The sequence below is a fragment of the Lathyrus oleraceus genome, chromosome 5 (genome assembly GCF_024323335.1).
Source record: "Lathyrus oleraceus cultivar Zhongwan6 chromosome 5, CAAS_Psat_ZW6_1.0, whole genome shotgun sequence".
Taxonomy (NCBI): domain Eukaryota; kingdom Viridiplantae; phylum Streptophyta; class Magnoliopsida; order Fabales; family Fabaceae; genus Lathyrus; species Lathyrus oleraceus.
In genome coordinates, this window is record NC_066583.1 from 324209245 (window position 1) to 324281333 (window position 72089).

The 72089-nt window shown below is 38.1% G+C and overlaps 2 protein-coding genes across 2 annotated transcripts; one reads left to right on the forward strand and one right to left on the reverse strand.

Annotated features, from left to right (window-relative positions):
- Positions 1 to 5926: 5926 nt before the first annotated feature.
- LOC127080436 (uncharacterized) lies at positions 5927 to 6469 on the forward strand. Its single transcript, XM_051020755.1, has one exon. It carries the CDS (start codon positions 5927 to 5929, stop codon positions 6467 to 6469), a length of 543 nt encoding a protein of 180 aa, XP_050876712.1.
- A 3321-nt stretch (positions 6470 to 9790) lies between these two features.
- Positions 9791 to 30104, reverse strand: LOC127084360 (probable LRR receptor-like serine/threonine-protein kinase At1g06840). Its single transcript, XM_051024788.1, has 20 exons — positions 29858 to 30104; positions 29612 to 29762; positions 29402 to 29473; positions 29044 to 29115; positions 28781 to 28924; positions 28609 to 28680; positions 28459 to 28530; positions 15563 to 15637; positions 15212 to 15280; positions 15018 to 15086; positions 14794 to 14865; positions 14487 to 14573; positions 13148 to 13216; positions 12590 to 13074; positions 12297 to 12455; positions 11648 to 11931; positions 11419 to 11470; positions 10675 to 10925; positions 10400 to 10534; positions 9791 to 10316 (listed from the first exon to the last, which is right to left on the reverse strand). Exons 1-20 carry the CDS (start codon positions 29970 to 29972, stop codon positions 10011 to 10013), a joined length of 2811 nt encoding a protein of 936 aa, XP_050880745.1. The 5' UTR covers positions 29973 to 30104; the 3' UTR covers positions 9791 to 10010.
- Positions 30105 to 72089: the final 41985 nt, after the last annotated feature.

Genomic DNA, 72089 nt, shown 5'->3' on the forward strand with positions numbered 1-72089 from the left:
TAAGGAAGATAACGGGGATAGTGCAACCCGATGCTCCTTGGTTTCCATGGTTTTAGAAAATATTATCATAATTCAGACTAAGGGATATGGCTAGGTTTGGTTGATTGGCCATGCACTTATATATGTTTTTTGTTGAGAGAATGTAGTCTGAAACTTTATCCTTTCATCTGCCTATTGGTGATATTAGCATCATTTTGGATGATGTATCAATTCTTCTGTATCTTCGTATCAAAAGTTAATTATTGCATCACTTTTCCATTCAGAGAGTCGAAGCATTAGATTCAATGGTTCAACACTTATAATTTAAGTAGCATTGTCCTCCTTTTCACATTCCAAAAAATCAAATACAATTGAATATGATACATCTGTGAAAGTAACACCTATAATTTCAAGTAGAGGTGGAATTATATTGATCTTATATGTTGAATCAATTATCATTGTGAAATGTGTTAAATAACTTAATGAACTCTGCATGTGTTCAAAAAAATATCTTACAAATTTTTCATCGTCAGAGAGTCTATATCTAGAAATATAATGATGTGCACTCCAACAGTTTCATCAATTATTTCATTTCAGATCCTAAACATGTTATTGCCTTGTTGTTTATGTGTCGAACATTATAAACTTGCTTAATATATTATACATTATTGGGTCTCTTTTGTTTCAAAGTTGTGAGTATATTTTTGGGCATAACCATTTTCATTGTCATCTTAGCAACAATTTTATTCTCATCACAATCTAAACGAATAGCCGTGGGGTGATTGGATAGCTTGTAATCCAATCTGTGGCTATGAACATCGTGCAACATATTAAATTTCCAAACATTTTTTTGTCGTGTGGTACCAGCGCAACTTAAAAGGTCATCACATTTTAACTTTGGGATATATTCTTTATACTCACCATATATATCATATTTCATCCTAACAAATGTTGCTCTTTTATAAAAACTAGAATGATACCTCCCAATAATTCTCACCATACCTAATTTAGAAGCTTCTGCACAAACCCAACTAAACATATGATGTAAACTCTAGTTCAGTGGTAATTTACGTATGCAACATCGAATTTGGAAACGCTCGAGACATCATCCTCTGGTGCATTAACTAGGTTGACAACATTAGGGTGCATCATACGTACAAGCATTGGAAGGGAGTCAATTCAACCAACAATAACACTAGTCCATAAGTTATCATATAGAGGAAGTTTAAATGGCCCCGAAAGTTATTTTAGAACAAGTTCTACATAGAGAAATAAAACCAATGTATGAATTGTGGGGAAAAGATACAAATGTACACTTGTAACTTAGGACGATTATGATTTTGATGATGTCGAAATACATATTAATTTTGTTACCAAACACAATAATTGAATAAGAATAAAAGAAGTTTTTATAGGGTTTAAGAAAATATGACATAAGGCCTTGAAAGAGATGGTTTAAGAAACTGAGCATGTATAAAATGTTATGATTCAGAAGATAACATCCAAATTATGTTACTTGGTGTACGGAAGTTATCTCTGGATTGAGACAATGTTTTGACTAAAAGATTCTTGTTGCTGAGTTTTATGATTTTTATAGTGCCGGGAGTGTGTTCAAAAATTATCATCCAAACATATTATTTATCAACACATTATTGGTTATGACTCTAATAACAGTTGCCTCAAGGAAATCCAAAAATTATCCCCCGAACCAATAAATTTCATACACCTTTTTACATTAAAAAACAGTAAAGTCTTGACAAAAAAAAGTAAAGTCAAACGGTAAATGTGGGTGCATCAAAAAATTATCCTTTGAAAAAATAATTCCAGATTTTTATAGGGTTTATGAAAAACACATAATGAGCAACATCAAAACATTTACCAATACAAAACTAAATATTTTTGAAAATTGGTTGGATATGTTCAGTAAAGCCCAATTAAATAAGAAACTTTATCACCATGAACACATGTTTGAATTTGGGAAATATTCATTACACCCTTACCTGTGCAATCCACACCTCTAAAAATTCAAAAATCCCCTTCAAGCATCCAGATATGCATCTCCGAACGCACCCAAATCATACCAGACTTCATTTTTAATGAAATTTACCCCATATTGAACAAAATGTGATCCGAAGATGCCTCTCCGGACACACCCAAAATCACACCAGACTTCATTTTTAATGAAATTCACCCCATATTGAACAAAATCTAAAGATGCATCTTCGTATATTATTTTGGTGTATCCGAAGATGCATCTTCGAAATATCCACTGAAGTACTTTAAAAGGTATTGGAAACATGTTAATGGTAACGGGGGTTATTTTCAGAGATGCATCTCCAGAAATCCCCCTGAATTATTTCAGAGGAGCACCACATTGTAATTTTTTAGGAAAAGTTATATTAAAGCAAAACCAAGTTTCAGTAAAGTTTAATGAAAATAAAAAGTCCTACATTAATTCAAAAAGTCAACACCATACATAATATTTGACCGCAAATACAAAAAAAAATACATACAAACATAAACCATTGGGTTTGTCGAACCCTCTGCCTTTTCCTCCTTCGCTTGTACTACATGACATTTTGTAACTCGGAAACCATGTTTGCCATGAGGACCAACTTGGGTCTACCATCCTCAAAGATTATTCCCTCTATGCATGATTTACCCATCTCCCAAACATGCCAACAAATCATTGTCACGTTCTTAGTGTGGTTATCTTGAGCCTCAAGTATCTCCTGGTTAGTTGGCCTAAGAGGTCTTCCAAGAGCGTATGGTGTCATGATAGGGTGTGACACCATATAGAACCATGCCATATAGTCGTCAACATAATACCACTATACATGAGCTAGTAACCTATGATACACCTTTGGTACCAGTTGACTCCCGAAATCGTCAAGTATCACATCGAGATCTCTGCGGCGGACGATGGAAGGAGCAAACTCATAGTGGGATCTCAGAATAATCTATAGATAGCCAAACAGATGCATCACTCGCTTGGGCATATAAGGATACATAAGAGATAACCCCACATGTTATCCATCTGAAGTATAAGGATATGACGTCAAATAGATACATCTCGCGGTGATCACTATATGGGAAAAAGAAAATATCATATGCCACAAGAAGGTCAAGATGAAATATGAATGGCTCAACTTCATTATTCCCCATGTATGGAATATATGTTACAACACGCGACCAATCCTGTATGTAGGCATACATAACTTCAAACTCGGTGATGTGAGGGAAATGGGATATGTTCCATCCTTGATAATGGTTCAAATATAGTATTAACAACAAGTGTAACAAATGAATTATGAAAATATTAGTAACACTAAATTACCATAAGTAGTGTACATCTCCCTGTTATCTACTTTGTCTTCCAAAGATAACATGTGCCCAATTTCGAGGACATGTATACTAAACAGACGGCCCCTAGTTATACTCGTGAATAATAGTCAAGTCGATGAAATCCTGAAGGTAGAATACATCGACATAGGTTGCACTTTTTTCCATAAAAATGGGTGTGCCAACCAAGAACAAAAGGTAACACCTCAATGCGCAAGTTCGATGTTACTCAACATGCATGTCATCACGTTCGACGTCCAAAAATTATTCATATGGTCTTTTAAAGCTTTTCCAAAAAAATAAAATAAACCTAGCTTGAGCACGTTTTATGCCAGGTGCCTCTTGTAAGGCCTCATCCGGGTCAACCCTCAAATGGGTGACCATCATGTCGACTTCTTCCTCTCGACTGATCCTCCCGAGGCCCAGTAATTTCCCTTATGGGAAGATGCAGGAGACATGAGACGTCATCCAAGGTGATGTTCATCTCTCCTATTGGAAGATGGAAAGATGAAGTATTCGAATGCCACCTCTATGCAAAAGTTACCTGCATGTCGTGGGATATGGTCATTTACGCAGCAGAACATAAACCGATAAGACCAGAATGATGGAGAACATCCTGAAACCAAGCAGTTTTGGGTTGCCCCAACTCTAATATCTTTCGCCTATGGTTAATGATTCCAAACACGCACGCTCTTATAAAAATAAAATACTTCCATCAATATTGATTTAATTATGTGAAAAATATATGTATTGCAAAAGAAAAAATATATACTTCTCTTTCCCAAATATGCCTAGCAGCATGATCTGCATATAAATGAAGTAAGGAGGTGTCAAATGGTCCTCTTGGATAACTCTCTAATGGGCCAACAACTTACTCCTATCCTTCAGGGGCTTTAGGAACTTCAGGGTCTGTAACATCATTTGAGGACTCGCGTCGTCGTGAAGTGGATGCCTGAGAGAGGCAGCTACGAGAAGTAGAAACTAAGTGTTGTGAACTTAATGGTTGCGAACCATCAAACGAGTTATCATTAACTTGTGGTCCTATTTTTTTTCCATCTCACATTGTACCGGCACGGTTTGGGACACACATCCCAACCTAACTCTGCTAAGGTTGTTTTCAGCGTTGTTATCAGCCATTGCATATGTGTTATAAACCGACACATAGACAAAGAGGATGTCAGAACAAATCCACAAAATTCACAAAATCGGCCAAATTTTAGCCTGAGTCCAATCCGGATATGCATCTCTAAAAATTGCACTAAGAAAATCCTGAGATGCATCTCCGGACAAACATATGATTCTCAGCCATGGCAAAAATGTCATTGTTGCCCTAATCTTCCAAAAATCTGTCAATGCATGTTCTTATATGCTACCAATTTCGTTTACACTGATATCTAATGTATCTAATATAACTAATGTAGCTTTAAAAACAAACTACAAATCAAAATATAAAAAGAGGTTTTTTTTAAAACTTACCAATTCAGATTGATGAGAAGGAAAAGCTTGAATGTATGAGATGTTGGAAATAAGGAGAAAGAGCTCCAATGATAGCAACTTGAATGAATGGATGATATGTTTGAATGTGTGAGAGCTCAAATGTTTTATTCTGAGAAGTTTTTAGAAAACGAACAAGGAGGAAAAAGGAAGTTCTGACGTGAGCATATGAAATAAAAGCGTTCAGAGATGCATATACGGATCACCCACTAACTTTTGAATAAATGGTATTTACGTAGGAGAATTTATTATCACACCCTAGGGGGGGGGGGGGGGAACTCCATATGGAAAATAAAAAAATGCCACTTAGATTTTGGAGATACATCTTTGAACGCACCATGCGCCACTTTTATAACGTGCCAAATGAGTGTCACCCTAGATTAACATAAAAAATTATTTCGGAGATGCATCTTCGGGTATTTTTAGTAAATATATTGATAGTTGAGTAGTCCAGTGGATTTATTGGGGATGCATCTACGGAGGTTTTGGGTGGGATTTTGAAATTTCTGTCAACTTCGCATGTCAGATATTTTTGTAGATACATCTCCAGAATAATTTGATAAAACACTCACATATATGATTATACAACCATACTTGTTTTCTACTCCAAACCCTTGTCGAAAACCATTCCATACTCAATCCATATTTTCACTCCAAATCTTTAATCTTGTGTTTCATCACATCAAAGGGAGCAAAATAAGCTGGAATTTCAGGTAAAAATCATTTATTTGAAGCCTCATCGCTCACATTAATCTTGTTTTAAGTCTGAAAAACGTGCGTTTAATCCGTAGATACATCTTCGGGGCATGTACGAACTCATTCAGAAATGCATCTCTCGTATCTGTCTGTTATCATTTTTTCAGCTTTGTTTATAGTATTAGAACTTATTGAGTGTTTTATTGTAACTATTTTTATTAGATATGATGCACCCTGATGTTTTCCCTAAACATGTTGTGTCTCCGGATGCCAAAGGTGTTTTTGTGAAGGCGGAAGATGTTGGCAACCAATTTAAAAATGAGCAAGAGTTTGAATTTCGTGATTACATGTTTCATTGGATGTGGTGATCGGAAGGTATGATAATGGTTCAAATATAATATGTGCATTTGTGACAATGACTTGCGAAAGAAGTCGGAAATATAATCCTTCTCTCCAGAATTTTAAACGAGATGGCGCCGGTTTAGGAAAATGTGAGTGTCCCTTTAAGTTGTGCAGTTATATGTTGGTAAATAAGAAATGGAGATTTAATGTCATATGTGGTTTATATAACCATGACTTGTGTCAAAAGTTAGTCGGTCATCCAATTGCGTCTCGCCTCATGCCGGAAGAGAAGGAATGTGTTTCAGACATGCCATTGAATTTGGTTCAACCGAAAAACATACTTGTAACTTTGAAACGTAAAAGATCCGAAAATATCTCAAATATCAAGCAAGTGTACAATATTCGATACCAAAATAACAAGGCGCTAAGGGGGGATAGAAGTGAAATGAAACAACTATTGAAACTTTTGGATGATGACAATCATGTTTCTTGGTACCGAACGTGCGAGGATGGAGTAACTGTTAGAGATATATTTTGGAGTCATCCTCATTCCAACAAGTTATTCACCATGTTTCCTACTATGATTATCATTGATTCAACGCACAAGACCAACTAGTACATGCTTCCATTATTGGAGATGGTTGGTGTTATCTCTACTGATAAGACATATTCTGTCAGGTTTGCATTTCTAGAGAGGGAAAAAGAGGATAATGTTACTTGGTCCTTAGAGGTGTGTGGGGAAATGTTGAAGGACCAAGAAGAGATGCCTAAAGTGATTGTCACCGACCGCAATACCGCTTTGATGAACTCGGTTGCAAAGATATTTCCTACTTCTTATGCATTACTTTATAGGTATCACATAACAAAGTAATGCATAACAGGTGGGAAACAGATAAAGACCGAAAATGGAAAAATGGTGAAGGCGGATGTGATAGTGGAAAAAAATAATGTATGCATGAAGATATAGTAAATTCTTCTACTAAAGAGTTATATTCCGATTTCGTTATATATTTCAGGAAGGTGTATGGGAAATATCCAGATTTGTTGAAATATGTTGAAAGCACAATTTTGGACCAGATGAAGGAGAAAAGTGTTTGTGCATGGACCGATCAGGTTAGACACCTAGGAAATACAATAACAAATCGAGTTGAGTCTGCCCATGCTACATTGAAGAATTGGTTGGGAAATAATAAGGGCAATTTATGTAGAGATTGGGACTCTGTTAACCAAATGATCCAAAACCAGCATAATGAGATACAAACATCATTTGGTCGGAGCATTATAGTTTTGGAACACAGGTTTAAATACAACTAGTTGGTCGATAACATATCTCAAGCAGGTTTGAATTATATTTTTCACGAAGCAAAATGAGCTGATAATGTAGGGCCGGTAGCGCAAAGTGCGGTTGGAAAATTTTGAAAACCTATGGTCTACCATATGCTTGTCTTATAGAAAATAAGATGAAACTTGGTAGCTCGATAAGAATGGATGAAGTTTGCAGTCATTGGAAAAAGCTTAGGTTTGATGATGATGGTGTCATGAAAGATGGTAAATCCAATATCTCTATTTTGGGCGAATGAGAAGTGACACAAGAGAGATTTTGAAAGCCGATGACAATATAAAACTCCACATCAAAGAACAATTGAGGAAGATTGCTTATCCGAAAACCAATGACTTGAAACCACCCTCTCAACCAGTAAAAACAAAAGGTGCTCCTAAGAAGCTCAAGCCTACATCGAGTGACAATTCAACGGTACAATATCCTTCGTATTTTGAACATGTTGACAAAGTTTTTCCAGACTGACCAACTCCAAAATCTCAAAAAAGTATTTTTAAAAGAGCTCACATTAACAAAACACCTCTTTCACCTCCTCCAAAAAAAATTCATTCATTGACGAGATGCTAGTTTTTATGCACAAATAAATCGAACGGATCTTCAATGTTGAGGGTGACGATAATTTCGGTTATCAATTTGTTTCGTTTTTACTCGATAAAGAAGAAGATAATCACACACTTGTCTGTCATCAACTTATCGATTAGTTGAGGACCCATAAAAAATCATACACACGACTTTATGGAAAGAAAGAAAACTTTGATGCAATTTATGAGTCTCTTGTTCCTTGCGTTAGTGGACTGACACCGGAGGGAAAATGGATGTATTTCCATAAAATGGACCAATCTAATAACAAATGTGTATGATATGGTGTTTATTGATCTTACAAGATATGGTTTTTCGGAAACCTTTTTCCCACAACGCACTGATCAACCTCAAAATTCAAATAATTGTATTATGTATATTGGATGGCATTCAAAATCACGACATGTTGTTCAAGCTTATTTGAAACCAGGATGTTCTATACCACTTACATGAGTATAGTGGACGACTCATTCAACAACAAAAGTCGAGACTTTGCCGAAACAATTTGTGGAAAGGATCAAAAGTTCGAGAAATTGAGTAACATTGAAAGAGAATTAAATGCGCAAAAGTCAAAGGGGATACCACCCATACTTATAAATTTAGTCGGCGTTAAATATTTCGATTCGTTTTAGTTTTTCGTCATCAACTAAGTTTATGTAATTGTGTATTAATATTAATGCAGTGCAATATATACAATTTCAAATATTTTAATAATTGTGATGTTTGCCAAAAAAAAGTTATCCATTTGCCAAACAAAACACACAAATTATGTTTTCTACCTGGTTCAGGAGAGTTTTCGGAGATGTATATCTAGAATAAGATAATAGGGTGACTAGAAATGTATCTTCGAAACCATCATTGATACTTGATGGAACTTTTGAGGTCCACATTTGTCTAGAACTTATATAAATTTAGGGGCTCTTGTTTTTTATTTTATACAAACAGAAAATGTCTCAAATGTCACAAATAAACATCATTTGGTATATCGCAAATGTTAAGCTCAATGAGTACACCTCTTTGGCAGATCTGCAATACGAAGTGCATAATCTCATACCTTATAGAGATAATCGAAAAATTGTGAAGCTCGAGTACCGTTCACCGTCAATTAACTATGAAGACAAGATTGAGTTCAACAACTATGAGCTCAAGACGGTTGCAGATGTAAGGGTTGTGTGGAATATACTTTTCCGTTTCGAAACAAAAATTCAGCTTGAGTTTGAAGCGACGATTTCAGGAATGGTCAAGATATTGTGAAGATGTTGAAGCGTCTACCCAGATATTGAAATGTAATGTTTCATTTTTATGTTGACATCACCTATGTAATGTTTATTTTATGTTATGAATGATAATTTTATTTTATCAAAATATAATTTTTTTATTTTCTACTTCTGTTACACATATGTAACGGAGATGCATCTACTGACAGATTTCGGAGATGCATCTACTGACAGATTTCGGAGATGCATCTACTGACAGATTTCGGAGATGCATCTACTCAGATGCATCTCCGGGTTAAAAAAAACTCAATTCCTAGGATGTCACTCGGAATTGACATTTGTTGTGTGTACTTGGGTGCATCCGGAGATGCATCTCCAAAATCTATGAGCATTTTAGTATTTTTCACGTGGTCTACTATAAATGCATTTTTAGACGTATCTTATATTAAATTTTGTCATAATAAAAACGCCACATCAATTTAATATGAAAATCGCTTAAAAAATATACGTTTGAATATACTCCGGATGCTAGGGACATTTGCGACTTTTCACATAGATGGGAGATCATATTTAAAAACTACATATATAAAATAGTGGAATATATAAAAGAGTGGAAAGAGTAAACCCTTGAATTTTCACATTAAAAAACTAATAATTTTGTGTTGTTTGAAACTGCATTCCGAACAATTTTTGTAGTTCAGCACTGAAGTTGCAAAAAAAACATGACTAGTGATAAGTAAGCATCTATAGGCATACACAAGGTCTACACCAACAAAACCCAAGCACGTGGACATTTGCAATCTTGTATCAAATGTACAAAGTTATATTTATTCAACCATTATAAACATGAAAGTATCTCAGAAACTAATGTAATAACATATGATCTCATCATTTAATTCATATACAAATAACTAATAGCAAACCACACACTAAATCAACCATTATTATTGCTAAAGCTACTAATTTTAACAACTAGTTCTATATGGGCTTGGTTTTGGGGATTGTTCTGCTAAAAAGGTACATTATACAGTTCTTAATACGAAGGGAGTATTTATGGTTGAGGATGAAGAAGGTGTGCCAAGAAAGCTAACTGTTTTGCGAGAATCACTGGTTGTAGATGTATCTCTAGTTGTATCTGAATCTGTCATCACAGAACACATGTTTTCAAGTATTCTAACCACTTCTGCCATTTTAGGACGTGGCTCTGGCTCATCTTCAGAACACTTCAGAGCCAAATTTAAAAACTTTTCTGCATGTTCAAATGGATAAGACCCCATGTTTTTATCAATAACTGAAGATATCTCACCCGATTCGAACGCAAGATTAACCTGAAAAGGATTTAGGAAAGTGTTATTGACAAGCACTCTAGAATAAAGAGAAGCATGCAGGTAATCTAGTGGTAAGCAAATACCTCTCTGACAATATTTTTCCCATGTGCGATTGGGTGCATCCCAGTCAAAAGTTCTAGAAACACGACACCAAGACTGTAAACATCGCTCTTGTCGGTCAATGTGTGAGTTAAGAAGTACTCTGGATCAAGGTAACCCTGCATATGTAAAACAGTTAAAAACAATAGACACAAACAAGTTTATCAAATAAATAAAATTAACCCTCCATGAAATCCACTCTTTTTTGTACCATCATACACAATTTTAGGAAAACCAAATCTACTTAGGAAGGTCTTACCGGCGTTCCCTTTACCACCGTGGATACATGACCAGGTACAATGCCTTGGACATCTGAAACTGGGGCTAGCCGTGAAAGTCCAAAGTCTGCAACTTTTGCAGTGAACTTAGAGTCTAATAATATGTTGCTTGACTTAACATCACGGTGAAATATTGGAGGATCAGCGTCTGTGTGTAGATACATGAGACCTTTAGCTGACTCGAGTGCTATCTTCAATCTCATAGCAAAATTCAAAGGTTTTTCTGATGTAACTGTAATAAAATATTAAGGACATTGTGAGAGGAAACAAGGAAATAACATTATCCAAATATCATTGTCCAGGTCTATTAGAAAAAAAAATGAAGTTCTACATTAAAAAATGATAAGATCTGTAAAGAATTTATAAAGAGTTTAACTTTCCACTTCACAAGTCAATTTTATGAAGATGGGTTGGGTTAGGTCCAGTAAAAAGTCTGTCTAATATGATATCACAGACTATTGATTCAGGCCACCCACCATATTTCACGTTTGTGAAGAGTTTATGAAAAGTGACACTTCTATGGTAATATCTCAAGTGCAAAAAGGTCTATAGTGTGAGAAAGTGTGTTAGAGACATAAAATAAAACCATCCATTTGTATTTTGGGAAAGCAGGTTAATGAAACAAACTTTGTTGTTACTTGTTACTAATCAGCAAAATACAATGGAGACCAAAAAATTACAAGACCGATTTTCAATAAATTAGAAAAGTGGAACACATGATGTACCAGAAAGGTGGTCCCTTAGAGTGCCATTGGACATAAATTCATACACCAGCATCTGCAGTCACGAAGAAACAGTCCATATGGTATAAATACAACATAGTCGGAGAAAAAAATAAGATAGTGAGTTTGTTACACCAAATTTGAAAGAAGAAGAAAATAAAAAGAGTATTTAAATATTGAAATATCAAGCAAACCATTTGATGAAATTTCTGAATTTTGAAATGAAGTGTACCTGTTCCCCTTCTTCATCACAGTATCCAATCAGAGACACAAGGTTGCGATGATGTATCCTTGATAGTATTCTTATTTCTGTGAGAAATTCCTTCTCACCTTGCAGTGATCCCTGCTGTGCACGTTTTATGGCAACCATAGTGCCATTGGAAAGAATACCTTTATAAACCTTCCCATAGCCTCCTTGTCCAATTTGAGCATTGTTGTCAAAATTGTTTGTAGCAGCAGACAACTCCACATAAGTAAAAGCTCTTGTGCCACCAATTTGTATTGAGATCTTAGATGCTGTGAATAAACACAAATCTATATTAATATACTTAAATTCTTTAATTCATGGATTCATTTAACATCGGTCTTTAGCTATGAAACATTAACACAGACACATCACTGACAATGATACATCTATAAAGTAATAATTGAAAAAATAGAAACGGTTGAATATAACCACATGTGTCAGTGTTATATTGGTGTCGGAAATATTGGTGCTACATAGGTGCTCAAAGCTTATGGAAAAAAAATTCTTTAGGGAAAAATATTAAAGAAACATACATTGCGTGCAATTTAGTATGCCAGTATGCTAATGAAGGTTTGTGTGAAAACATTAAGACTACTAAAACAAAGAAGTTGATTCAAAGTAAGAAGAAACTCACAATGATGTGGTTTGGAAACTGCATCATGACGTCTTAATCTTATTCTTAACATTATAAGAATAAAAATTGCAGACAACGAAATTACACACGCAATTGAGCCTAAGATTATACCAACCAAAGCACCTGTGCTTAGGCCTGAATTGGACGAGGTCTCAGTCCCTACAATAATATTCATTAGTATGAGGACAATCATATGAAAGTTATTCCCAGTTTTGTAGGGTTAAGTTACTCCCAATCCAAATTTTAAGTATAGCACGAGGAAGATGCTTCCATGAAATGTTTCCAAGACTTACCGTTATTATAAGGAACCAGGTCCATCAGGTCATAAGGCCCGAACAAATCACGATTAGGAATGACCCATCCAGTGAACATGTTTCTGATCCGTTGGATTTCACTTGAATTGAAAGTGCGAGAGCTATTGTTATCAACATATTCAGGAAAAAACTTCAAGATCATTAGCACCCGTGGTCCTACTTGCCACTCAAAAGTATAGCTCAGTTGATTGGCATGTAGCTTAAGATTAGAAGTCAAATATTCCTCAAATGCATTGAAATATGGAGGAAAATATGAAAAACCAGGACTTCTCAATCGATAACCAATAATCAATGGAGCCACACAGAAACAATTCACATAGAATTCATAAGGAGGTGGACATCTTTGATTTGGACAAGGGTCACTGGAGTTTTTTGGAGATGTGCCATTTGTTTCACTACTAGCTCCTTCAAGTTTACAGAACTGATTGAATGTGTTATCTGAGCACAGGGGATTCCCATCAAGCCTGAAATACAGTCATTTTAATAAGAGTGGTGTTATTTGGACATCAAAAAAATTGATTTTGATAAGAATCTTACAAGAGTGTGACATTTGGAGGAAGATTAGTAGTGCCTGATATGTTTACAAATTGATTATTTTGCAACTCTCTGCAAGAATAGAAACCAAGGGTCAGACAATCAAATGCGTAAAACTAATACTCACTACTAGCATCCATGGCAAGGGAAATACTAATGAATCAACTATATTAGCCGGAAAACATCCAAAATATTGATGAATATACATGCACACAAAAATAATAAAACTGTTGGTGGTATTCTAGAAATGATCGTAGTTTGTCTAAATAATCCTGGGACCTAATATTGTGCCTAAATTTACTACAACAAAATTATTCTTAAAATTGAGAATACTCAAGGGACTGATTGTGACTATATTCACTACAAAGTTACACAGGAAACTTAGAGTAAGAAGGAAAGCATTTGGATGAATAATTCCTTAATTTTATTCAAATGATCTTATTGATTTTTCTAACTTGTGTAGAAAATAGAGAGAACTCATATATTTAAAGTGAAGAATTTAATGCTCTAGAAAACATTAACTCACTAGTCAATAGTCACTAGTGATGAACTCACATTAGTCTAGATACACACTTATCTATAGGCATGATAACAAAATCCGACAGGATAAAACTAGTTTGACTGGGGTGGGGACGGGTGCGGAAAAACTAAAATTTTAAAAACGGGGGCAGGGGTGTTGATACCCACCAAGCACTCACCCGACCTATTCAAAATCGCTAAGTTATCCTTGTATTTTTTAATCTTGTTATACATTTACCCTTATTAAGATAGTATGTTATTTTGATGATTCAATATTTAGAATTTTGATTTTTTTTTTCAAATATAAGTTGTATGATTAATTTAATGATGAATGTTGCTATTCAATTTAATTATTGGTTTTTGATGTTATGAAGAAATGAAATACGAAGATTAAACATGTAAAACATATTTTATTTTGATGAAAAAGTTACGGTTTTTGGTGGCGGGGCGGAGAAACCTGTCCCTCATTGGAGTAGGGGGCGGGTGTTCAACAATATTAGAGTTTGACATTTGATCTAACTCATTCTTACAAAATCGGATTGTAAGATGAGGGTGTCACTCTATATAAACTTTTTCAATACTCTATCTCCAACCAATGTGGTACAGGGAGGCATGGCTGGTAATGCAGAAAACCGCCCCGTCCCGCTTCGTTGCCATACCTACTTAACTAGACACAAACAATTCTTTAGATACATGAAAATCAATATAAAGGCTGCCTTTATGCTACTGCGCATTGCAAAATAAAAACAAACAAGCATTACTCATACACACTAAAATATACATCACTAGCTAGAAGAGAAACACTATAGAGATCTTATCTTACAGTAGCAATCTTTTATTAGCATTTGAAATCTTGTTCTGCCAAATGCTGGATGGAACACTTCCACTCAATAAATTGTTTGCAAGGGACCTAACAAAAAGAATGATGTAAGTAAAAAAAGCTATTTATTTTGTATTATGATTGATTTAAATAAGATACATAAAATAATGAGATGTAAGATGTTAATATAATATCTTACTAGTTAGTAGTACTTGGTAAGAAATTCAATATTGTGTTAAATAGGGCTACATATAGTAACTCTTTTTGGCTTAGATACAATACAGAAAGGATAAAACAGAAGGCAACTTACAATTTCTGGAGTCGTGGAAGATCCGAAAAATAGGATGGAATAGTTCCAGTAAGATTGTTGTCTGATAAAATACTGCACATAATCCCAGGGGTCAAAATATGAAAAGTAGATTAATCTTGAGCAATAAACACCTATGTGGAGAATATTGACATGATATCCAAATATATTTAAATGCAAAAACAATATATAAAGAATCATTTTAGTTGAATGATAGAGATTCTTACACAGTTGTGATATTTTCAGCAAGCTTATTAGGAGGAATTGATTCATTCAACTGATTGGAGCTAAGGTCACTGGAAATTTGACAGTAATTAGTGGTTGATAAATGCAATTAGAGTTTACATTAGACTTTATTTCAAAAATATACATCATTTTTTAACTTTGTCAGGAACATCACTGCTCTTAATGTATAACTTACATATAAAGAAGGTGCGGTATCAAGCTTAAATCAGGAATTGGTCCTCGCAAGTTGCAATTCCTAAGGCTCCTGGAAGTACAAAGAAACAAACAACATTGACTCCAAAACTTTCTCCTAACCAAACCAAACTTATATTGTTGTTGAGACCAACAATCTCTATTTTGAATCATTTCATTGTTATATACTACGAAAAATTAATCACAAAGACATTACTATCTCAAATTGATACTTCACAGTTCACACCTTAAAAATTAAGATAAAGGGTCTAGAATAAAACTTCAGATTCATTCCTTCAACCGGAAAAAGCATGCAAAATCTATTTATGAACAAGGGATTACAAAATTGACTTACAGTTTGACCAATTTTGACATGTTGACGTAAGAATCTGGAATGCTATTTCCTCCAAAGTTATTGTTGTCAAGTTGTCTGCAAGAAGAAAGTCCAAACCAACACTTAAAAAATCTAATTGTACTACCTCATATAATCAATTCACTCACAATCAATTTGTTTTACCGCAGAACCAAACATACGCTAATTAAGTAAGCTTATCAGAAAAGTGCTTATATATAGGCATTTCTATAACATAAGCTAAAATAAAGTAAAATCATTTTGTGTAAGCTTTCAAAAAGTCTAAGAAGTGCTTATCTTAGTAAATAAGCTTAAATGACTGAAATTGGAATCATAATGATGAGAACATTTTTATACAGAATTTTAGCCGTTATAGCCGCCACTCTCTTTCAATTTCTTCTGGAGAATGAAATACAAGCGTGACAAAGAATCAACACAAAGGGACGATGTTGCGTCTCTGGATGAATCTTTCCACTTCGATGCAGAAGGAATAGAAAGAAAATGCTTCGGAGAAATGAGATTTCTAAAGCTTGTGGTTGTTATTCGGTTATCTTCCGTCGGAGACATGGTGCCGGCGGTGTAAGCGACGGTAAGACTGAACTCCGAACCTAGTTTCCGTCTCTAGTATTTTTGGATCTTGGTTTAGGTGCGAATTTTGTAAATTCAATAAGTTGAAGGGCTTATAATAAATAATAGTTTTTTATAAATAGATTGCAAGGTGGACCAATAATACTACTCTTTCCTCTCTCTTTATTTCCCTTTCCTCGTGTCATTTTGGGTGAAATTCTAGTCCTACTTTTAACTTCATCTCATAACTATTAAATGAAAATTTTCCATATTTTATTGTTTTTAATTATTAGGCATTTTCAAGATTTTTATAGACCAGTAGTAGACTAAAGACGAGAATCTTTAAAAGTGAATAAATTATGTATTGTGATTGAGACTCGTGCCCCTTATAATTTTGGATAATTCGTCAGGGTGGTTGAATTAGAATATTGGATGTCACTTCTACTTTTATATGTGAGGGAGGTTTGGATCATGTTTTTACTAAGGTGAGGAACTTTTCTCTAAATAAGGAGCGATTGTTCTCTACAAAGATAAGAGGGTATGTAATAAGTATGACGGATGTGTCATTCCGGGTGTTTTTTTATAGTCTTCGCCTCCCTTTCAATGATTTTGAAAGTGGCGTTCTTAACCATTTGTTAATCGCCCTTCGCAATTACACTTGGTGAGATGGGCTTATGTCAAAGTCTTCCAATATTATTGTGAATATAAGAAGAGTGTTTCGACCTTGACATTCTTCTTCCATCTTTTCAAAGCTTGGTGTAGCTCGGCTGCTTCGGTACGAGATCAGGGTCTGATATCTCTCTGAAAATGTACTAGGATGTTCGATGTTTACTCAAATAGTGTAAAGCATTTCAAAAAGCAGTTATTCTTGGTCACTCCCCTAAAAAAATAAGCCCACGTCAAGATATGTTCCATAGTTATGAGTTGTCTTATCAACGCTCAGACATATTCTTCAAGTTTTGGCGTCAAAGTTATTTTTTTTCTTCAGATTCCCAGTCTTATGTTTGTAGGATGGGCGATTTGTCTCGAGAAGACATTTTTATGAAAAGGGAGTTAGTATCCTTCTTCGAGGATTTGGGTTATGTAGTGGGCGGTGTCCCTCATAATCCAACATTGAAGAAGTAATTAAACAAGTTCATACAGACACACCTATTGGTGTCGGCTCGAAAGAGGCTAGTAAGGTTATCTTAGTGAGTGAGATTGGGGAATCCTCTCCTTTTTTAATATTCTTTTGGCAATTCCTTTTGTAATATGTTTGTTCTTGTCCTACAGATAAGATGTAATGTGCGAAAACAACATAACAAATGAGAAGGACTCCTCGGGTTATCCCTATCTTAATAGGTCCTACCAATATCCCTGCCACTAAAGGGGGTTTCGACAATGGGGAGTTTCTACCATTTCGGTTACTCTGGTTACACTACTTTGGCACAAGTGCAAATTTGGGATTTATTTGACCAGGTTATGGTGGAAATTTTATGTGTTCGTCAAAATCCAATGATGGGAAAGTACAACCCTTAGTTCTGAGATTGAAGTTCCTTAAGTATAAGGTTCGTTCGTTAAGTGTCCTCGGCTGTTAGCTTGGAACTTTAGGAGCCCAGGTTAAACTGGAAGTTTTGCATCGATTTCAATTGGGTTGCCCCTACTCTTTTTGGATTTCCTTGGTGCGCAAATGGCCAGGGGTTTTCGGACTCTTATCTTTATAGAATATTACTCATATTTCTTAAACAAAGTCGAGGATGTTCGTCAACAAGAATTATCAGATTTGGATTATTATACACGTCGGACATCGACCATCTTGGCATTTGATGTTGTTGGTTAAAGTCTTCTTACTTGATTGTCTTTGGATGGAAAAATAGGTACTTCAAGAGTGTGTCAACGTTGTTATCGTCGAGCAAGATTGGTATTTGAAGGAGCTTCAAGGGGAGTCTACCTCATTTTCGGAGATAGAAGGTGTCGTAGAAGCCTTTGGGTATGATGGCTCACTGGCTGAAAAGGTAAAGTTGCTTGTGTAGGAAATGACAAAGAAGAATGAAGCTTTAGCTTATGCCCAGGAATCTCTATATATGACGGAGTCTGCTCTTGTTAAAGCCAACTGAACACTAGATCTTTCCCGTAAAAAGGTAGAAGAGTTTAAAGCATCTTTGAGCGAGTCTCAAGAAGGTCTGAAGAAGGCATAAGGAAACCTTCGGGAGATGCTTCTTAAGAATCTTATATTGACCAATAAGTACGCAGAGTCGGTGGAGGAGAGTTACTCTGTTGCACATGATTCTTTTGAAAATTCTTTGTATAAGGTGGAATATTTTTATCCCACAATGCATATTTCACGAGAACAAGTTTGTCATGATCAGATAATGGAGAATGAAAAGTTGGTCTCCCTGAGGTATTAGTCGGATGTGTGGTCCTCATTCTCTTCCATTATTTTGTTTTGGTACGGGATACCTTTTTTAATATATAAACCATGTGGTTCCTTCTTGGCGGTGCATATATTTATTCTTGTGTGTAAAAGTTATTTTTTACCTATTACAACGGTGTGTTAAATCATGAGTTTGTTACTCCAAAAGATAGCTTTCTTGTTGAGGTTGTGCTCTATTTTATTGAACGTCTCTAGGATTATGTCCGACCAAGGGTTGATACCTCTTACCTACGCTCAGGTGAAAACCTAGTACGAGGTTGGTGTGGTAATGACTAACCTCAACATCTAGAACAACTATCTACCAAGAGGGGGTTAACGAGTTATTGCCACTTTGTGGTATGTTGTCTTTAACTGTGTGATTGCAATGTGTCATTTTTATTGCTTTGGTCATACGGGTGGAGAATTTGTGACAATGCCTCAGAGTCGTCACCGTGGGATTTTGATTGCTTTGGTCGTTTACCTTGGAGATTTTACTATTCTTTTTTACCACAAGAAAAAAAATTGTAAGTGAAAATATATTTATTCTTGCTGAAAGAGATGTCATTACATCATAGTGATAAGTTGCATTTTACACATGAAATAAGGGAAAGTTTAACCAAGTGGGGTGACCATTGCTTATTATCCTCCGGTTCATTAATACATATTAGTATGGTCGTCTTTAATCTTCATCCTAGACTACTTACTGCAAATTCAAGCTAGAGTTATTCATAATGTACCTGTCGAGAACCCCTGTTCCTTTTTTCGGGAGGTTTAATTTCCATTTCCCCTAACTATATGATGAGAGAGGCTACGTTATTCTCTATAGCCTTTTCCTCGTCCTTTCCGCTCTAACTGTTGTTGCAGGGCCTTGTGTATCATCTAGCTTCCATATAGGTCATCACACACTGTCGTCGGTTCGTCATGCACATTATAATACTTTACCTTGAGGTGTGTTAGAGAAGCTATCATATCCAGTGTTGTTATGGAAGGCCTTCCTAGGATAGTTGTAGACGCTTATGTAAGGAATCACTGAGAATTGTAGATTAATTTTCCTGGTGTCCTTCCTTTCTCCTAAGGTGAACATCAATTCAATGTACCTTAAGGGGTGGGTCATCCTGCCATTGAAATTCTGCAAATCAGAACCTTTGTATGACCACTTCTCTTCTTTTTTCAGCCTAAGTTCTTCAAAAAGCTTCACATACATGATATCGCAAGGCCTTCCTCCATTGATGAGGATTATGTACACGTCACAATTGGCCATAGTGGCTGTTATTACCAAAAGAAAGATCTCGTTTGGGATCCCGCACACTTTTTTGCTATCTATAAACCAGAGGATGGGTCTTTCTGGCTTCTCAATCGAAGTAGCTTATTCTTCCTTGCTAACAATCATCAACTCAATAATTCTTCTTTTGATGAATCTTTTGGAAGGGTTACTCGGCCTAGGAAGGTCTCTTGTGATATAAGAAATGTACTGACGTTCTATTTATTGGTCTTCCTCTTCTTCATTGTTGTTGTCCCCTTTTTCATTGGCTTCATCTAATGCGTCAATAGCCTTATTGGAAGAGGATTTTTCTCAATGAGGAGATTGTTTCTTTCTTGGAGACTTTTTATGGCCTCTAAACTCCTTTTTTTATCGGGTGTATTCAGTGAGACACCTATTTTTATCAGCTCCTTGATTGCATCATTTAGGTGAAACCACTTATTAGTATTATGGTTATGACTCTTGTGGAAACGATAATACTTTGACTTAGATGTCCTCGAAGATTCCTTAACTGGGTAGGAGTTGGTTATCTGAACTTCATTAAACTCAGTATTGGCACACTTTCACGAGATCTTATACCTTGAAGTGTTCAAAGAAGTGTAGGAAACGAATTTAGATTGGGATATTCGCTCCCTATTGTCTATTCTGCGATTGTTGTCTTTTCTAGGGCCCGGTTGTATCCGAAATTACCAGCACCATGACCCTTTTCCCTTTCTTCTTCTATAAGTTCCACTTCCTAATTCATATAGGGTTATACCCTATTCATCAAGTCGTTTGAATTATAAGCTCCTTGAGTCCTAGATTCTCCCAGAACATGCAATTTAGCCTTAAATCCTTCTTGATTATCCAACACTTTAGTTTGTCATTTTTACTCCTACTGCCACAAACATTCTTGTGAAATCATATATGTATTCACGTAAGGTTTCTTTCTTCACCTCTGTTATTCGCTGAGCACCGCCATAGTTGTATGTTGTTGTTTCTGGGCAGTAAATTGGGCGGTGAATCAGTAACATAAATCTTTTCATTAATCAATGCTTCTATCCGGAAGGGTCTTATACCATATCATGGTGGCTTCGACGAGGGTTAGCGTGAAGAGTTTACACTTTACGATCCCATGGGCATATTAGTCCAACCTGTTATCAAAGTGCTCTACATGTTTTTCATGGTCCTCGATTTCATCGTAGCCAGGCAACTTCAAAGGTTTTTCCATGGACCTAGGGATTTTTCTATCAAGGATACGTACATACAATAACTTCCTTTTTTGTTATGTAGTAGGAACATCTGTGTAGTACCTTTCTATCCTCTGGGAATGATGTGTTTGTGATCGGTGACGGCTGTGAGCTTCAGATGGAGTATGGCTCCCTCCCCTTCCCTTAGAGTTAGGATGAGGAGTTTGGTGTCCCCTACTTCGATGGAGGTTTGGAAATCGTGGAGTAATTTCATATAGTGTGACAACTTTTGTGGGTATTGGCTCTGGTATCATGGACAGAATGTCGTGCGAAGCCGCCTCTTGTATGTCGCTATCTCTTGGAGAGGCATCTGTTGTTGGTGCAAAGGTAGAATAAATGATGAACGGAAATATTCTATTAAGAGAATGACGGCTACAAAACATGATAAAAGTTACAATGGTTGCCACCCTATTTATAAGCTAAAACTAGGGTTACTAGAATAGGATAAAATACTAAAATACCCTCTAACAAACTTAGGGGCTAAGAAAATAGTACAACTAATAAATATGAATTACTTCTAATACCATCCCTTAATTCATATTCCATCAAAACGGGTAACACCAATTCATTGTTGGTGCAAAGGTAGAATAAATGATGAACGGAAATATTCTATTAAGAGAATGACGGCTACAAAACATGATAAAAGTTACAATGGTTGCCACCCTATTTATAAGCTAAAACTAGGGTTACTAGAATAGGATAAAATACTAAAATACCCTCTAACAAACTTAGGGGCTAAGAAAATAGTACAACTAATAAATATGAATTACTTCTAATACCATCCCTTAATTCATATTCCATCAAAACTTGTAACACCAATTCCATCCCTTAATCTGAGAAATTGATCAGTCTTGATAGCTTTCGTCAGAGCATCTGCCAACTGTTTCTGAGTGCTGCAGTGTACAACTTCTAACACTCCCCTCTGAACTTGATGTCTCAGAAAATGATACTTGGTCTCAATGTGCTTGCTTCTCCCATGCAACATTGGGTTTCTGGCAAGATTGATTGCAGACTTGTTGTCAATCATCAGCTTCAGAGGCTTGTTTACTTTAATCTTCAGATCCTGCAATAGATTCAGAATCCACACAGCTTGGCATGCAGTAACAGCACCTGCAATGTATTCAGCTTCGCAAGTTGACAACGCCACAACAGGTTGCTTCTTGGAACACCAAGAAATGGGACCTCCCAGAAATTTGAATAAGTACCCAGACGTACTTCTTCTGTCAACTCTGTCTCCACACCAATCAGAATCTGAATAACTCAGAAGTTCTGACTCATCCTTTCTTCCAGAAGGAAATAATACTCCATACTTCAGAGTTCCCTTGATATACCTCAGAATCCTGACAGCAGCTTGGTAATGGGACCACTTAGGTTTACTCATGAACCTACTAACCATCCCAACTGAATAGCAAATATCAGGTCTGGTATTGCACAAATACCTCAGAGAACCAACCAATTGTTTGAAGGTTGTAGCGTCCACATCCTTTCCATCAGAGTCAGAATCCAGTTTCTGATTTGTATCAGAAGGTGTGACAGCAATCTTACAATTCTTCAGATTAAATCTCTTCAGAATTTTTAATTCATACTTGAGCTGATGCAAAATAATACCTTTCTCAAAGTATCTGAATTCCATCCCTAGAAAGTATGTCATTTTGCCTAGATCAGTCATTTCGAATTCATTCATCAGAACTTTCTTGAACTTGACTATCTCCTGTTCAGAACTTCCAGTCAGCAGTATATCATCAACATATAAACATACCAGAGTCATATTTCCTTCAGAAATATGCTGAACATAGACACTGTACTCCATCTCACATTTCTGAAAGCCTTGCTTCTTGAAAAATGAATCAATCTTCTGATTCCAAGCTCTGGGCGCTTGTTTCAATCCATATAGAGCTTTGTATAATCTGTACACCATCCCTTCCCGATTCTTTTACACAAATCCAGGAGGTTGTGACATGTAAACTTCTTCTTCTAATGGACCGTTCAGAAATGCAGATTTTACATCTAAATGCATCAGAGGCCAATTCATGTTAGCAGCTATTGCAATCACCATTCTGATTGTTTCATGTCTTGCTACAGGTGCAAACACTTCAGAGTAATCCAGTCCAGGTTTCTGTAGAAATCCTCTGGCTACCAACCTTGCTTTATGTTTGCCAATTGAACCATCTGGCTTTAACTTCTGCTTGAAAACCCATCTGACGCTGATGGCTTTCTTGTCTTTTGGAAGTTCTGTCAGCTTCCAAGTCTTGTTTCTCTCTATAGCATCAAGTTCTTCTTTCATGGCCTTCAGCCAGAGCTTCTGCTTAAGAGCCTCTTCTGTACTTATGGGTTCAGAGTCTACTAACATGGCACACTGAATAACTTCTCCTTCAGAGTCTACTTCAGTGTCTTGCAGCATGTCAAATTCTGCATATCTTCTGGGGATGTTTCTGATTCTTTGTGGTCTCTGAACTTGTTCAAAGTCTTGAGCTTCAGAGTTTCTAGATTCAGATGGTTGACTTCCTCCAGAGCTTTGACCATCTTCAGGGGCTGGCATATTTCCAGAGTCTGAATTGCCACCAGAATCTGGATTACCATCAGAGTCTGGGTCATCAGAGTCTGGATCATCAGAGTTTGGATCAACAGAGTCACCTTCATCTTCTGAGTCTTCTCCAGAGTCAAAATCACTATCAGAATCAGAATCAACGTCAGAGTTTACTCCAACTTCAGAAATTCTTAACTCTGACCTTTCTTCAGAAGTTCTAACATCAGAATCAGATTGAGACTTATCCCAATTCCAAAATTTTGATTCCTTCACAATCACATCTCTGCTGAATTCAATTTTGTTGGTTTCTGGACAATAGAGCTTGTATGCACCTGTACTGTGGTACCCTATCAGAATCATCACTTTGCTTCTATCATCCAACTTCTGTCTTCTGGCTTCTGGAACATGTTTATAGCAAACAGAACCAAACACCTTCAGATGACTAACACTTTGTTTATCTTCAGTCCACTTCTGTATTGGAACTATTTCCTTCAACTTCTTCGTAGGACATCGGTTGAGTACATACGTTGCAGTGGCAACAGCTTCTCCCCAGAGCTTCTGAGGAAGTTTCTTCTCCTTTAGCATGCTTCTCACCATATTAAGCAAAGTGCGGTTTCTTCTTTCAGCAAGACCATTGTGTTGAGGGGTATAAGGAGCAGTAACCTCATGCTCAATTCCATTCTCCTCACAGAACTTCTGGAACTCTTTGGAGTTATACTCACCTCCACCGTCAGTTCTAAGAATCTTCAACTTCTGACCACTCTGATTCTCAGCCTTCATTCTGAACTTCTTGAATTCATCAAACACCTCGTGTTTAAACTTAATAAGGGATACCCATGTCATTCTTGTGAATTCATCAACAAATAACACAAAGTATTTATTCCCTCCAATCGATGCTACTGGAAATGGACCACACACATCAGAATGTACAACTCCCAAGGCATGTTTTGCTCTTAGAGCAGTTTCTGACGCAAATGGCAATCGTGGTTGTTTTCCTTCCATGCAAACTTTGCATGACTTTTCAGGCTTCTTAATTGCAGGAATTCCATGTACCAACTTCTTTGAATTCAGATGTTTTAAGCTTCTGAAATTCAAATGACCAAATCTTTTGTGCCACAACTCACTCTCCTTCTCAGCACTTGTTGCACTAAGACATTCTGAGTCTGCAGTTCTGATATTCACCTTGAATGCTCTATTCCTTCCCTGTTCTGACTCCATAATCAACTTCTGATTGCAGTCATACAGCTTCAGAAGATTGTCCTTCATGGTAACTGAAAAACCTTTCTCAATTAATTGTCCCACACTCATCAGATTGCTTCTGATGCCAGGTACATACCACACGTTCTGAATCAATGTTGTTTTCCCATTGTTCAGAATCACTCTGACATTTCCCATACCTTCTGCATTAAGATATTTGTCATCAGCACATCTGATCTTTGTCCTCTTTTCAGAGTCAAAGTCAATCAGCCATTTCTTGTTTCTAGTAAGATGATTTGAACAACCAGTGTCCATATACCACCAGTCTATCAGATCCATATCATCAGATTCAGAGGCCATCAATAGCACAAATTCGTCATCAGAACTTCTGGCTATATTTGCTTCTTCTGATTTTCTCTCCTTGTTTGACCAACAGTCTCTAGCAAAGTGACCAAACTTCTTACAACAGTAACATTGGATCTTCTTCTTGTCATACTTCTCTTTTCCCTTCTGAGCATTCTTTTGTCTATCAGAGGTTGAGCTTTCTGACTTCTGACCACCATCAGATCTTCTCCTGGCTTCTGACTGCTTCTGATACCTCCTATCAGAAGTTGCTTTCAGAGCCTGTTGCTCTACTTCCCTTTCAGAAGTTCTCTCAGTCAAACGCAACTCTTGCGTTTCTAGACTGCTCTGCAGCTCTTCAATTCTCATGGTGCTCAGATCTTTGGAATATTCTATTGCTACCACAATGTAATCAAATTGAGAGGTAAGGGATCTCAATACCTTCTCCATGATTGTTTCTTCAGAAAGAGTTTCTCCACACGCTTTCATCTCATTAGTGATCAGAATCACTCTGGAGATGTATTCAGAAACTTTCTCATTATTCTTCATGTTGAGATTCTCATATTGCTTTCTCAAGGACTGAAGCTTCACCTTCTTCACTGATGCGTCACCACCATAACATCTAACCAGTGTGTCCCACGCAGCCTTTGCTGTCGTTGAATCTGCAATCTTCTCAAACACATTTACATCAACACATTGATGAATGAAGAACAATGCTTTCTGATCCTTCTTCCTTACTTCCTTCTGCGCGTTTTTCTGTTCATCCGTCGCATCTGATGCTACCGGAACATAACCATCAATGACAAGATCTAGAACATCTTGAGCACCGAACAGTACACGCATTTGGATCATCCAACGATTCCAGTTTTTACCGTCAAATACTGGAAGTTTGGTGTTCATGTTGTCGTTTCCGTTCATCTTTCTACCTTGCACAGTACACTCAGATTTCTCACAGTGTTTCCCAACCCACAGAATTAAAAATTCTGATCAGATTTTGTTCAAGATTCAACACGAAAGTAAGAATTAAAATCAAACACACAAGACCTCACGTTCACTCGTGTTTCCCGTGTTTCCCAATGAATCCGAACCGGAGCTCTAGATACCAATTGTTGGTGCAAAGGTAGAATAAATGATGAACGGAAATATTCTATTAAGAGAATGACGGCTACAAAACATGATAAAAGTTACAATGGTTGTCACCCTATTTATAAGCTAAAACTAGGGTTACTAGAATAGGATAAAATACTAAAATACCCTCTAACAAACTTAGGGGCTAAGAAAATAGTACAACTAATAAATATGAATTACTTCTAATATCTGTAACTTTTCTTCAATTCTCAAGATCTTGTCTAACAAGAATTGGGAATTTTATGATTAATGGCATTTTGACTATTTTCAATAGTATTTTATCTTCAATTCTTAACTAGTTTGATCTCTATTTGGTGCATTTTAATTTCGTATCTTTGTTTTTCTTTGTTTCATATAAAAGAGAACGAGACAGCATAAATTGGAGTTGAACTAATGCAAAATATATGAAGACTGCACAAGGAGGAAGTCTCTAGTAGAAAAACCAGAGGTCATTACAGCCTAGTTGTAGCAAGTGATACGGGCCATAATGGGTGTCTCCCTCCCTTCCTAAATTGGCCCAATAGTGATAACCATATGGCACTAAAATCCATTTGTAGCCTGCACGTCGACCATAATGCACCTGAAGCCAACCTCAAATTTCATTTTTCTCAATTGTAATTTTCAGTGGTTTTTCATTTCATTTTAGTTTTAAGGCCTATAATAATGAGAATTAATCTTTATCTTTTTGGATTTAGGTTTATATAGAGGTGTGTAACATTGAGAATTGGACATTAAGTTTTCTACATACAAGTACTCTTAAGATTTAGTTTATCTTTATTGTGTTTTACCTTCCTACAAGCTTTGCTGTTGTTATTATCAAAGTCTCCACAGAGAAATTTTGTATTGAGTTTTTACACTACAATTTCAAGTTTCACTTCCTTCTTTATATTATTGATATGTTTAAGCATCGATTATGCGCTGAAAGGGTATAATTAAGGGATGACTTAGAAATTTAGGACAATTGAACATGAGGTGACGAAAGTGTCTCAAGATCAACTGAAAAATGCTCTTCCATTTTAATATTTGTGTTTTAAAAGATTCTAAATAAACGAGATACGCTTCAAAAGCATGTAACTTGTTACTTTAGGACATGATAATGCACTGACAAAAGTAGACATTACTGACAATTTCTATTATTTTTCTACAAACGAATTTCTCGTTATTAATTAAGATCACAAATTTCATGAGTATGTCTCAGTCACAAACCATTGTCCAGGATCTTTCTTTAAAAACTATTAAAAACAACTTTCAATTATTTTCAAACCAATCTGAAAACGATCCTCTTAGATAAAGATATGTGTAGTGGAAATTGGTAATCGATTTGGTCTTTGAGGACGATACTTTTTTATTACTTCAATATAGTCGTACGATTAAGGTATGTCATTTTGTTGGTGCACCATGTTCTACGCATTGTTCAATAGGTCAATGACTCCCTATATTCCTAGGTTGACTTTTAGTAGTTGAAGGATGAGAAGTATCTATTGTCTAGGAACTAGAGGTTGCAAAGGAAGTCGTTTTGAAGGTTCATCTTCATAAGACCGAGCCAAAGGTTGAGAGGTTGAAAACGCTTAGAATGCTTTTGATTGATTGTTGGAGGAGTCAAATCTCATGGTGTTGGAAGGGATAGAGGAAGTAACTAAGACATGATCGTCTATCTCCAATGGAGGAGGATGAGCTCAGCTAGCTGCAGCAATGACTTTGGTAAGTCGAATGACTTTAGAAGTCACCAGAGCTTCAGAGTGGAGGAGGATGAGCTCAACTAGCTGCAGTAATGGCTTTGGCAGATCAAATGACTTTCGAAGTCACCAGAGCTTCAAAAGTTCGATATCAGATTGTTCGAGAAGAGATCTGTGTTTGCGAGAAAAGAATCTAAGATCAGGATCTGTGATGGAGAAACGATGGTTCTTTGTGGAATTCGTAGGAATCAGAAGTCAATTCTCACAGATGACGTCATTGTTCCGCTTGAAAACCAGAAATGATCGATGAGACGGTGATATGAGATCTTGGATCGATCGAGCTAGTTTTCGATGCGTTGGAGATTGACTGACTTACAAGATTAGCACTTTAACGTTCAAATCAAGAAGAAAATAAAAAATAACGTGAGAGTGAGAATGAATTAGAAATTTTATTTATCTATATCAAGCAACAAACACCTACACGAGCTTATTTAAAAAAAACCTCGGTTTTGATGCATGCCTCTATATAACAATATATGCACTTTGTCACACACACATTAGAGAGAATAAAAAACCATACAGTATACTCAAGTTTGGCGTATCAGATAGCTCAGGTGGAAGAATTCCTGATAAATTATTGTTCTCCAAAAGCCTACACATCAAGAGAAAAATCTTGTGAACAAGACAGCATAAAGTAAGCAATTATAACATTAATCAAACACCAACTTACAAGTGAATAAGGCTTGGTAATTTGGAAAGTTCCGGTGGGATTTGTCCACTAAGTGAATTATTGTTCATGTGACTGCTCCAATATTAATGAAAAAATAATAAAACCTTAATCATTTTATAATAATAATAAACATTAAAATACTTTTTTCATTTTGAAAAAAGAAAAAACTTACAAGTGTTTTGTTTTGTTCAAATTTGCAAATGATAAAGGTATAGGTCCTGATAATTTGTTTTCATCAATTTGCATAATACGTAGATTTGGAAGAAAGCCTAGTTGCTCTGGCACTGCTCCTGTTAATTCATTTCCACTCAAGAACCTGCACAAAAAGAAATTATATTGTTGCTTAATTTGTCTTCATTTTAAAACAATACTTTTATTTATGCAACCATTTTGAATATGTTATATATGGTAAAGAGAATTGAAGGCTCAACTTACAAGAGTTCCAAAGATTTGATATTGCCAATTTCAACCGGAATTATTCCACTTATGTTGTTCCACATGAAATTCCTTTAGAATAAAAAAAGAGGTATGTATATTAAAGAAAAAATAAAATTAAAAATTGCAAAACCATAAGTAAAAAAAAAGACGAGCATATAAAATGGACTACCGCACAGTGTCTAAAATTTGACATGATTAAACCGTAGTTAAATAGAATCTTACATAATAGTTGTCACGGTTAAATCTTGACAAAATATGACACTTATTTGTTGTCATATTTAAACTGCGACTAACCTACACAGTAACTCTGAAAACTTAAAATAACTCGATATGTATCTATCAGAGTGAATCTTACAATATTTTCAAATAAGCAAAGTTGCCGATATCTGGTGCCAAAGTTCCAGACAAGTTGAACCTCAGTAGTTCCCTACGGTCAAGAAATACAAACTTAATATAGAGACATGGCCTATAACTCTTCAAGGTATGTTATGTTACTCATCAAAATATGTAGAAAAAATGATCACAATAATATGAACTTTTTGACTTAAAAATATAGAAGTCATACAATTCTACAACATGTAGAAAGTTTTCCTCTACTGTTTCATTAGAGCACACAACTCCTGTCCAGTTAGACAGACATGGATCATCATCTTTCCAATTGCTCAAATGTCCATTTGGATCAATCAAGCTTTCATGTATGCTCCTCAATGCTAGCACTATAAATACCAATTCAAATCAAATCAAATAATCATATAACCAACAAACATTAAGCATTATATGTAAATTGAAGTTAGTCGAAACACATACATACCTTCCGTAGGGTCAGTGACATTGATAAGTTGCGCAGAAGCCGGTACGAAACAGCAGAAAAACCATAAGATGATGAAAACAACTTCATGCTTGCAACAACACTTTGAATGACACATCCTAGTGAAGTAGAAGAAATCACCAAAACTCTTAATTAATTTGAACAAATATCATAATAATATGAATTAATCAGCAGATTAAGCTAAAGCTAAGGGTATTAATATTGTCTTTCTCTTTTAATGAGTCGCCTAAGCAATGTAGTAGAAAATTTTGTAGTTGACAAGGTAAATTAAACCATCCCTTTCAAAGCTGCAACTTTGCATTAGATACATTAAAAAAATATTGATAAAACAAAAATTAAGGAGTTGTTGATCACAATTGGTGTTAGCTAGTTTGACTTTATGCCAATGAGATATCCATTAATTAAGTTTGTAAATTACATTCTCAATTCATCAAAATTATATCACAATGTATGTTACAATTTGTAATTTATAAAGATCAAATGAATTTTTTAATCTTTTATGTAAGATTGTGATCAAATTGTTATCAATGAGGGTTTAATTATTATACTTAATGATGAAATATTATTTATAGTGTATTATTTAACAATCATGCATACAAATTTGTGATAAAAAAGAACTAAAATATTAAATATCTTTTAAATACAATGGGGGATTAAGACAATGCAGGTAACCATTGGTCTCTTTATCTTTTTATATTATTTGTTAATGCTTTATTGGGTGCATAAAGAAGCCATGAATTCAAAGTTTCATGGACAAGTTATTTTCCCTAATCAGTTGGCTTTTATCAAAAACAAATTATTGATTAATGAGGTGGTGGCAATGATGGGAAAAAAACTTGTGTCATTTTTAAAGTGAATTTTGAAAAGATGTACAACTCTTTGAGATAGAGTTTTTTTTGGAATACATGCTTCTGAGATTTGATTTTTGTGTGTAGTGGCGTGCTTGAATTTGTGTTTATATTTTCTCTAGGAATGTAGCGGTCTTAGTCAATGACTACACCACCCAAAAGATAAACATTTAGAGAGAACTTAAACAAAGTGATTTGTTGGCCCCTTATTGTTCCTCCTGGTTGTTGTACTTCGAAAAATGAGAACACGACCTCGCAAAACGCAATAGCACTCTCGCGGGATGGACTGAACAAAGCTACCACCGAACTTTATTTATCCTCAAAGAGAGAAAGGGAAAATATCGATAAAACCCCTTAAAGAATGACAATGATTATGGTCGTCGCAACCAAATCAGAGTTCGGTAGTCGATTACACAAGTGAAAGGTATTAGCACCCCTCACGTCCGTTGTAATCAACGGGAACCATTTGGTTAGTTGTGTGTGTTAGTGTTAACTTTGAAATGTTAGGTTTCTCAAGTTATTAAAAGGAGAGAATATGACAAAAAGATTCATTTTTTATTAGGTGAGACTTTAAATCTCGCCCCTATGTGTCTTCAAGTGTGATGGAGAACTAAAGGCTATGTAGTTATGGGTAGAAAGTATTTGTTTAATGGTCGATTTTAGCGAAAGCTATTTTGTCGCAATCGACAAAAAATATTGTTTTACTCAAAACAGGTGAGGAGTGAGCGTTTACATCACATTGAATGGATATCTACATATCAACATTCACGAGAAAACGTCACTTATCTCAACTCAATGGTTGTGGACGAAACATTGTCTTGCGTCGTCTCGAGACAAAATACCTTTCATTTGTGAAAAGGTTTTGAAGATCCCACGGAGACGAAAAAAGAGTTTTATGTGTTTGAAGTATTTTTGGATGATGACGAGAGTTCTGATGAGTGAGAACTACACATCGTTTCCCAACTCTCAGGAGCTCGTGGACTACACCACATTCCTTTTTCATCTTTGTTTGTGAAAAGAGTTTTGATATTTTTAAATTTTTAGATGTTTTGAGGTTTATTGAGAAAAAACACTTGATGGTGATCGAGGTTTATTACGCGTTGTGGCATTGATTGGAGGATGATGAGTGTTTGGATTGGTGAGAACTACATCTTAGATCCTAACTCCTAGGATCTCGTGAATTACACTCAGTTCTTTTTCATCCTATTTATTGAAAAATATTAAGTAATGGTTTAGTATTTTTTATTTTTTATTTAAGAAAAAGGCTTGATGTTGAATGAAGCATTTGGTTATCGTTTGCAAAAGTGAGTTGACAAGATGGTTTGAAAGTTGGAATAGATGGTGAAAAGTGATTAGACCTTTTGAAAATTAACTCGATATTGATTAAGTATTTGAATCTTATTTGAAAAGTTGATTTTATTATACACACATGTCTTGCTTAACAATCAAAGTTTTCATACAAGATTAGATAAATTATGCAATGACCTACAATCAAACATGGCATATGATCATTCAAATAACAAGTATCACACAAAGCATGCAAGCATTCATACACTCAATCAAAATATCAAACAATTCAAGTCATGAGTCAAGATTAATTCTAATAAAAGTTTTTTTTTAAAGAAAAGTAATTAAAAAAAAAACAAACCCTAATTCATATATCTAAAATATTATTTATTTTATTTTATTTTGATTTTTAGTAGAATAAAGTGAGGAACCAAAAAAAGTAAACATTATATTTATTTATTTTTTTAAAAAAACTAAAATATTTCAAATTAATTTATTTAAAACATTGGATCCTTTTTTTATATTGGCTTTTTATATTTAGTTCAAAGAAAACAAAAGATAGGTCAAACAAAAGGTGGAGTATGTGCCTGGCATGAGGTGTTGAAGAAAAGTGACAAATCCCAGAACCTAAAAGCCCATTTAACCCTAATGTTGAAAATAAGGCAAAGAAATATAAGTAGTTTGGTCGTCCCTATAAGATCCTAATTTTGATCCTAAGATCCCTCATGGCATCATGTTATTGCACAAGTGCATTGCCTCAAGGATCATAGCATGTTTGGCTCCTTAACCCTAGGGTTGGGACTTGTTTGAGTGTTTTGAAACCACCAAGCATGCTTGTATTGTATATTATTGCTTTTATTATTTGATTACTAACCAAAAGCACAAAAATATGTCACTAACTCTTTTTGTTTTGAAGCTCAAGTGATCATGTGCTCCACAATGCTCCTAGGAGGCTCCTAAGCCCAATGCAATGGCTAGATGAAGATGAGAAAAAGCATGAAAATGGTCCACAAAGCTCCTAATCATCATATATGTTTCCCAAGTATCTAAATTTGCCAATTTGATCAAGATAACCCAAAGGCCTTGAAGATTGTTTCCCAAGGAAACCCTAATTTCACCGTGCTTTGACTATGCCTTGCCCATGAAGCAATCTCAATCTCTGATCAAATTTAATCAAGGGAAGTTCTTTCATTCATCATTTTATGTATATATGAGCCTATTTGAGGCCCCTCAATCATTCATTCATCAAAGATTGGAAGTTTGTCTACTTCAAATGTTATGTTGGACTAAATTTCATAATCCTAAAATAAATACATATGATAATGCAAAATATTATAGGTCATCTTGGACCTAATTCATTGAATTTGAAAAAGTACCCAACTTCAAATGCCCATAACTTTGTCATGGAAAGTCCAAATGATGCAAACGTTGAGTGTAGATTGACCATATTTAAAAGATATACAACTTTGATGTTGGAAACTTTTTCATTTGAAGCTTATATCATGAAGACAAAGGGGTTTGATTAAGCTTGCTTTTGGTGAAATTTTTCAAAGTGATTTGAATATGTTTTGTACTTGAATTTTCCCAGCCAGTTTTGATCAAATTGCAAATGCCAAATTATTTTTTGCCCAACATGACTTTTGTTCCTTATTTCAAGAGCTTTCCAACCATTACTCACAATGGTCCATGGGATCTACCATTTGGGAGTTTCAAAATTCTTTTCATTTATGTGCATTTTGGTATTTTATGTTATAACTTGGTATGCAATCTGTTTCCCTCCAATGTGAACGTCCAAATGCATTTCATGTGAACTCAACAAGTTGTTTCAACCATCATTGGGCCTTCCATACATCCACACAGGCCCATGCAATCAAATTTCAAATTCTCATGCACATGAGCAAAGTGTGATCAGCTGATGCATTCACCTATAAATAACACCTTCATGAGCTTCATTCAATAACCTTTTGGAGATCCCAAGTGTTGTAAAAGTGAAACCATAGCCCTCACCAAAGGAATCACTCAAAAAATTCATACTTTCGAGCTTGAAATTCAGTATCATTAGCTGAGTTTTGAATCCTGATTCCTTAGCCAATCACTTTCATTACACTCAAGGATCAAAGAGGAGCAAAGATCTTGGAGAATTCGTGGCCAGAAGGTCATCAATTCAAAGGTATCATCTCAAAATTTTTGGATCTGAACCTCCTAATTCAATGTAGTTTGCTTGTGTTTCTGTGGTTTTCTGAAGTCCTCACACTTGAGGCAAGATGTTGATGCATTTAATTTACCATTTCATGAGCAATCCGTATGGACACCATGATTTTCTCCTTCACATTTTTCTAAATATAGGAAGAGTGAGAGAAATCCATTGGTACAATGATGATCTCCATCACACGAGCTTCATTTCCATGGCCTTGTTTTTAATTTTCATTAAGATTTATTTTCTGCAACTGGTGGCCGGAATTTGTTGCTTCGCCGGAGAAGATGGTGGTTTCCACCACCACCACGACGTGTGTCACTCCCTAGCCCTTGGATCTTGTTTCCACGATTTAATCTTATTCATTCATTTTAAATACTTTATTTAATTCCCCATGTGGTGCGTTTGACTCAAGTGTACCGTGTGTTATCAGATCTGGACCGTGTCAAGTGCCACGTCAATTAATGAATATGGATCAGATGGCTGTGCATTTTTCGCTTATTCCATTTTCTTTTTTATTTTCTATTAATTCATTTGATTTTAAATAATTCATTAAAAATTCATTTGAAGTCAGAAAAATATGAGACCAATTCCAAAAAAATTTTTGAAAAATCTAGTTTCATATTATGATTTTTAATTATTTTTGTGACTTCATTTGATATTTTTTATGAATTACTTGGTTTTTATTGATTTTAATTCATTTTAAAATACTTTCTGACTTTTAAAAAATACAAAAATATTTTCATAGCATCTATGAATCATGATAAGTCAATGAAAAATAGTCTCAACAATTTCTTATTTGATTTGAGATTATTTGAGATTTTAATTCATATTATGTTATTTTTGGTTGTTTTTAATTGATTTTAATTACTTTCTGATTTCAAAAATTTGTGAGAAAATTAGTCAAAGTTTGTTTGACTATGTTGAACCTATGAGAATTTAATTGAACTTGTTGAAGTTGTTTTGAATTGAATTTGAGGTTCAACTTTATTTGTTTATTTTTTATTTGTATTTTATTTTAATTCAAAAAATGCCAAAAAATATTGTTGACTTCTTACCCCTTCCATTTCATCTTCATCCCTTTCTTTCCATCAATGGCCAATGAGTTAAAGTCTTGAGGTTGGTCTTGGCAAATGAGAAGTTTAACCTTCTTTGATCCAAACCAAACTCAACTTGATCCATGATCAAGTGAGTTATTTTGTATCAAAGATAGGTTACTTCTTGGTCAAGCAAATAACCAAAAGTCAATACAAGACCCTTCCCCTTTTGTTTGGCATGGAAAGTTTATGGAGCTTGGCTTACTAGTCATGACCTCTAACTTGTGTTCTTTGCCTATATTCTTATTGACCGGCCTCAGATAGGTGTGGCTACTACATTAGTCCACTTACGATTGCTTAACATAGCGCTACATTGTCTTATGACAAGCTAACATAACCTTACTAATTACTAACTTTAATTTGAGCTTTTAAATTCTTGTCATTTACTTTTAATGTCATTTATTTCTTGCTCATTATTCATATTGATTTTTCATCTTTGCTCACTTGAGCATATATTTTATGTTTATGTCATTTTTCTTTTGCTCATTTGAGCCTATTATTGTATATAAATATATTGCTATGTTGTGTTGTTTGTGTTTGTTTTGATATGAACCAAAATGCAAAAGAAGAAAGGACTTAGAATTAGGATTTACCCATGCTTAAAGGAGTTGAAGAGCAACTAGGCCTCATGCCTTTAGAACGCAAAATTTGTTGAAGAGGAACTAGGCCTCATGCCTTTAGAATGCTAAAATTCAAAGTTGATCTCAAAGGAATTCTCCTCAAACTTATTCTTTGTCCATTCCCTTATTGTGTTGTGAGCTTTTTGATGTTTGCTTTTGTGTGATAGGGATCTCACCTTGAGATTGTGAAAAGAGGACCATTTTCATGAGTAGCCAAGTTAAGAGCCAAGCCAAATGGAGATCCTAGGAGCTTGAATTCAAATTATTGATTGCTTGTTTGTTTGCTAAGTCCAAAGGAAAGGAGCATCTTAAGTCATCTCTATGACTCCAAGAAAAGGAACTCCAAGGGTTTATCTTTCCCCTCTTATCTTTATATGCTTTAGGAATAGTCCTTCTTTCTTCTCCCCACTCTAACCAAGCCAAAAATCAATTTCAAAACTTTGACTTTATTTCAAAATAGAAACCTAGGCCTGTAATACCCTAATTTTGACCCTAAGATCCCTCATGGCATCATATCATTGCACTTTGCATTTGCCTCAAGGATCATAGCATCTTGGCTCCTTAACCCTAGGGTTGGGAGTTGTGTGAGTTGGTTTGAGACCACCAAGAATGCTTGAATTGTATATTATTGCTTTTCTTATTTTGTTTACTAACCAAAAGCATAAAAATATGTCACTAACATCTTTTGTTTTGTAGCTTGAGCAATCATGTGATCCAAGGCTCCTAGGAGGCCCCTATGCTCATTAATGTGGCCAGATGGAGTTGAAAGCAAGCATCACAATGGTTCCCAAAGATCTCAATCATCATATATGCCTCCCAAGTATCTCAATTTGTCAATTTGATCAAGATAAACCAAAGGGCTTGAGGATTGTTTCCCAAGGAAACCCTAATTCAACTGTGCATTAACTGTGCCTTGCTCATGAAGCAACCTCAACCTATGATCAAATAAAATAAATGGAAGTTCTTTCATTAATCATTTCATGCATATTTGAGCTTATGTGAGTGTCCTCAATCATCAATTCATCAAGATTTGAAGTTTGGATTTGAGAAGTTGATCAGTCAATTCATCTAACTATTTTGAAATTCACTGAGACCTAACTTTTGATGTGTTTGTAAAATGAAGATAACCCCAAGATAACAAATGTTCTTAAGAACCATATGAACAACTTTCATTTTCATCAAAAATTGATTGGAAACTTGGAAAGTCATCATTTATTTCAAAACATTATAGGTCATTTTGACTGAAACCCTAATTTTGGGTCAACTTCCCAAGGATCTAACTCCTTCATTTTTTATGATTTTGAGGTGGGATCAAATGAATTGGAAATTTTAATATGTCTAATTCATTTGGTATGTTGAAAAAAATTTCATAATCCTAAAAGAAATACATGTGATAATACAAAACATTATAGGTCACTTTGGACCAAATCCATTGAAATGTGAAAAATTCCAACTTCAAGTGCCCATAACTTTCTCATCAAAATCCAAATGATACAAAATTTAAGTCTAAATTGATTGTTTTGAAAAGATCTACAACTTTGATGTTGAAGGTTTTATCATTTGAGGCTTGCTTCATTGAAACAGAAGGGCTTGAAGTTGGTCCATTTTGGCAAAATTTCCATACACATGTTTTGCACATTGAACTTCATGGCCTGTTTTCATAAATTTCCCAATTCCAAATGGTTTTTTGTTCAACATATAAATTTTTCCTCATGTCAAGATCTTTCCAACCATTATCCACATGACCATGTTTCATTTTGGAAAAGTGCATTTTCGAAGAGGTGAAGATTTATGTTCATTTATGGAAACCATGTCAAAACTTTATGCACAAGCCAATGCAATCAAATCTGCACGTCCAAACTATTGCATACTCATATCATCTTGCATTTGCAATGGATTTTGGGCCTCACGTGTGCCTGTACAGGCCCATGCATGGAGGCCCTCATTCCACATGCACACGAATTTTGCATTGCTTGCATCACCTTTTGCTATAAATACACATGACTGGCTTCATTCCAAACCAACCTTAAGGAGCCTAAATTGCTACAGAACTGAATCCCTAACCTTCACTCAAAGGAATTTTGCTTTTCACTTTCAATTTTTTCAGTTCAATTTCAACTTCCTTGGTTGATCATTGAGCTTCAATTCCTTAGCCTAGCTCCTTTGCCATCTCAAGATCACACTGCCTCAAAGAATTCGAAGAGATTGTGCCTTGTAAAGCTACACTTCAAAGGTTGTTGTTCAAACTTTTTTGATTCGAAACTCCTTGGATCTTGCTCATTTCTTGTGTTTGCTGGTTCCTCTGAAGTCCTCATGTGAGAGGCAATTGATCTGTGTATTTAATTTCATGAATTGATCAAGTTCAGTATGAACACCATGAATTTCTAGCTCAGATTTCTCCTTCTATGAGAGTCTAGAGTAGAAACCAATGGCACAGGGGTGATGTACATCACCCCAGCTTTCCAATGATATGAGGATCGTGCATTTTGGTTAAGTTTTTAAAACCTGCAAATTCTGGCCGGACGGTGAAGCCCACCGGAGAAAACGGTGGTTTCCACCAACGCCCCCACGTGGCTGGGTCCTTGGCCATTGGATCTCATTTCCAGATTTAATCTGAGCCATGCAATATTATGACTATTTTAAATGCAGCGTGTTTCTCCTTTGACTATGGTCTACCATGAGCGCGCGCCTGGGAACCTTCAGATTGGACACGTCAATTAATGAATGTGATCCAACACCTCATCATTTTTCTTAATTTCTGATTTTCCTTTTATTTTCTTTAATTTCATTTTATTTCAAAAATTCATATCTTCTTCATTTTTAATCCAAAAAATATGGGACTAATTGCATTATTTTCCTTTTTAATTCTAGTTTCTGAATATGATTTTTAATGTTTTTTATGAGTTCATTTAATATTTTTTGTGAATTTTCTCTTTTCTGGTTATTTTTAATTCATTTAAAATAGTTTCCAATATTTAAAAATGCCAAAAATATTTTCTTAACATCTTTGAATGATGATGAGTCTATGAAAAATATTCTCATCAATTTCTTAATTGATTTGAGATTTATTTGAGATTTTAGTTCAATTATGTTATTTTTTTATTCATTTTTAATCGTTTAAAATTAGTTTCTGGTTTCTAAAAATGATGAAAAAATTTGTCAAACTTTGTTTGACCATGTTGAACTTAGGATGATCCATTTGGGCTTTTCCAAGTTGATTTGAAATGGATTTGAAGTTTGACCTTTATTTGTTTATTTTAATTCAAGTATTATTTTAATTTTCAAAAATACCAAAAATATTTCTATTGTTTCTTGACTTATAAACTTCATCTCACTTCTGTTTACCATTGATTGATGTTGATTCATTTCATGTTTGATCAATGTGTGTTGGTTATTTTATTTGAATTCCATTTATGTACATTTCCATTTCTTCTTCTTCTTCTTCTTCTTCTTCTTCTTTTTTCTTTTTGATCAATGAGTTAATGATTGGTGGTTAGCCTTGACATATGAGGGGCTTAACCTTCTTTGATTAAAATCTAATTCATCTTGATCAAAGATCAAGTGAGTGGCTTTGCATTAGAGATAGGTTACTTCTTGGTCAAGAAAAAAACCTAAATCCATACAAGATCATTCTTCTTTTCTTTTGGCATGGCAAGTTGTAGGAGCTTGGCTTACTAGTCATGGTCTCTAACTTGTGTTTGTTGCCTATAGTTTTATTGACCGGCCTCAGATAGGTGTGACTACTATATTAGTCCACTTACGATTGCTTAACATAGTGCTAAATTGCCTTATGGCACACTAACACTAACTACTAATTATTAACTTTTAATTCTTGCAATTTACTTTAATGCAATTTACTATCTTGTTCATTAATTCATTTGCTTTTGCCCTTTGCTCACTTGAGTTCATGTTTATGTTAATGCAATTTGCCTTTTGCTCACTTGAGCACATTATTGTGTATATACTATTGTGCTTGTTTTGTTTTGTCTGTGTGAACCCAATGCAAATGGAGAAAAGGACTTAGATTTTAGGACCTTACCTATGCTAAATGGAGTCAAAGAGCAACTAGGCCTCATGCCTTTAGAATGCTTAATCTTGAAGAAGACATTGAAAGGACCCCTAATTCTAAACTCACTCTTGTCCATTCTTTCTATTGCATTGTGGAACTTTTTGATTTGTGTGTTCTTGTGTGCTAGGGATCATAAACTTGAGCCAAGTAGAAGAACCATTATCATGAGCATCCAAAATGAGAGATACAAGAGCCAATTGGAAGATTCCTAGGAGCTTGATTGATTATTTGCTTGATTGCTTGAGTTATTTGCTTATTGCTTTCTAAATCCAAAGGAATGAGCAACTTGGATCATCACTATGATCTCAAGAAGGGAACTCCATGTGGTTTTATTTCTCTTCCTTCATCTTTGCATGTTTAGGACTTAGCCATTCTCTTCTTCTCTCCACTCTAACCCAAGCCAAACTTTTGTGCAAACATTAACATTGTTTTCAAAATTAGAAACCTAAGCACTATGCTTTTGATTTTTCAAAATCTTTTCACAACACTTATTTTGAATTGAATCCTAAGTCAACTTTGACCTTATTTTCGTAAATACTTTTCATTTGTAAATACAACTCACTCAATTGTTTTGTGATTCCAATGGCCATTTTTTGCCAAAGCTTTCATAAACATTAGCTATTAGGTTTGAGTTATCCTTGAGGTTGATATAATACTCACCTATATCCTTAGTGATGGACTATAAGTCTTCCATGCTTATTATAGGGTTAACCCCTCACTAGCATGTTGAAGCTCTCCTCACATGGTGGATTTGTGGTTTTAGGTTGAGTTTTCTCCCTTTGATAACAAAAGACCTTTAGGGCTTTTGGACCAATCAATTCACCAACTTATTTTGAGATTTTTACCCCGAACTACGAGGTTTTGATCCTACATTTTTAAGATGGTACGTAGGCAATGGGTTCATCCATTCAAACGTAAAATTGTAAATAATTTGTATATTCTTCTCTCATCTCCCCAATCATGTTTGCACAGATATTTTCACAAATATCAACCTACCTTACAATATTTGTAAAAAGGGCTCCCTTAGAGTACTAAGGATGTTTTGGGTGCTTAAAACCTTCCCATTGCATAACCAACCCCCTTACCCAGATCTCTGACATTTTTATTAGTTTTTGATTTGATAAAACTTCTCGGTTTTTGTTCGCTTTCTAATCTTTCCTTTGGATAAATAGAAGTGCGGTGGCGACTCAAATTGTATGATTTACTTTATATTTAGTCAATAAATATAAAGGTAACGAATACCCCACTACAGAAAAGTGGCGACTCTGCTGGGGATAGACTTCCTAGTGGGTTTAGCCTACTTTTTACCTTTGTTGTATTGTATGCTTATATTATTTGTGATATATTTTTGTGCAAATTTGGGATGACTGTATTGTTTGTAATGTATGAATTGCTTGATATATATCAATTGCTTGTGTGCTTGGTAGTCTCTTGTGAGATGAGTTTTATACCCGAACTCGAGTGCACTTATGATAGGAGAATGGCATAGTCTTGTTGACTTGTGTGGAGTTATTCCTTAGCAAGTTGACTTGCAAGCCCATTCACTTGGTTGAGGTTATGTTGGGATCAATAATGTCACACGAGTAGTCGTGGTTAGGCATTACTCTTTCCAATATATGCCTTAGAAGCCAAGGACCTTAGTTTACCAAGCCCATCTTGGCCTATTTTTAGGACGTAGTGTGAAGGTCGTTCAAGTGTAAGATTTGATACGATTATTACGCGATACTACACTCATAAGAGTCTCTCTTGAGAATATTTTTGGAATAAGAGTAGTCGTTTATCCGATAATATCCGAAAGATGGGATGATGACTATGGGAACCTCTTGTAGAACATGATTGTCAGGTTTAACCATAGTACACTCCCTTTGGGTGGTTCTTAACCGAAACTCCATGCTCGTGATTCGCAACAAACCCTTGATTCATGGTTGATCCGTTCTCGTATATCCTTAATATCAATGGAACTGGGGTGTTGATAAGGTGTAAACCATAATCCACCAAAATGGATGATTGATATTAAGGATGACTTGATCCATCTCGTGACCTTTGTGTGGTGTGATTTGCTTGATCCTTGAGTGTGATTGTTGCATCCTGTCATACCCCAAAATTTGCCCATTAATCTTGTAAAACATTTCTCGAAGCACCCCAACTTATTCTGCAAGGCACTGACCTTAAAGGAACAAAAGCCCAGCTCACAACAGACCCAATCCAGAAAAAGGCCCAAACTAGCTTGCTCGCTAGGCGAGCAACTCCTTCGCCTAGCGAAGCTTGCGAATACCAGAATTATTGGGCTTCATTCTGAGCCCATTAGGTCACAGATGGCCTGCTCGCTAGGCGAGCATATCCTTCGTGTAACACCCTTCTAAAATACCCCAAAATTAAATTAAAACATCAAAACATAAATCAGAGTAAATATGCAACTAAGGGTGTCACACTTGACACTTCACACCGTGTTCCAAAATATCTGGTCATACTCATTTATTTATCAAAATAAACATTTGCATAATTCGCAGCGGATAGAAATTAACAACAACATGCAAACCATGTAACACATTACAGGTAAGATCATTCAACAACCAATAATGAAAATAAGGTAAAACATCCCGTCCCGATGTTACATCTACCAGAGCATGACCCACTAAGGAACTACACTAGACCCCGAGGACTAGCTTCTACTCAATCACTGCTCGTTACCTGAAAAATAGTTGTAAGGGTGAGTTCCTCAATCGATATAATAAGCATTATAAAATATCATGTAATGCTAAGTAATTTAACACATATCATCACCCTAATCAGATCACACATATTCAGCAACGGCAATATCAACTCATAATCATCATCATCATCATACTCAAACTCAACACAACCATAAAACACACGTATAATATTGGAATACATCCATTCATATTATATGCCATACATACATATATTATGCAATGAGACTCCATGCATGCGGTACCGACTATTCGTGAACATATAGTTCAACCTCACCGATCAAATCCAGATACGGCTACCAAGCTCACTAGTCCCACTCATTTGAGACCTAGTGACTCACTCACTAATTCCTCACCATGGGAATTAGCTACCACCCCAAGGGCTATGATATGCACGCTAATCACCTAGCATGCAAACATCAACAACAATCCACAACAACTCACTCACTAATTCCTCACCATGGGAATTAGCTACCACCATAAAGGCCACAATATGCAAGCTAAATCATTTAGTCATGCAACATCAACAATCATCCACAATGGACATATGCTCACACTCTAAGCCATAAACAGTCCATCCACCATTGCATACATAATAGATACATTCACAACATTATGCATACCATCATACATCATCAACATATTTACCACATAATCATATCATGTCATACCACATAATCAATCACAGTATTAGCACACTCTACTAATACCTATACTACTCAAAACAACGGGAAATGATCCCTACTCTATCATACATCAGCTAAATTACATTACTCAGCTGAACAACCAAAAACTGCACAACAACAGCACAGAAAAATCACAATCCTGCCCATACGCGTATTGCCTAATCCTATACGCGTATGGCCCAATTCTCAGCCAATCCCATACGCGTACCACCTATCTCATACGCGTATGCTACGCGTACCACTTCCCCATACGCGTACCAACAGAGACCAAACCACGTTCAAAACATCATCTTCCTCATCCATACGCGTATTGCCTAGTGCCATACGCGTACCAGACCATCTCATACGCGTATTGCCTAGTGCCATACGCGTATGACCAGAAACCAGATTTCCAGATTTCCAGATCTGCTATGGTTTTCTCTACCACGAGATTCTTCAGATCCAACCTCCCACAGTCCAATTTTACACAGTAATCGTTCATATCATCTAACACGAATTATCCCCTATTCGATTTCACAAATTCTAACATTATTACATCTAATTCCTACGAATTCCCTTCAATTATAATCCAAATTTCGTTCATCCAAAAGTTCACAATTTCATCATGCATCATTCTAATCAGAGTCAAATCAATGGTTTATCACTACCCACGACATGCTATCCCATAATACCCATTAAACGACGATAAACCCCCCTTACCTGAGTTAATCCGGCAATCCTTCAGCTTCAAGCTCTTCCTCTCTTCAACCCTTGTTCTCTGGCTCTTTTTTCCACTTTTCTGTCTCTTTTCCTTTTCACGTGTAAATAACCCTTTTACCAAATGAGACCTTTTCTAATTCCAACTTTTATTCCAATAATAATAATAATAATCCAATAATTCCAATTATTTAATTAAATTAATAAATATAATATTAACTTAAATTAAATAATTATCTTATTTTTATCGGGGTGTTACAACTCTCCCCCACTAAAAGAGTTTTCGTCCTCGAAAACATACCTCAGGCGAATAACTCCGGATAAGACTCCTTCATCTGACTCTCAAGTTCCCAAGTCACATTGCCACCTGCTGGTCCTCCCCAAGCTACCTTTACCAAAGCAATCTCTTTACCCCGCAACTGCTTCAACTCTCGATCCTCGATCCTCATAGGTGATGTTTCAACAGTCAGGTTATCTCTCACCTGTACATCATCTACTTGGACCACATGCGACGGATCAGGAATGTACCTCCTCAACTGAGACACATGAAAAACCTCATGCAAATTCGCAAGTGACGGCGGTAAAGCGATACGATAGGCTACCTCCCCTATCCTCTCCAAAATCTGATAAGGACCAATAAATCGAGGTGTCAACTTCTTCGACTTCAAAGCTCGACCAACCCCAGTTATCGGAGTAACACGAAGAAACACATGATCTCCCTCTTGAAACTCAAGTGACTTCCTTCTCTTGTCATGATAACTCTTCTGACGACTCTGAGCAATCCTCATCTTCTCCCGAATCATCTTAATCTTTTCCGTAGTTTGTTGAACAATCTCCGGTCCAACCACAGCACTCTCACCGGACTCATACCAACATAGAGGTGTCCGACATCTCCTACCATACAAAGCTTCAAACGGTGCCATACCAATGCTCGAATGAAAACTATTGTTGTAGGTAAACTCAATCAAAGGTAAATAACAATCCCAAGCACCTCCCTTTTCCAAAACACAAGCCCTCAAAAGATCCTCGAGTGACTGAATCGTCCTCTCAGTCTGACCATCAGTTTGCGGATGATATGCAGAACTCAATCTCAGCTTAGTTCCCAAAGCCCTCTGCAAACCTTCCCAGAACTTCGATGTAAATCTAGGATCTCTATCCGAAACAATACTCGACGGAATACCATGCAAACTTACAATCTTCTCAATATACAACTCAGCTAATCTCTCTAACGGATAATCCATTCTGATCGGAATGAAATGAGCCGATTTTGTCAATCTGTCAACAATCACCCAAATAGCTTCAAAATTCTTAATTGTCCTCGGTAAACCAGAAACGAAATCCATACTGATACTATCCCACTTCCACTCTGGAATAACCAACGGTTGCATTAGCCCAGACGGCTTCTGATGCTCAATCTTTGACTTCTGACAAGTCAAACAAGAATAAATAAAACTCGCAATTTCTCTTTTCATTCCCGGCCACCAAAATAACTTTTTCAAATCATGATACATCTTCGTAGCTCCAGGATGAATACTCAAGCCACTACGATGTCCTTCCTCAAGAATACTCTTCTTAAGCTCGGTAACATCCGGAATACACACCCGATTACCAAATTTCAAAACACCATTCTCATCAACTCTGAATTCACCACCTTGACCTTGATTCACTAGAGTCAACTTATCAACCAAAAGCACATCGGATTTTTGACCTTCTATAATTTCATCTAGAATACCACTCGTTAACTTCAACATTCCCAATTTAACACTATTGTGAGTACTCTCACACACCAAACTCAAGTCTCTAAACTGCTCAATTAAATCCAATTCCTTAACCATTAACATAGACATATGCAATGATTTCCGACTCAATGCATCAGCCACTACGTTTGCTTTACCCGGATGGTAATTCAAACCAAAGTCATAATCCTTCAGAAACTCTAACCATCTCCTCTGTCTCATATTCAGCTCTTTCTGATCAAATAAATACTTTAAACTTTTATGGTCACTGAAAACCTCAAATCTTGACCCGTACAAGTAATGCCTCCATAACTTCAGAACAAACACCACAGCTGCCAACTCTAAATCGTGCGTCGGATAGTTCCTCTCATGAACCTTCAGTTGTCTCGAAGCATAAGCTACAACCTGCTTATTCTGCATCAAAACACCACCTAAACCCAACAATGAAGCATCACAGTAAACCTCAAATAGTTCCGATGGACTCGGTAATATCAGAATAGGAGCAGTAGTTAACCTTCTCTTTAACTCTTGGAAACCTTCTTCACATTTTGAGTCCCAAACAAACGCTTGCCCCTTTCTAGTCAACATCGTCAATGGTAACGCCAACTTAGAAAATCCCTCAATGAATTTCCTATAATAACCTGCAAGTCCAAGAAAACTCCTTATCTCAGAAACTGACTTCGGAGCTTCCCACTTAGATACCGCTTCTATCTTAGAAGGATCAGCAACAACACCACCTCTGGAAATCACATGACCAAGAAAACTAACCTCTTCTAACCAAAATTCACACTTGGACAATTTAGCAAATAACTTCTTTTCTCGTAGAACTCCTAAAACCACTCTCAAATGTTCAGCATGCTCTTCTTCAGATTTCGAATACACCAAAATATCGTCAATAAACACCACAACAAACTTGTCTAGGTACGGATGAAAAATCCTATTCATATACTCCATAAATACCCCAGGCGTATTAGTCACACCAAAAGGCATTACAGAATACTCATAATGTCCATACCTTGTTCTGAAAGCAGTCTTTTGAATATCCTCAGTTTTCACACGTATCTGATGATACCCAGATCTCAAATCTATTTTGCTGAACACACTCGCACCAACCAACTGATCCATCAAATCATCAATCCTCGGCAAAGGATACCGATTCTTGATCGTCACTTTATTCAGTTGCCTGTAGTCCACACACAACCTCATAGTACCTTCTTTCTTCTTAACCAATAACACTGGTGCACCCCACAGCGACACACTCGGACGAATAAATTTCTTATCCAACAGATCTTCCAACTGACTCTTCAATTCAGTTAACTCAACAGCAGACATACGGTACGGAGCCATCGATATCGGCCTAGTACCAGGTACCAAATCAATCGAGAACTCAACTTCACGCTCTGGCGGCAATTCATTCACTTCTTCAGGAAACACATCAGGAAAATCACACACCACGGCTAGATCGCAAATCACCAGTTTATCTTTAGCCTCCAAAGTCGCTAACAGCATAAACAACTCTGCTCCATCTACTACTGCCTCATTCACCTGCCTTGCTGATAGAAATAAACTCTTTCCTTCCTCACTCTCAGGAAAGATCACAGTCTTATCAAAACAGTTGATATAAACTCGGTTAAACACCAACCAGTTCATACCCAGGATAACATCAATCTGCACTAGTGGAAGACACACAAGGTCCATCCCAAAATCTCTACCAAAAATACTCAAAGGACAATTCAAACAAACTGAAGTAGTAGTCACTAAACCCTTCGCAGGAGTATCAATCACCATACTTCCATGCATCTCAGATATCTCTAATTTAAGTTTCACAGCACAATCCAAAGATATAAAGGAATGAGTCGCACCGGTGTCAATAATAGCTACAAGAGGAAAGCCATTAATATAACACGTACCTCGGATCAAACGATCATCTGCAGAAGTCTCAAAACCCGATAAAGCAAAGACCTTGCCTCCCGACTGGTTCTCTCTCTTCGGCTTAGGACACTGTGGGCTGATATGACCCACTTCTCCACAGTTGAAACAAGTCACAGTCTTCAACCGGCACTCTGCAGCCAAGTGACCACCTTTGCCACACTTGTAACACTTCTTCTCCGTACTGGTACACTCATGGATACGATGTCCAGCCTGGCCACATCTGAAACACTTAGCAGGGGCACTGGAGTCTCCCCCACTAGGCCTCTTTATTCCACTCTGCCTCTGGAAACTTTTGCCAACTGCATACGGTTTCCCACGATCATTCTGATTCTTGCCTTTCCTATCAACCCTCTGCTGATAGCTCTCCGCTCTGGCCTTGGTATCCTGTTCGAAAATCCTGCAACAGTCAACCAAGTCAGAGAACACTCTGATCCGCTGATACCCAATAGCCTGCTTGATCTCAGGACGTAACCCGTTCTCAAACTTCACACATTTCGAAAATTCCCCAGTAGCCTCATCATAGGGAGTGTAATACTTCGACAGCTCTGTGAACTTAGCAGCATACTCAGTAACAGACCTGTTACCCTACTTCAATTCTAAGAACTCTATCTCTTTCTTCCCTCTGACATCCTCTGGAAAGTACTTCCTCAGGAATCTCTCTCTGAACACCGCCCAAGTGATCTCAGTACTCCCAGCAGTTTCCAACTCAGTGCGGGTAGCCACCCACCAATCATCTGCTTCCTCTGACAGCATATGCGTACCGAACCTGACCTTCTGGTTATCGGCACACTCAGTCACTCGGAAGATCCTCTCAATCTCCTTCAACCACTTCTGAGCACCATCTGGATCGTATGCTCCCTTGAACATTGGAGGATTGTTCTTCTGGAACTCACTCAGTTGACAAGCAGCTCCCAGTCCCACAACATTCGGATTCCCTCCAAGTACTCCAGCTAGCATACCCAGAGCCTCAGCAATCGCAACATCATCTCTACCTCTTCCAGCCATCTCTATTCTGAAAACCCAACAAGCTAAAACAATAAGTACTGATAGGGTTACACAACACCTATCACGTACAGGGGAAACAGAATAATTACGACTCGACTCGACTGACTATGCTCTGATACCACTTATGTAACACCCTTCTAAAATACCCCAAAATTAAATTAAAACATCAAAACATAAATCAGAGTAAATATGCAACTAAGGGTGTCACACTTGACACTTCACACCGTGTTCCAAAATATCTGGTCGTACTCATTTATTTATCAAAATAAACATTTGCGTAATTCGCAGCGGATAGAAATTAACAACAACATGCAAACCATGTAACACATTACAGGTAAGATCATTCAACAACCAATAATGAAAATAAGGTAAAACATCCCGTCCCGATGTTACATCTACCAGAGCATGACCCACTAAGGAACTACACTAGACCCCGAGGACTAGCTTCTACTCAATCACTGCTCGTTACCTGAAAAATAGTTGTAAGGGTGAGTTCCTCAATCGATATCATAAGCATTATAAAATATCATGTAATGCTAAGTAATTTAACACATATCATCACCCTAATCAGATCACACATATTCAGCAACGACAATATCAACTCATAATCATCATCATCATCATACTCAAACTCAACACAACCATAAAACACACGTATAATATTGGAATACATCCATTCATATTATATGCCATACATACATATATTATGCAATGAGACTCCATGCATACGGTACCGACTATTCGTGAACATATAGTTCAACCTCACCGATCAAATCCAGATACGGCTACCAAGCTCACTAGTCCCACTCATTTGAGACCTAGTGACTCACTCACTAATTCCTCACCATGGGAATTAGCTACCACCCTAAGGGCTATGATATGCACGCTAATCACCTAGCATGCAAACATCAACAACAATCCACAACAACTCACTCACTAATTCCTCACCATGGGAATTAGCTACCACCATAAAGGCCATAATATGCAAGCTAAATCATTTAGTCATGCAACATCAACAATCATCCACAATGGACATATGCTCACACTCTAAGCCATAAACAGTCCATCCACCATTGCATACATAATAGATACATTCACAACATTATGCATACCATCATACATCATCAACATATTTACCACATAATCATATCATGTCATACCACATAATCAATCACAGTATTAGCACACTCTACTAATACCTATACTACTCAAAACAACGGGAAATGATCCCTACTCTATCATACATCAGCTAAATTACATTACTCAGCTGAACAACCAAAAACTGCACAACAACAGCACAGAAAAATCACAATCTTGCCCATACGCGTATTGCCTAATCCTATACGCGTATGACCCAATTCTCAGCCAATCCCATACGCGTACCACCTATCTCATACGCGTATGCTACGCGTACCACTTCCCTATACGCGTACCAACAGAGACCAAACCACGTTCAAAACATCATCTTCCTCATCCATACGCGTATTGCCTAGTGCCATACGCGTACCAGACCGTCTCATACGCGTATTGCCTAGTGCCATACGCGTATGACCAGAAACCAGATTTCCAGATTTCCAGATCTGCTATGGTTTTCTCTACCACGAGATTCTTCAGATCCAACCTCCCACAGTCCAATTTTACACAGTAATCGTTCATATCATCTAACACGAATTATCCCCTATTCGATTTCACAAATTCTAACATTATTACATCTAATTCCTACGAATTCCCTTCAATTATAATCCAAATTTCGTTCATCCAAAAGTTCACAATTTCATCATGCATCATTCTAATCAGAGTCAAATCAATGGTTTATCACTACCCACGACATGCTATCCCATAATACCCATTAAACGACGATAAACCCCCTTACCTGAGTTAATCCGGCAATCCTTCAGCTTCAAGCTCTTCCTCTCTTCAACCCTTGTTCTCTGGCTCTTTTTTCCACTTTTCTGTCTCTTTTCCTTTTCACGTGTAAATAACCCTTTTACCAAATGGGACCTTTTCTAATTCCAACTTTTATTCCAATAATAATAATAATAATCCAATAATTCCAATTATTTAATTAAATTAATAAATATAATATTAACTTAAATTAAATAATTATCTTATTTTTATCGGGGTGTTACACTTCGCCTAGCGAACCCTTCGCTACAAGCTCGCCTAGCGAAGTTTGCAAATATCAAAAAATTTGGACTTCATTCTGAGCCCATTAGGTCACAACAAGAGCATTATAAATAGCCAAGCTTCAGTCAGAAAAAAGACGGAAAAAGACGGACAAAGACGGACGAAGACGGACAGAAACCCTGGAGACCAACTCAGAGAATTCCGAGCCTGTAGCGAGCATTCGCTAAGCCTTTGCTAGGCGAAGCAGGTGCGAATGGGACAGTGGCTGTTTTGTTTCTTTTCTGTTCTGCCTTATGTTTATCTAATCAAGATTTATTATAATTCTGCATCATTTGGCCTGACTTTATGACTTTTGTTTTTATGTTGTGGTGCAATTTTCAATTGTACTTTATCTCGATGTTCTAACCCGTGTGCTGAATTGTGTAAAGGCTTACATATTCCCGAGGAAACGGCCGGCTAGGTATTCCACTTTATGTGTGGGATACCCTTATGGAGATGGATTCTGAATTACTTAATTTTTATGTGGAGATTCATCCTAAATTCCCTAGCTGATTTTAATGTATTGATTTCGTCGATTTTAATGTGGACCTAATTAGTTAATCGATTACGGCTATCTAATTAATTGTAAAACTCCGCCTTTAAATATGCGATCTTGGACTTCTCTTTGTTACCCTACGATATTACGGTATTACGGTCATGTCCCGCGAATGTGGGGATATACTTAGCAAAGACCCTTCGATTAAATCATCATAAAATAAATCATAGTCCCTCGGATGTTGCCTTCGAATATATGATTTTGTCCCTCGATGACCCTTCGGTGTAGCCTACGGTTAAATGATGATCGTCCCTTCGAATGCTAAGGTATCCTTACAAATGTTGCCTTCAATGACCAATCGATGACCCTACGATGACCCTTTTACATCCAAAGGATAAAACTACTTACTTCTCAATAGTAAGGACAGTTTTACCCTCATAAGGATAGGAAATGCCCATAAAGACCTTGGGTAGGTATAACTCTTAATTGCTTACTCACAACTAAAACTACTTTTCACACCTCACACTTTTCAAAACCTCCATTAGAAAATCACCACTTGGCATATATACGTACTAGAATCATTGTCAAGTTATATTTTTCTAAACAACTTTCTAAACTAAACGAGATAACCACTTTGTATACATTCATGCAAGAATCATTACAAAGTTAAATTCTCTTTTCAAAACATTTTCTAAATAATTCACAACCACTTTTTCCAAACAAAACCTAAGTGATCAAGCAATTAAGAGCCCATGGATAACCATGGATACAAAGGGTGCTAACACCTTCCCTTTGTATAATGTACCTCCCGAACCCAAAATCTAACTAAGGTCTTTCCTGTTCTTTTCCACCTTTCCTTATTGGATAAAAGAAACGTCGGTGGCGACTCTTGCTAACCGCGACATTTGCTTTCCAAAGCAAAACACCCAAAGTCAGTTCACCGTATGACAGAACTGGCGACTCCACTGGGGATTAAAGAGAGGTTACCTTTAAAAACAAGATCACTTATTTAAATTGTCTGATTTACTTTTAAGGGATTGCTTGGGTATGTTATGCTTGAGTGAAAGATCCTACACCCGGATCTAGTGTACCTTAGGTAAGTAGCAACAGATCATCGCGACTATCCGGCGTATACTGGAATGGTCAAAATGATGGCTACGGTTAATGTGACACTTTGGAGGTCCTGATGTTCCTCATGTTTACTTGAGGAAAAATTTGGCTTCCGCGTGGTGTCATCAAAGCATTAACCAGACCTTTAGAACCTTAATTGACTCATCCTAGCCATTAGAAAGTAGTGAGATAACTGACTTCGGTTCCGACTGGGGTTGGTTGAGACTCGATACTACACTCTTTGAGATTGGACTTTAGGGAAGCTTCGGTCAACCACTTGGTGTTGCACTGAAGTGGACTTAAAGGAAGGTCAATGATTGGAGATCCTTCTAGAACCCGGTTACTATTCTAGGACAGGTTGAACCAACCAAACTTCAGTGGGGAGGGTACTTACCCATGGAACTCATACAAGCCTTAAAACCTAAGGATGATTGTTGTGTGACTTGTTTGTGCTTGTTATTTATTTAACATCATAACATCATAATATCATAGCATCATAACATTGTACTAACCATTTCAAGGACTTAGGGATTTAGCTTTGCTCTGTTAAGCAGGTTATGGCTTCCAGGAAGACCATCCGGATCAATCTTGTAGCAATCTTTCCTCAACTAAAGGATTTGGTGTCAGAGCTTCCCGATCATGCTCAGTTCATCAAGAAACATGGTTCTCTCCTCAATTTGGTTACCACTGGTTTCAAAGAAGATATGATGAGAGTTCTATTCCAATTCTTCGATCCTAAACATCATTGCTTCACATTCCCAGATTATCAGTTGGTACCCACATTAGAAGAATTCTCCAGGCTGCTTGGGATACCTATTCTTGATCAAACACCTTTCAGTGGTTTAGAAAAGATTCCGAAGTCTGAAGAAGTTGCCGCGGCTTTACACATGACAAAGTCCGATATTGAAACCAATTGGGTAACAAGAAGTGGAATTAAGGGTTTACTTGCCAAGTTTCTGATAAATAAAGCCCGAGAATCCTTAAAAATTATGAATGTCCATGCTTTCGAAGATATCATAGCATTACTAATCTATGGTTTGGTGTTATTTCCTAATCCAGACCAATTTGTAGATATGAATGCTATTAAGATATTTCTCACTCATAACCCTGTGCCTACCTTGCTTGGAGACATTTTGCATTCCCTTCACACTCGTACTATGAAAAGGCAAGGGACTCTCATGTGCTGCATACCTCTATTGTCTAGGTGGTTTATTTCACACCTTCCTCAATCGGTCTTGAAGAATGAGCAAAATCTGAAATGGTCTCAAAGGATAATGTCGCTCTCCCATTCAGACATCCGTTGGTGTCCTCATCTCAAAGAAAATGTTACCATCATTGACCGTTGTGGGGAATTCTCTAACGTACCACTCCTGGGAATAAGAGGAGGTATTACTTATAATCCTGCTTTAGCCCTACGTCAGTTTGGTTATGCTCGAAGAGACGGTCCACATGAGATAATTATTCAAGGCACGGTGTTTGACTATGACAACGATTCCCAAGGTCTCCGTCAAAGATTTGTACGAGCTTGGGGCATGGTGAAAAGAAGTATTTTAGGACCAAAAAACTCTATTCCTATGGAACCTTATCTCAGATGGGTACGCGCCAGAGCTCGTGAACTTGTCATGCCATATCTTGCAGTCGGACCTCTGATTGTCGAACCAGAAGTTGAAGGAGGTACTCCTCAGATCATTCCTTATCCAGATATGCCTACCGATGTTGAAGAATTGAAGAGATCTTGGATCCAGTTGAGGGAGGAAAGGGATACTTTTGAAGCCCAGTTCGTTGCAGAAAGGAAGAAAGTGTCAGAACTTACCAGTCAGCTCAATGAGGAACGAAGACTCAATGCATATCTTCGCCCAAAAAGAAGTCGCCCCTGGGAGACTTGAGCTTCCATTGTATTTTTATTATTATTCTTTTTGTAATGAATGTTGATTAAAGAAATTATTAATAAAAGTTTCTCTCTTCTTGGTGGTTCACGCAAAGTTAAATTCCAAAAGTCCTTGAAAACATTTCATACATTGCATAGCATGACATAACATTGCATAACAGGTATTCTAAGGGATCAATGTTCTCACGGTTTTCCTCCAAACAGAAAAATGGCTCTCGAACAAACTGTCAAAGATCTCCAGGCTCAGAATGCTCAATTCCAGGAGATGATGCTGAGCTTATCCAAGGGGCAGGAGGAATTGAAGGCTCTCTTGCTCGAGAAGAAGAAAGACCAGAAACCTGTGGGTTACATTAACCCGGGAAGAAGGCTTAAAAGACAGGCCGCGGGAGTCAAGTTTGGAATTCCGAATGGTCCAGAAGAGGAGACGGAGAATGATTCAGAGGAGGAGAATGTTGATTTCTCCAACCCTGAGGATGACGATGAAGATTATGAAGGTGAACAGTACTCTCCAAGAGATGATAAGTACAAGTTACTGGAAGAACGTATGCTAGCCATGGAGGGTCAGAAGGCGCCCGGTCTGGATTTCGAAAGTTTGGGTCTGGTCTCCGATGTGACCATTCCTCGCAAATTCAAGATCCCCACTTTCACTAAGTACGATGGTGCGTCCTGTCCTCAGATGCATCTGAGAGCTTATGTGAGAAAGATTCAGCCGCATACCACTGATAGGAAGCTATGGATCCATTTCTTCCAAGAGAGTCTGTCTGGCACACAGTTGGAATGGTATTATCAGCTCGAGAGCTCTGACATCCGCACCTGGACTGACTTAGCAACAGCTTTCTATAAACAGTACCAGTATAACTCTGAACTAGCGCCTACTCGGCTACAGTTGCAGAATATGACTATGGGATCCAAAGAAAGCTTCAAAGAATATGCTCAGAAATGGAGAGATTTGGATGGCAGAGTCAAACCCCCTATGACTGACCGAGAATTAGTGGACATGTTCATGGGCACACTGACTGGCCCATTCTACAACCATCTACTGGGAAGTTCTTCATCAGGTTTCACTGAACTTATATTGACAGGTGAGCGTGTTGAAAGCGGCATCCGAAGTGGAAAGATACAGGCGGCTACCTCTGCAAGCACCAAAAGGTCCTATCAGGGGAGGAATGAATCAAATGCTGTGTACGGTCAAAAGGGTCGTAACAAGAAAAATCGTGACCATACCATTGGAGCGGTTACGATTGCAGCACCGCCATCTCAAAGCTTCCAGCCCAAACAAGACAAGCCAAGAAGGCAGTTTACCAGGATCAATATGACCTTGGCACAGGCACTGCAGGGAATGCTAAAGGCAAATATGATCACCCTCAGAGATCCTCCTACGAAACCCAACACTGCTTCTTCTCGTTATAATCCCAATGCCAGGTGTGCATATCACTCCGATAGCCCCGGACATGATACAAACGATTGCTGGTCATTGAAGAATAAGGTTCAGGATATGATCGAAGCTGGAGAAATTGAATTTGAGCCTCCGGAGACTCCTAACGTCATCACTGCACCTATGCCTAATCATGACAAGGTTGTTAATGCTATGGATGACAATTCTCACATTTCTAATGTAGATGATTTAACATCTCCTCTCCTGATCATCAAGAAGAATTTATTGCAAGCTGGTTTATTTCCAGGTTGTGCTGAAAATTGCGATCGTTGTATACTCCGACCCAATGAGTGCTTGAAGTTGAGGAATGGTATTCAACGGCTGATGGATGATCGTACAATTCTCTTCGAAAAGGTTCCTAAGATGGAAAACCCTACTGAAGAAATATCTGTGATTGCTAGGTCCAAAGTTCCAGTGAAGATTACCGCTACTAGAGCGCCTGTGAAGATTACTGCTGAGCCCAAGGTGGCTCCCCTAATCATTACTGCACCTGGCCCAGTACCGTATTCCTCCAGCAAAGCCATTCCGTGGAATTATGGAGGTGATGTTTACATCCATGGCGTAAAGCAAGTTGGTAATTCTGCTAATCCTAATGACATTGTTGGGACTAGTAAAGTTACTCGAAGTGGAAGGATCTTCTCTCCAGAAATCTCACCTCCCGTCCCTGAAACTCGAGGCGAGGAACCAGTCAACCCTTCTCAGTCAAAGACACCGGTCGAAGTTACTGCTGAAGATGTTGCCAAGCAGGAAGTGGAGGAAATGCTGAAAATCATCCGTAAGAGTGATTTTGATGTGGTAGAACAGCTGGGGCATACCCCGTCTAAAATTTCGATGTTATCCTTGCTGTTATCTTCTGAATCTCATGCCAATGCATTGATCAAATTCTTGAAGACCGCTCATGTACCTCAGGAGACATCTGTCGATCAGTTCGAAAACTATGTTGCTAACCTGACTGTTGACAATGGCCTAGGCTTTTCCGATGCTGATCTGACACCAGCAGGAAAGAATCACAATAAAGCTCTGCACATCTCCATTGAGTGTAAGGGGATCACCTTGGCTCATGTGTTGATCGATAATGGCTCTTCTTTGAATGTGCTACCGAAAGTTGTACTCGATAAGCTTGACTGTAAGAGCATCGAATTGAAACCTAGTGATACTGTGGTGCGTGCGTACGACGGTGCAAAAAGCGTCGTTCACGGTGAAGTGGTTCTCCCTATCAAGATAGGACCTCAAGTCTTCAACACTACCTTTCACGTGATGAACATCCGTCCTGCCTATTCCTGCTTGCTGGGACGCCCTTGGATTCATGGGGCAAGTGTTGTAGCTTCATCTCTCCATCAAAAGCTGAGGTATCCAATAGAGGGTAAGATTGTCACCGTGTGTGGAGAAGAAGAGTACATTGTCAGTAGTGTGTAGGCCTTCAGATACGTCGAGATGGATGGCGAATTCTTGGAGACTCCTTCTCAGTCATTTGAAGTAGTTCCTCCGACCAGTCCTGTCCTTAAGCCGACTTCCTGTGTGCCCAAGGTTATCCGTGCTCCTCCTACCATGATTTCTCTGAAGGACGCTCAAGCCGTGGTTGAAAATGGTGGTCGTACTGGTTGGGGTCAACTGATCAACGTACCATACAAGTCTGACAAGTCTGGTCTGGGATTTAACTCTGAAAAGATGGTCAAAGATCAAATTAATGCTGTAGAAGATGCTGATAGCGATTGCGATCTAGATAGCTGGATTTTCCCAACAATTGGTGACGGACTCAATAATTGGAAGGCTGAAGACACTATCCCGATTTCCTTTAGTCAGGAGTAATTGCTATTGTCTGTTTTAGTGTTGCAATTTTTAAATTTTATAGTTGAACTTCTTAAAGCATTGTGTCTATGCCCGGGGCACAATAGCTAATTTGTTAAGGGTTTTGTCATTTTCATAAGCATATTCATATTCAATAAATCAATGGACTTTTTGCATTCAAATATTGCGCTCTTTATCTTTCCTGTCATCTTCCAAAAAAGTTATGTTTTCTTACACACACTCACGTAACGAATTGCATATCCATACCCACTCTGGATCCTGTTGATAATAGTTCTACTACTGTTCATTATGACTTTGAAAATCCGATCTACCAAGCCGAGGATGGAAGTGAGGAAGATTGTGAAGTACCTGGAGAACTTGCCAGACTATTACTGCAAGAAGAAAGGACTATACAGCCGCATGAAGAGTCAATCGAAATTGTAAACCTGGGTACTGAAGTGGACAGGAGAGAAGTCAAAATAGGAGCAAGCTTGGAAAACAGTATTAAAGAAAGATTGATTCAGATGTTACATGACTATGTAGAGATTTTTGCTTGGTCTTATGAAGACATGCCAGGATTGGATACTGATATAGTAGTGCATCGTTTGCCAACGAAGGAAGATTGTCGTCCTGTTAAGCAAAAGGTTCGCCGCATGCGTCCTGAAATGTCTGAGAAAATCAAAGCCGAAGTTATGAAACAGTTCAATGCCGGTTTTCTAGCTGTTACTTCTTACCCCCAATGGGTTGCTAATGTGGTACCGGTACCGAAGAAGGATGGTAAGGTGCGAATGTGCGTCGATTACAGAGATCTGAATAAAGCGAGTCCCAAAGATGACTTTCCACTTCCGCACATTGATGTTCTGGTAGATAACACCGCTCAACACAAAGTATTCTCCTTCATGGATGGATTCTCGGGTTATAACCAGATTAAGATGGCACCTGAAGACATGGAGAAAACTACGTTTGTGACGCAATGGGGCACTTTTTGTTACAAAGTAATGCCATTCGGTTTAAAGAACGCCGGGGCAACGTACCAGCGTGCTATGGTGGTTTTGTTCCATGATATGATTCATCACGAAATAGAATTATATGTGGATGACATGATAGCCAGATCTCATACTGAAGAAGAACATCTCGAACATTTGTACAAATTGTTTGAGAGGTTGAAGAAATACAAGCTGAGATTGAACCCGAACAAATGCACCTTTGGAGTAAGATCCGGTAAACTCTTGGGATTTATTGTCAGTGGTAAAGGAATTGAGGTTGACCCGGCTAAGGTGAGAGCTATTCAAGAAATGCCAGTGCCCCGTACAGATAAGGAAGTCAGAGGTTTCTTGGGACGTCTGAATTACATCGCTCGGTTTATCTCCTATTTAACTGCCACCTGCAGACCCATCTTCAAACTACTAAGGAAGAATCAAGAGATGATATGGAATGAAGAATGTCAAGAAGCTTTTGACAAAATCAAGAAGTATCTCCAGGAACCTCCGATCCTGATACCACCAGTTGAAGGAAGACCTCTAATCATGTATTTGACCGTGTTAGAAAATTCAATGGGGTGTGTGTTGGGGCAACATGACGAGTCTGGTCGAAAAGAGCATGCCATATACTACCTTAGCAAAAAGTTTACCGACTGTGAAACAAGATACTCACTGCTCGAGAGAACTTGCTGTGCTTTGGCTTGGGCTGCTCGCCGACTAAGACAGTATATGTTGAATCATACCACTTTGTTGATTTCTAAGATGGATCCCATCAAATACATATTTGAGAAACCTGCCCTCTCCGGAAGAATAGCGAGATGGCAGATGATTTTAACAGAGTATGATATCCAGTATACTACCCAGAAAGCAATCAAAGGAAGCGTGCTAGCCGATCATTTGGCTCATCAAGCATTGGATGATTACCAATCTATGAATTTTGAGTTCCCAGATGAGGATGTCATGCTTGTTACTGATTATGAAGAACCTGGACCGGATGAAGGACCCGAACCGGGATCCCGATGGACTATGGTTTTCGATGGATCTTCTAATGCGTTGGGTAATGGTGTTGGTGTTGTAATTATTTCTCCCAAGGGTTGCCATACGCCTTTCACTGCTAGACTATGTTTCGACTGTACCAACAATATGGCCGAGTATGAAGCATGTATTTTGGGACTCAGAGCTGCTATAGACCTGATAATCAAGTTTTTAAGCGTATACGGAGACTCAGCCTTAGTAATCAGTCAGATCAAAGGAGAATGGGGCACTAAACATCCGAATCTCATCCCTTATCGAGAGCAGGTGTTGACATTAATCCCATACTTTGAAGAGATTACATTCGAACATATTCCACGAGAGGAGAATCAGTTGGCAGACGCGTTGGCTACCATGTCATCTATGTTCAGAGTCAGATGGGACAATGAAGCTCCTAGGATAACCATTGAACGATTAGAAGAACCAGCATATTGTCATAATACTGAGGGAGTAGAGGAGAGACCTTGGTTCCACGAAGTGAAAGGATATTTAGAAACTCAGGAATACCCTGAAGGGGCATCCGTCAATGACAGAAAGTTCCTGAGGAAGTTCTCCGCTAAATTCTTTTTGAGTAATGGAGTGTTATACAAACGTAATCATGATTCGACTTTGCTTCGTTGTGTGGATAAAAAGGAAGCAGAAAAGATTATGGAAGACATGCATGACGGTATTTTTGGGACTCACTCTAGTGGACATACAATGGTCAAGAAGATTCTGAGATCAGGGTAATTGGTCTACCATGGAAGCTGATTGCCACCATCACTCCAGAACTTGTCACAAGTGCCAGATCTATGCGGATAAAGTACATGTGCCTCCTGCTCCATTGAACGTGTTGACAGCCCCGTGGCCCTTTGCAATGTGGGGCATTGATATGATTGGGGAGATTAAACCTACTGCTTCTAACGGACATCGCTTCATTCTTGTTGCGATTGATTACTTTACAAAATGGGTAGAGGCAGCCTCATTTGCTTTTGTTACCAAGAATGTGGTGGCACGGTTCATCAAGAATAGTCGTATTTGCCGATATGGCGTCCCTGAAAGAGTTATCACTGATAATGGCACTAATTTGAACAACAAGATGATTACTGAACTCTGCACGCAATTCAAGATAAAACACCATAACTCTTCTCCGTACCGGCCAAAGATGAACGGTGCCGTGGAGGCTGCTAATAAGAATATCAAGAAGATCATACAAAAGATGACCGTAACGTACAAAGACTGGCACGAGATGTTACCATTTGCTCTTCATGGTTATCGCACTTCAGTACGCACTTCGACAGGGGCAACTCCTTTCTCTTTAGTCTACGGAATGGAAGCCGTCTTACCGGTGGAAGTTCAGATTCCTTCTCTAAGAATCATGAAAGAGGCAGGTTTAGACGAGGATGAATGGATTCAAACTCGACTCGATCAGATAAATCTGATTGATGAAAAGAGACTTGCGGCTGTTTGTCATGGGCAGATATATCAGAAGCGCATGACCCAGGCATTCAACAAAAAGGTCAAGAGACAAGTGTATCAAATCGGCGAATTGGTGATAAAGCGTATCATTCTACCACAAGGTGATTCCAGAGGCAAATGGACTCCCACATACGAAGGGCCATTTGTAGTTAAGAAGGTATTCTCCGGTGGAGCCATGATACTTGCTACGATGGATGGCGAAGACTTCCCACATCCCGTGAACGCAGACATAGTTAAAAAATACTACGCATAAAAGAGACCCGCTAGGTCGACGTATCTAGGCAAAAGTAAGGGCATCCCGACGAACCAAAAGGGTTCGGGCAAAAATTAGGGATAAACATATAAAAATGTACACCCGGCAAGTCGAAAACCCGAAAGGGCGGCTTGAGCAAAAAAGGGTATCCTGGTGGACTGAAAACCTAAAAGGCGGTCCAGGCAAAAATTAGGGATGAAAGCGTATGACTATGTCCCGTTCTTGGTCAACTTCACCCAAGTCAAAGGGACTGAACAAGCCAATCACTTCTATCCGACAACAGGAGATGAGACGCTTGAAGACATAATGACAATAGCAGAATTAAAATCGATAGGACTTTTCCTGCATAGTTTTCTCTTTGTTTTCTTGACAATTTCCTCTTACTAGGATTTTTGTCTCCGTGTATTCAAAGTGCCTGTGTATAGGCCCTCTTTCGAACTCAATACAATTTTATTTCCAAAAGATGCTTTTGTTTTACTTTTTCTGTTTTGTTTGCGTAAACGTCCATTGATTTAATTTGAATTAATATGTGCATTTGAATATGATCGATGTTTGCCAAAAATATATGCATAAAATAGAAATAGCGATTACTACAAGACTTCAGGATCGAGGAGCAGGCCTAGCCATGCGTTCCAATGAATCCGGTTGCTAATTCTATTCCCCAGCATAAACCGGCTATTCCCCCAGAAGAGGATGGCATCACCAGACTGGTCATCTCTTCCATACCCAGCCGGGCTCTGTTGAGTGTTTCCACCATCAGACAGAAATCAAGTATCCCCAGCTAAGAAAGGGTCATCAATACAAGTATCTCCAACCAGAAGATGGGGATTTATCTTCCCCAGGAAGTCGCCAGAAAAAACTGTTCAGACGCATAATTCATTCATTACATCATTTCACATCATTTCACATCATGCACATGCATACAATGACCGCATTTATGTTCAGAAGCATAAAACATCCCATGCATCATGACATGGCATAAAGCTAACTTTATTTTTCAGGTTAATTATCCTCCTGATACAGTCAAAGTAAAGATCCATTCAGACGGATATCTTCATCGATTACATTCGAGATTCAGAGACATCTTTCAGATATAATCCATGGGAATATTCAGTCTGGCTAGCTCTGACATCCTCCTAACGAGGGCATCTTTAAACTCATCCCAGACATTTACTGCAAACACAACAAATATCATCGGATATAACCTAGCTTACGGTTCACTCTGATTCAGCCCAACATATGATTCCTTCAACTATTTCAAGACGGTCTAGCGTACGGCCCATTCGAATGTTCATTCCCTCAGATACTACCTAGCGTACGGTACATTTCTGAAGTGTAGTCTAGCGTGTGACTACCCCCTTTTCATAATCAGATTCAGCCTAACGGACGACCCATTCTGCTCAGAGACGGTCTAGCGTACGACCCATTCGGATGTTCATCTCCTCACAGGCTACCTGGCGTACGGTACATTCTGAAGTGTAGTCTAGCGTACGACTACCCCTTTCATCCTCAGATACAGCCTAATGGACAGCTCATGTTGCAACTCAGATACGATCTAGCGTACGATCCATTCGGATCTTTCCTCCCCAGCAAAGTCATCCGCCTAATGAATAACTCACTCTGCTATTCAGATACGATCTAGTGTATGGTCCATTCTGATCCTTTATCCCCAACAGCGCATAACGCACTCTGACTCCCCAGCGAAGTCGACAGCCTAATGGATGACTCACTACACGGTCTAGCGTATGACCCGGTATGACACCCATGTCTTCAGATATCGTCTAATGCACGACGCACTCTGAAAGCTCTCATCATCGAACTTCCTGGATGGCATCTTTAAGCCCATCTCCATCAAGACTAATTGACAAGTGCAAATTTTTGGGGCATTCTAGTGTTCAATAATCTTCCACCTCCAGACCACGAATGACATACTTGCCATCCTAACTCTCTCGGTTCAAGAATATTGAACAGGGGCAGCTGTCATACCCCAAAATTTGCCCATTAATCTTGCAAAACATTTCTCGAAGCACCCCAACTTATTCTGCAAGGCATTGACCTTAAAGGAACAAAAGCCCAGCTCACAACAGACCCAATCCAGAAAAAGGCCCAAACTAGCTTGCTCGCTAGGCGAGCAACTCCTTCGCCTAGTGAAGCTTGCGAATACCAGAATTATTGGGCTTCATTCTGAGCCCATTAGGTCACAGATGGCCTGCTCGCTAGGAGAGCATATCCTTCGCCTAGCGAACCTTTCGCTACACGCTCGCCTAGCGAAGTTTGCGAATATCAGAATTTTTGGACTTCATTCTGAGCCCATTAGGTCACAACAAGAGCATTATAAATAGCCAAGCTTCAGTCAGAAAAAAGACGGAAAAAGACGGAAAAAGACGGAAAAAGACGGAAAAAGACGGAAAAAGACGGACAAAGACGGACGAAGACGGACGAAGACGGACAGAAACCCTGGAGACCAACTCAGAGAATTCCGAGTAAAGAAACCCTGAAGGCCGCTCATCCGCACCAAGGTTGCCTCCGCCCAATTCGACCCGATTTGCCAATCCAAAGCTGCAATTCCATTGCAAACAGGTTTGCGCATCTCTACTGTTTTATGCTTTTAATCGGTAATCGCTACATACATAAGGCATCATGATTAAATTTTTGGATATGTAATTTGATTTCACATGTGAATTTAAGTATGCCTGAATATCCTGAATGTTTGTCCATGCTATTCCTGTAATTAAATGCCATAAAGTTCAGGGTGCCGGAATCATGCTGCTATCAAACTCAAAACCCGTAGCAGCTCGCTAGCACATCGCTAAGCGAGCCTGTAGCGAGCATTCGCTAAGCCTTCGCTAGGCGAAGCAGGAGCGAACGGGACAGTGGCTGTTTTGTTTCTTTTTTGTTCTGCCTTATGTTTATCTAATCAAGATTTATTATAATTCTGCATCATTTGGCCTGACTTTATGACTGTTGTTTTTATGTTGTGGTGCAATTTTCAATTGTACTTTATCTCGATGTTCTAACCCGTGTGCTGAATTGTGTAAAGGCTTAGATATTCCCGAGGAAACGGCCGGCTAGGTATTCCACTTTATGTGTGGGATACCCTTATGGAGATGGATTCTGAATTACTTAATTTTTATGTGGAGATTCATCCTAAATTCCCTAGCTGATTTTAATGTATTGATTTCGTCGATTTTAATGTGGACCTAATTAGTTAATCGATTACGGCTATCTAATTAATTGTAAAACTCCGCCTTTAAATATGCGATCTTGGACTTCTCTTTGTTACCCTACGATATTACGGTATTACGGTCATGTCCCGCGAATGTGGGGATATACTTAGCAAAGACCCTTCGATTAAATCATCATAAAATAAATCATAGTCCCTCGGATGTTGCCTTCGAATATATGATTTTGTCCCTCGATGACCCTTCGGTGTAGCCTACGGTTAAATGATGATCGTCCCTTCGAATGCTAAGGTATCCTTACAAATGTTGCCTTCAATGACCAATCGATGACCCTACGATGACCCTTTTACATCCAAAGGATAAAACTACTTACTTCTCAATAGTAAGGACAGTTTTACCCTCATAAGGATAGGAAATGCCCATAAAGACCTTGGGTAGGTATAACTCTTAATTTCTTACTCACAACTAAAACTACTTTTCACACCTCACACTTTTCAAAACCTCCATTAGAAAATCACCACTTGGCATATATACGTACTAGAATCATTGTCAAGTTATATTTTTCTAAACAACTTTCTAAACTAAACGAGATAACCACTTTGTATACATTCATGCAAGAATCATTACAAAGTTAAATTCTCTTTTCAAAACATTTTCTAAATAATTCACAACCACTTTTTCCAAACAAAACCTAAGTGATCAAGCAATTAAGAGCCCATGGATAACCATGGATACAAAGGGTGCTAACACCTTCCCTTTGTATAATGTACCTCCCGAACCCAAAATCTAACTAAGGTCTTTCCTGTTCTTTTCCACCTTTCCTTATTGGATAAAAGAAACGTCGGTGGCGACTCTTGCTAACCGCGACATTTGCTTTCCAAAGCAAAACACCCAAAGTCAGTTCACCGTATGACACATCCATGCATTCATGCATTCATGCATTCATACACATCCATATCATCAATAATGAGAAAATTTTCAAGGAACTTAAGAGGTCAATTTGCAAATTTTCAGACATGGATAAGCAAAGAAGGAATACAAAGAAGTACAGTTTCAGACAACCCGACTTGAAAGAGTTAAGGAGTTTGACATCCTATGTATTAGATCCCTTGGAGTTCAAGGCTCGTCATGGGAAGCTTCTGTCTATTCTTACTACTCAAGTGGATGAAGGTCTGATGAGTGTGCTGGTTCAGTTCTATGATCCCTTGTATCGTTGCTTCACATTTCTGGATTTCCAGCTTTTGCCCACGCTTGAGGAGTATGCATATCTTGTGGGTGTACCTATTCTAGATCAGTTGTCGTTCAGTGGCTTGGAGAGAGTCCCTACTTCTCAAGAGATTGTTGATCTGCTGTATATAGATGAATCTATTATTGGTGCTCATATGACTACCAAAGGTGGAATTCAAGGTGTCCGTTCTGAGTTCCTCATTGCTCAAACTACTATGTTTGGGAAGGCCATGAGTGAGGACGCCTTTGAGGCCATATTTGTAATTCTCATCTATGGGCTAGTGTTATTCCCCAACATCGACAAGTTTGTGGATGTGAACGCCATTAGGATTTTCTCTACTCTTAATCCCGTTCCTACTCTGTTGGGTGACACTTATTTCTCTTTGCATATGAGGAATGCAAAGGATGGTGGTACCATTGTGTGATGTTTGCCTCTGTTGTACAAGTGGTTTATTTCGCACTTGCCACAGACGCTCACCTTCAAGGAGAACAAAGGATGTCTACGGTGGTCCACGAGACTTATGTCTCTCACCAATGATGATATCTTTTGGTATAGCCGTGTATATGATGGTGTGCAGATTATTGACTCTTGTGGTGAATTCTCCAATGTGCCTCTTCTTGGTACATGTGGTGGGATTAACTACAACCCTATTTTGGCACGTCGTCAGCTTGGGTTCCCCTTAAAGGATAGACCTAATAACATTCTGTTAGAAGGTGTGTTCTTTCAAGAGGGTAAAGATCCCTAAAACTTGAAGGGCAGGATGGTCCGCGCTGGCGCAAGATTCATAGGAAGGGAAGGAAAGAGCTTGGTCCAAAGAATTGCATTGCTTTGGAACCCTATACCTCATGGGTTAGGAGGAGAGCTTCTGAGTACCGTATGCCCTATGATTACCCGAGACCTACACCTATGGTTGTGGCTGGGCCTTCAACCCTTCCTAACCCAGGAGTAGAGGAGTTGAGAGATGAAGACCGTTCGCGTGCTTGGGTTCGTGAGCGAGAGGAGCTACTTCAGCAGCTTAGAGATAAAGATGCATTGATAGAGTTTCTTGAGCATCAAATTATCGACGAGCCTGATGATGTGGTGACTTCTCTTCTTCCTCAGTCTTCCAGGTTTTGGAAGAGGAAGTACGATCGACTCTCCAAAGAGAAGGCAGATATGGAGGCAGCCTATGAGAGAGAGGTGGAGAGGCTTCGTGCAGCTTATCTTTCGGTCTCGAGAGCTTTGGACGATTGTTTCTAGGGTTCCATAGGATGTTTATTTTCCTTCTCTCTTGTATTGTATTTGGTTACCAAGACTGTACTTCTTTGGTGTAAAATTTTTTCCAATTATTATTGATATGATTATTCTATTATATGTCTAAATGATTAATGTTTTCCAAAATATTTGCAAATAGAACTCTAAAAGTTCCTCTGATTAAAAATAAAATCATATGCACAAGCATTGCATGCATCATGTGCATAAGCAGGTTTTGTTCCAGGGCTTCTTATTCAGTGGTCTAACTCTGTGTTCTTCATTTATTTTGAAGACAAGCTGACGCACCTGTACTACACCAGAGCCAAATCATCAAAGCTAATGGATCACCTAGAGCAAGAGAACAGAGAACTGAAGGAGGAAGTGGCAAGATTGACTGCCTTGATGGAGTCATTCTTAGTCGCCTAAAGCCAGTCTTCTCAAACGCCTTCAACTCCTCCCCAGAGGACAATCATTTCAAAGGTTGCTTCCTCTACCGTGCCTGCTGCTAGTGCTTATTTTGCGTCGTCTGCTATGTCAGTCGGGTTTCCCTGGGGGATGCCCGCGAACTTTGCTCCAGAGGGTCTCGCCCCTACTTTTGCTTCTCTGTCGGCATCTAGCCCGGTCCTTGCTGTGCCACCTCCAGTCGTGCATACTTTGCTGAGAGTTGATGACACCATTTACCACTCTTAGCCATTTGAGGGCCCAGATGTCTATGAGAAAATGGACGCTATGAATGATCAATTCCCTGAGCTTCGCAAGGAACTTAAAACTCTCAGAGGGAATGACCTCTTTGGCAAATCTGCTGCTGAGCTTTGTCTTGTGCCTAATGTCAAGATTCCTGTTAAATTCAAAGTGCCTGACTTTGAAAAGTACAAAGGAAACACTTGCCCGCTCAGCCATCTTGTGATGTATGCATGTAAGATGTCGACTCAGACCGACAACGATCAACTCCTGATCCACTACTTCCAGGACAGCCTGACCGGTGCCGCTTTGAGATGGTACATGGGCCTGGATAGTGCGAACATCCGTTCCTTCAACGACCTTGGCGAAGCCTTCATCAAGCAATACAAATACAACATTGATATGGCTCCCGATAAGGACCAACTAAGGGCCATGTCCCAGAAGGAGAAAGAAACATTTAAGGAGTACGCCCAGAGGTGGCGTGAATTGGCTGCACAAATTGTGCCCCCGCTCGAAGAGAAGGAGATGACGAAGATCTTTATCAAGACTTTAAGCTCTTTCTACTACGAGCGAATGATTGCTAGCGCTCCTTATGACTTCACCGAGATGGTGAACATGGGGATGCGTCTAGAAGAGGGAGTTAGGGAAGGGCGCCTGACCAGAGAAGAAGGCTCTTCTGCCAAACGTTATGGGGCGTTTGCTAAGAAGAAAGATGGTGAGGCACATGCTGTGACCTCCCATGTTAAATCAAGAAGACCCTCTGTGAAGAGGAAGACTGTGCATCCCGTCAGTAACCAGCATCAGGTGGCTCATATAGCACCTGTTTTCAGAGAGAATCAACATTATCAACATCATTATCAGAACCAGCAATAGCAACATCAGCAGTATCAGCAACAACAACACCGTCCTCAACAGCAGGCCTATCAGCCTCGAAACAACAATCAAACCAGCACAAGCTATGATAGCAAGAGGGTCAGTTTTGATCCAATTCTGATGACTTATGCCGAGCTATATCCGTCATTAATTGAAAGGAAGCTGATCACTCCACGTGACCCACCTGCTATACCTACCAACCCTCAGTGGTGGTATAAGCCCGAGCTTCACTGTGTTTATCATTCCGGTGCTCCCGGACATGATGTGCAGAACTATTACCCTCTCAAGACCAAGGTTCAAGACCTTGTTAGAAGTGGTATTCTGTTTTTCGAGGATGTGGGTCCTAACGTCAAGAAGAACCCATTGCCCGAGCATGGGAAATCTGCTGTCAATATGGTTCAGGGTTGCCCTTGAAAATACAAGGTCAAATATGTCAGCCATATTAGACAATCATTGGTCGAGATGCACAAACTGTTGTGTGGATACATTCATTATGAGCACGACCATGACAGTTGTCGTGTTTGCACTGTCAATGAGAGAGGATGTCGTCAAGTCAGAAAAGACATCCAAGAAATGCTGGATCAGAGTGTGATAGAGATACTTCAGAATCGTGATGAGGATGAAGTCAATGTGATATCCCCTGTCTTCAGGATACCTGAGCCTGTCGTCGTCAGATATGATGGCAGCAAGCAGAAGGCTTCTCCTGCTCTCATTACTAAGCCACCTGACCCTGTTCCATACTCTTCCAACAAAGTTGTTCCCTATCGTTATAATGCTGTTGCATTAGAAGATGGGAAGGAGGTGCCCATACCCTCCACTTCTGTTGTAAATATTGCTGATGTCAGTGGATTGACCCGTAGTGGTCGTGTTTTCTCGGTGCCGCCGAAACCCCAGGCTGACACCAGAAGAGCTGATGCTGTTGCTGATAGTGCTACCCATCCTTTGGGGAATTTTTCTTCTTGTCTGAATCCGGCACTTGTTGTTGATAGACCTGCCGCTGTTACTAGAACTCATGTCCCTGCTGGCCAGAATGGCATGATTAGAGAGGGTTGTGATGAGATGCTGAGACTCATCAAGAGGAGTGAGTACAATGTTGTAGATCAGCTGCTACAAACGCCTTCAAAGATATCTGTGTTGTATTTGTTGATGAACTCTGAGCCACACCGTGAAGCTTTGCAGAAGGTGTTGGACATGGCGTACGTAGATCATGACGTCACCATAGAGCAATTTGATAACATTGTTGCAAACATTACTGCTTGTAACAACCTGAGCTTCTGTGATGCTGATCTCCCCGAGGAGGGAAGAGACCACAATTTGGCACTTCACATCTCCATGAACTGCAAGGATGATGCCTTGTCTAATGTGCTGGTAAACACAGGATCATCGCTGAATGTGTTGCCAAAGTCCCCTCTGGCCAAACTTTCTTACCAGGGGCCTCCCATGAGGCAGAGTGGAGTGGTCGTCAAGGCTTTTGATGGATCGCGCAAGACTGTGATTGGCGAGGTTGAACTCCCAGTCAAGATAGGACCTAGTGATTTCCAGATCACTTTTCAGGTCATGGATATCCACCCATCATATAGCTGTTTGTTGGGCAGATCATGGATTCACGAGGCAGGCGCCGTGACATCCACCCTACACCAAAAGTTAAAGTTCGTTAAGAACAAAAAGTTGGTGGTGGTAGGGGGAGAGAAGGCTCTCTTGGTAAGCCATCTGTCTTCCTTTTCTTATATTGATGCTGAGGATGAGGTTGGGACTCTGTTCTAAGCCTTGTCTATTGCTGAGCCTTCTAAGAAAGGAACTTCTTCATTTGCGTCCTACAATGATGCGAAGTTGGCCATTGAGCATGACGCAACTACTGGTTTAGGACAAATGATTAAGCTGGAAGACAATAAATCCCGAGCTGGCATAGGGTACTCTTCAGGCACTTTCAACAAGCACGGTCTATTTCAGAGTGGTGGTTTCATCCACATGGTTGAAGACCAAGAAGCTGTTGTTGTTGTGGAAGATGATGCAGAAGAAGATTCTGGCAACTTTGTCATCCCTAGAGGAGTCTGCAATAATTGGGTCGTTGTTGATGTTCCAACAGTTGTCCATAAGTCCACGTAATGTTCATTTTTGTTTAAAAACCCTTCTCTCATGCCAAAAGGAGAAGTGATGACATTGTTGGCCCATAAATACAATGATATTCATTCAATAATTACATGTTAAATGTTTGTTTTTCCAAATTATTTTCACTTTTTGCTTTTTGCATGAAATTGGTGATGATAAAAAAAATCAATCTTTTCATCTGCATAATGATTTACCTTGTTTGAATTCTAAAATCTCTTTTATATCCAAAATCATTATGCAGGTTGATCAAACCCATTGAACACAATGATCCAACACCATCTCCCAACTCTGAGTTCCCTGTATTTGAGGCCGAAGAAGATGATGTTGAAGAGATTCCTGACGAGATTACCCGTCTGCTTGAGCACGAAGAGAAGATCATTCAGCCACATCTTGAGAATCTGGAAACAGTCAACTTAGGGTCTGAGGATTGTGTTCGTGAGGTGAAGATTAGGGCACTCCTAGAAGAATCTGTGAAGAAGGGGTTGATCGAGTTGCTACGAGAATATGTCGACGTCTTTGCGTGGTCATATGAAGACATGCCTGGTTTGGATACTGATATCGTGCAACATTTCCTGCCTTTGAAGCCTGAGTGTGTTCCTGTGAAGCAAAAGATCAGAAGAACTATCCTGATATGGCAGTGAAGATTAAAGAAGAAGTTCAGAAGCAAATTGATGCGGGGTTTCTGGTGACTTCTACGTATCCTCAATGGGTGGCCAATATTGTGCCCGTGCCTAAGAAAGACGGAAAAGTCTGAATGTGTGTGGACTATAGAGACTTGAATAAAGTTAGTCTGAAAGATGATTTTCCTCTACCACATATTGATATGTTGGTAGACAATACACTAAATTCAATGTCTTCTCATTTATGGACGGATTTTCCGGATATAATCAGATCAAAATGGCACCCGAGGATATGGAGAAGACAACATTCATCACACCTTAGGGAACATTTTGTTATCGAGTGATGCCCTTCGGTTTGAAGAACGCCGGAGCCACGTATCAACGAGCTATGACTACCTTGTTTCACGACATGATGCACAAGGAGATCGAGGTATATGTTGATGATATGATTGCGAAGTCGAGAACGAAAGTTGAACATGTAGAGCACTTGTTGAAGCTTTTTCAGCGTTTGAGGAAGTACAAACTCCGTCTGAATTCGAACAAGTGTACATTTGGAGCCCGTTCCGGCAAGTTATTGGACTTTATTGTCAGTGAAAGAGGTATTGAAGTTGATCCTGCCAAGGTCAAAGAAATACAAGAGATGCCTGCGCACAAAATTGAGAAGCAAGTCTGAGGTTTTCTTGGTCGCTTGAATTACATTTCCAGGTTTATATCCCATATGACTACCACATGTGCGCCAATATTCAAGCTCCTCTAGAAAGATCAGCGTCATGATTGGACCGAGGATTGCCAAAAGGCCTT

Coding starts and splice junctions, on each gene's coding strand:
- LOC127080436 (XM_051020755.1), top strand. CDS start 5,927: ATGACTTGCGAAAGAAGTCGGAAATATAATCCTTCTCTCCAGAATTTT.
- LOC127084360 (XM_051024788.1), bottom strand. CDS start 29,972: ATGTGTCATTCAAAGTGTTGTTGCAAGCATGAAGTTGTTTTCATCATC. Junction 29,474..29,611: donor TTTCTACATGTTGTAGAATT/GTATGACTTCTA, acceptor TCTTGACCGTAG/GGAACTACTGAGGTTCAACT. Junction 14,866..15,017: donor GCTGAAAATATCACAACTGT/GTAAGAATCTCT, acceptor GATTATGTGCAG/TATTTTATCAGACAACAATC.